Here is a 70,078-nt window from a genome sequence, read left to right as displayed (position 1 = left end):
GGAAAAGAGTATGACAAGGCTGTCACCCTGCTTATTTAAATTATATGCAGAGTACATCATGCGAAATACTGGGCTGGATGAATTACAAGCTGGAATCAAGATCCCAGAAGAAATATCAACAACCTCAGATATGCAGATGATATCACTCTAATGGCAGAAAGTGAAGAGGAACTAAAGAGCCTCTTGATGAAGGTGAAAGAGGAGAGTGGAGCAGCTGGTTTAAAATTCAACATTCAAAACACTAAGATCATGGCATATGGTCCCATCACTTTGAGAGGGTAACAGGCAGGAAGGCCAGGGGTCTCCAAACGGAGGAAATAGGCTGCAAGTGCCAGACATTTTTATCTCTTTTAAGCAGCAGGAGGAAACAAACTAGAGATATGTTTTTCCTTCTCTATACAAATTTAAAAGGAGGTTTCTCTTAAAATGCTGTGTTGCCATGACACCTGGTTTCACCTGAAGTTAACTATTCTCAAAACTTTGAGTTAACCAATACATTTTTTCTTATGGAAATGTTTTTCTTAAGCTATGTTAATGTACCCCAGACTCTGTCTTCAAGTTGGTTCCGCCAAATGGCCCAACCTACTTACTCAGATATTGTTACCCTAATCTATGTAAACGAAGCTATTTGTTTGATAAACTGCCCTTCTACAAGATTCAAGTCAATCGGTTATGGCCGGGGATGAATTATCTGGTGCCATTCTAAATTTTATGACATTCCTTTCTTTCATTAACAGACTGTGAGTGACTATATAACATACAGCTAAAGACTAGCAGCGGGGTACTCTTTCTGCCCCCTTCTGATGCCTATGTCAGAAGCTTTCTCTATCTCCTTTATACTTTAATTAAACTTTATTACACAAAAGCTCTGAGCGATCCAGCCTCGTCTCTGGCCCCGGATTGAATTCATCTCCTCCGGAGGCCAAGAATCCCAGCATCTTATTGTTCAGCAACAACCTTTCAACTTCATGGCAAATAGAAGGGGAAAAAGTAGAAGCAGTAACAGATTTTATTTTCTTGGGCTCCAAAATCACTGCAGATGGTGACTGCAGCCATGAAATTAAAGGATGCTTGCTCCTTGGAAGGAAAGCTATGACAGAGTATTAAAAACCAGAGATATCACTTTGCTGACAAGGATCCATGTAGTCAAACCTTTGATTTTTTCCAGGAGTCATGTATGGATGTGAGAGTTGGACCATAAGTCTGCGTGTGAAAGAATTGATGCTTTTGAATTGTGGGACTGGAGAGTCCCTTGAACTGCAAGCAGATCAAACCAATTAATCTTAAAAGAAATCAATCTTGAATATTCATTGGAAGGAATATTGCTGAAGTTCCAATACTTTGGCCACCAGATGCGAAGAGGCAGCTCATGGAAAAGACCCTGATGTTGGGAAAGATTGAAGGCAAAAGGGGCAACAGAGGATGAGATGGTTAAACAGCATCACTGACAACGAATTTGAGCTAACTCCAGGAGACAGTGGAGGACAGAGGAGCCTGGCATGCTGCAGTCCATGGGGTTGCAGGGTCAGATTCAACTTAGCAACTGAACAACAACAACTCAAATTCATATTGAAGTCTTAACCCCTAATGCCTCAGAATGTAACCTTATTTTGGAAATAGGTCATTGTAGATGAGGTTGAAGCCATGCCCCACAGGGTTAACAGAAACTGGTGACTAATAGAAATTCTTGAGTTTGTCTTCTTCAGTTCAGTTCAGTTCAGCTCAGCTCAGTCACTCAGTCGTGTCTGACTCTTTGCGACCTCATGAATCGCAGCATGCCAGGCCTCCCTGTCCATCACCAACTCCCGGAGTTTACTCAAACTCATGTCCATCCAGTCAGTGATGCCATCCAGCCATCTCATCTTCTGTCGTCCCCTTCTCCTCCTGCCCCCAATCCCTCCCAGCATCAGGATCTTTTCCAATGAATCAATTCTTCACATGAGGTGGCCAAAGTACTGGAGTTCCAGCTTCAGCATCAGTCCTTCCAATGAACACCTAGGACTGATCTCCTTGTAGTCCAAGGGACTCTCAAGAGTCTTCTCTAACACCACAGTTCAAAAGCATCAGTTCTTTGGCACTCAGCTTTCTTTATAGTCCAACTCTCACATCCATACATGACCACTGGAAAAACCACAGCCTTGACCAGATGGACCTTTGTTGGCAAAGTAATGTCTCTGCTTTTTAATATGCTATCCAGGTTGGTCATAACTTTCCTTCCAAGGAGTGTCTTTTAATTTCATGGTTGCAGTCACCATCTGTAGTGATTTTGGAGCCCAAAAAAATTAAGTCTGACACTCTTTCCACTGTCTCCCCATCTGTTTCCCATGAGGTGATGGTTTGTCTTCTTACAGCTTGCTAAACATCCCTCCTCTTACAGCTTGCCTTCACTGAACAAACTCGCCTTAGTTATTTTGTTGCAGGTTGCACACCCTCCAAGCTTCACATAGGCTAATAACATGTTTGCCCCATTTTCTTTCCAGGAACTCTGAGTGAGCAGTGTCTAGTTTCAGCTTGAGCCTGCTAAGACTGGTTGGGACCATCAACCATAAAACTGGGCCTGTGTGGGTGTCTGATGAATGAACTTTTGATGTCGGAAGGCCAGAACTCTACTCTTAGATCATGCTAAGTACCTCCATTTTTTTTTTTTTTTTTTAGCGTACATCCCATGAAGCAGCATGTAACTCAGATATGCCTGTACAGAATAGTGATTACCTAACCTTTCCCCACAGTTGCCAACAAAGGCCCATCTAGTCAAACCTATGGTTTTTCCAGTAGTCATGTATGGATGTGAGAGTTGGACTATAAAGAAAGCTGAGCACTGAAGAATTGATGCTTTTGAACTGTGGTGTTGGAGAAGACTCTTGAGAGTCCCTTGGATTGCAAGGAGATCCAGCCAGTCCATCCTAAAGGAAATCAGTCCTGGGTGTTCATTGGAAGGACTGATGCTGAAGCTGAAACTCCAATATTTAGGCCACCTGATGCAAAGAGCTGACTCATTTGAAAAGTCCCTGATGCTGAAAAAGATTGATGGGAGGAGAAGGGGATGACAGAGGATGAGATGGCTGGATGGCATCACCGACTCAATAGACATGAATTTAAGTAAACTCCAGGAGCTGGTGATGGACAGGGAGGCCTGGTGTGCTGCAGTCCATGGGGTCGAAAAGAGTTGGACAAGACTGAGCAACTGAACTGAACTGACTGAACCTTTTCCCTAACTCCAATCAATTTTTCCCACACCTAAAACCACCCTGATTTTTTTATCCCACAAATATATGAAGCCCCTCACCTTCAAGAAGTCGGATGTAAGATTTGCTGTCTACTCTCCTCGCTTGGCTTTCATGCAAACAAACCGTCTCTTTGCTGCGGTCCTCAGTGTCTCAGACAATGCAGATGATACCTCTCTAACATAAGAAAGCAAAGAGGAATTAATGAGTTTCTTGATAAGGGTGAAAGAAGAGAGTTAAAAATCTGGCTTAAAGCTCAATACTGAAAAAACTAAGATCTTGGAATCTGATCCCATCACTTCATGGCAAATAAAAGGGGAAAATGTGGAAGCAGTGACAGATTTCCTCTTTTGGGGCAGTAAAATCACTGCACATGCTGACTGCAGCCATGAAATTAGAAGACAGTTGCTTCTTGGAAGGAAAGCTATGACAAACAGATAGTGTGTTAAAAAGCAAAGACATCACTTTGCCGACAAAGATCCTTATAGTCAGGGCTATGGTCTTTCCAGTCATCATGTACTGATGTGAGAATTAAACCATAAAGAAGGCTGAGCCCTGAAGAATTGATACTTTTGAACCGTGGTGCTGGAGAAGACTCTTGAGAGTCCCTTGGACTGCAAGGAGATCCAATCAGTCAATCTTAAAGGAAATCAATCCTGAATATTCTTAGGAAGGACTGATGCTGAAACTGAAACTCCAATACTTTGGCCACCTGATGCGAAGAACGGACTCATTGGAAAAGACCCTGATGCTGGGAAAGACTGAAGGCAGAAGGAGAAGAGGGTGACAGAGGGTGAGATGGTTGGATGGCATCACCAATTCAGTGGACATGAACTTGGGCAAACTCGGGGAAACAGTGAAGAACAAGGAGACCCCCGAACGACAACAACACATTGGGCAAAACGAACCTGGTTTGGTAAAGAGGTCCAGCTAAGAAAGAGGTCATACTGGAATACAGTGGATTCCTAATCTAACATAATTGGTGTCCTTATATTGGGTTGGTCAAAATGTTTATTTGGGTTTTTCTATAACATATGTTTTTCTGTAACATATGTTTCTGTAACATATGTTTTTCTGTAACATAAAATGAAAAACAAAACTTCACCTGAGGGGACATATTTGCCTAGGGGGTGAACACTACAGTAAGAATGGAGTTCTGCTACCCGAAACCAAGAAAGTACCAGAAGCTAGCAGAAAGGCCTGAAACAGATACTTCCCTGGTCTTCAAAGGAAACAAGACCAAATCAGTACCTTGCTTTTGGAGTTCCAGCCTCCAGAACCATAAAACAAGAAGTGTACATTATTCAAGAGCCCAGTCTATGGCACTTCGTTTTAGCAGCCTCGCAAACCAATATACCTGTTATTCACTTATTTGCAGATGAGATAAACTGAACGTTTGGAGGAGGAAATGTGACTTACCACAAATATGTATTTGGTCTTTGTCCCCATTCCTGACTCTGAATTGTCAACTCCTTGTAAATTCCTGAATGATAAGAGCACTGGGGGCCTCTTTTGTTCCAACGAGGGGACTCTCAGTGGGTGGTCCCTGGATAAGGTTGATCTCCAGAAAGACCACGCCGTAATCTGAAGTTTGGGATTTCCAGCCCCACCACCCAATCTCCAGAAAGAGGTGAAGGGCTAGAAATGGAGTATGTAAATGATCATGCCCAAGTGAGGAAGCCTCCATAAAAATTCCCAAACTGCAGAGTTGGGAGGGCTTCCAGGTTGGTAAACACTTAGAGGTGCTGGGAGGGTATCGCACTCAGAGAGGGCGTGGAAGCCCCTCCCCACATACCTGCCCCGTTCGTCTCTTCCATCTGGATGTTCATCGGGATCCTTCATCACATTCTTTTATAACAAACTGGTAAACAATAAGTTCACTATTTCCCTGAGTCATATAAGCCGTTCTATCAAGTTAATCAAACACAAGGGAAGAGTTGTGGGAACATCCTATTCACAGCTGACTGACCAGAAGTACAGGAAACAAATGGGGTTGCAACTGGCAGCTGGAAGGTGAGGGTGGCACAGACTTGTGGGACTCAGCCCTCACCTACAGGCTCTGATGCCATCTCCGGGTAAATAGTATCAGAATTGAGCTAAATTGTAGGACACCCAGCTGGTGACACAGCATTGCTTGGTGTGGGGGAATCCTACATATGTTTAGTGACCAGAAGTGTCAGAAGTAAAACGTTCTCTGTAAAAGTAACCGGGACACATGGGAAGACTGTAGGCTTCTCTAATACAAAATGGAATTTAACTTCTCATCCATGTGCTTTTTAAATGCAAGTGACTTATTAAATAATGTTTCTCCAGTCTTCTTTCAAAACACCCCAGAGAGAGAGCCAAGGATACCTCTCCTTCTCACCCTCTATCTCCTGGGATCTGACCACAGCCTGCTAATTCTGCTAATGGGGCAGAAGGCAGGATATCGCTCAGTTGTGTCTGACTCTTTGCAATCCCATGGACTGTAGCCTGCCAGGCTCCTCTGTCCATGAAGTTCTCCAGGCCAGAATACTGAAGTGGATAGCCATTCCTTTCTCCAGGGGATCTTCCCAAACCAGGGACTTAACCAAAATCTCCTGCATTGCAGGCAGATTCTCCTCTGACTAAGCCACCAGGGAAGCCCCCAAAACACCCCAAGTATGCTACTAATTCTTCTGAAAGACTTACAAAATAAATATTGGTCTTACTGAGATTAAATAAATATTTGGAATGAATTATTCTATTCACTGAATTATAAAACCACCTAAAACTATGCAGTGTGACGGCCAAGAATCTTTTCTCCAGAACCTGATAAACTGGGAGCACCCTCCCCTAATGCAATAGAAAGCCTCATTTCCCAGGGCTGGAGCCTGGGAGCAAGCCCTTCAGCTAAGGCTGCCACTGGCCTAGAGAGTGACCAAGAGGTCTCAATCACTAGTGAGAGCAGGACAATAATCAAACTGAGCTTAGCTAGAAAAATCCCAAATGCTACTTGAACTTGATAGTAGAAAGTTGGAGCAGAAACAATATTTTATCTGTGTTCCAAAATCCCATTAACATGTAAAGAATTTTAAAAGGTAAAAATTCACAAAGACAAAAAAGAGAAAAGGAGATGACAGTGAACAATGAAAAGCAAGTTAGAAGAGGGTATCTGACCAGCTGGGGCAGGGAGAATGTGATCCCAAGCCTGAGACTGGGAAGCCAGAGAGAAGCAGCCTTTTGTGCTGAAGCCGCAGAAACATCAGGAATTAGAGGAATATGGAACTCAGAATGTGTGAATGTGGAGTGTTTCAGCTAAAAGTAAAGCAATTATACCAGATTACTAAACACAGAAACACCAAGCACAGCTGAGAATTGAGAGATTAATTCATCATCTACTCTGAATAGCTGAAACCTCAGCCTTCCTCTATTTGATTCAAAAATGCCAGCAGAGGCTTATACCAACACCCTGTCTCCACCTCTGCCCCTCTACCCACCTGACCCTGCACAGGACTGGAAGATTCTCTGGGGAAACCAACCAGTCCAAGAGAGAATGGCTATTGCAACTGAATTTGGGGGTTTCTGCCAATGAAATGGATGGGTCATTGCCTGAAAAAAAACAAAACAGATCATCTGCAGTGAAGCTTGTCAAGACTATCGACAGGCTCCAAAAACACACAGAATCAGATAGCTGTTTGGGTGCTTCAGTCTTAAGGATGAACACACATACACGGACCTCTAGACCTCTGAAGAAAGCCTCTAAAATCAGACCAGAGGCCAAACTAAACAAACATGAAGAAAGGACTTGAGGGGAAACAGATACAATGCAGAGATTAAAAAAAAAAAAACTCTACAAACAATTCTTTTAAAAAAAAAAAGGAATCAATATCTTTGGAAACAAAAAGATACTATAACCAAGAAAATGTCATATATTTTAAAAAAGGAATTTTGGAAACAAAATGTCCTTATAAAATGTATACGCTTGCATGCTAAGTCGCTTTACATGTCCAATTCTTTGCAACCCTATGGATTGTAGACCACCAGGCTCCTCTGTCCGTGGGGATTCTCCAGGCAAGAATACTGGAGTGAGTTGCCATGCCCTCCTGCAGGGGATCTTCCCAACCCAGGAATCAAACCCTCAGTCTCTTACATCTCCGACATAAAAGACGTATGTTGACATATGACTTCTTTACCACTAGCGCCACCCAGGAAGCTCTGTAAAGTATATAAACACACACATAAAGCTGTGGAAAAATCTTCTTTGGTTCTGACCCTCCTGCTTCCCTCTTCCACTTTATAAGGACCCTTGTAATTACACTTGGGACCACCAGATAATCCAGGATAATTTTTTCAGGTCAAGATCCTTAATTTAATCCCCTTGCAAAGTCCGTTTTGCCAGGTAAGGTAGCATAGTCACAGGTTCCGGGGATTAGAATGTGGACATCTTTGAGGGAACCGTTATTCTGCCTGCTATGGATGGGATTTCAAATGGACACAGTCCATTTTCGTTCCTGAATGGGCCACCTCTACCTTTGGTCCACAAGGAACTCATTCTTTGCCTGGATAGAAGCTGAGTGACTCTCTTTAGCTTGCTCCGCTCCTAAAGCTGCTAGGCAACCGGCCTAGCCTCTGCCCTGGATTCCATGGGCAGGAGCCGGCCTTTGCCCAAACTGCAGGAGGCCCCACACTCTAAGTGGTCAGCTGAATCTTGAGCAGGGAAGCAGAGCCACCCAGCCCCCCATGGTCCTTTGTTGAGGGAGGGGGCTCAGCCTCAGCACAGGTTCCTGTAGAAACAGCTGCCTTCCCAGCCCCGGTCTCTGCTCCCAAACCCCTCACAGCCTCGGTACGGGGATCCGCCTCACTGGTTCTCTTGGTGGAATTTTTTTTCTGCAGATCTGCCTTTCATCTCACTCTGGGATCATTTATTTCATGTCTGGGTGATTCAGTCAAACTATCTAACTGCATCTGCTGTTATAAAAACAAAAAAAGAGAAAAGTGAGCAGAGGACACAAAAAGGCAATTCGCAAAATAAATATGAATAATTAATATTCATTTAAAATTCATTTTCCATGTGATGAAATATATTCAGATTAAAACAAGATACCATTTTCACTGAGGAGAGGAAGAAGGTCTTAAAGTTTGATAACACCCTGCAAGGGCCTGAATAGACCTTTTATACACTGCTGAAAAAAGTCAAAAAGTTAGTCACTCAGTCATGTCCAACACTTGGTGATCCCATGGACTATAGTCCACCAGGCTCCTCTGTCCATGGAATTCTCCAAGCAAGAATTACTGGAGTGGGTAGCCATTCCCTTCTCCAGGGGGTCTTCCTGACCCAAGGATCAAACCTAGGTCTCCTGCATTGCAGACAGATTCTTTCCCATTTGAGCCACCAAGGAAGCCCTTATACACTGTTGAGAGGAATTCAAATATTTCGGGTGGCAATTTTTTAATACTCACCAAAGTCTTTAAAATGTATATTGGGTGAAATCATTGGTAGGTGTAGAAAGATGAATAAATATTCACTGAATCAACATCTATAGTAACAAAAGTGATTGATCATTAACCAATAAAGGATTGGTTAAGTACTTTATAATCTCCATATGTGATGTAATTCTTTGCAACCCTCTGAAGTGATGTTATAGAAGATGAAATGACATCAGTAAATAAGTCTGGGTATATTGACAAATGAAAAAACTATTTGCAGAATAATTTTGTGGGGAAATACATCTGAGAGAAGAACATTCAGATTTTAAAATAGGATATCTTTATGTAGTGAGGCAATGGGTAAATTCTAATTTTCTTCTTTGGCTTTTCTATATTTTTAATATAAAACTATGAAATTGTATTTATAAATTTTATAATAAAATCCACTTTTAAAACACTAAACAGTTTTTCCTTGTGTCCACTGCAGAATCATCTTCAGGAACTGGTTTTGGTGTAAGCAGTCTGTTGGGAGTAGTACTGGGAGGCACTTTCACTGTAACAAGGGAACAGGAACATGGAAAATGCCCAACAGCGACAGGGCAAGACAAATTCCCCATCACGACAAGTAGGGTAGGGAAACCGCCGGGTCAGACAGGTGTCTGTAGTCAGTGCTCTATTAATAGATGGCATGCTTGACCCTCCGGGGGCCCCAGTCACCACACTTTGGTTCTATGCCCATGAAAGAGGAGAAAGAGTATATTGTGTTTGAGTTTCAAAGGGCTGGTTAAGGAGAGAAAATAAAATGTATGAAATAACTACAAAGGTATGCAGTAAATATATTTTAAAATAGTATGGAAACTATTTTGATATATTTTGAGATCTGGTTTGGCTGGATTATACAATGGTTGGGTGGTGCAGTTCTCTCAATAAATGTTTTGGAAGGAAGAAAGGAAAGACGGAAAGAGAGAGAGAGAAAGAAAGGGAAAAAAGAAAAGGGAGAGGGAAGGGATGGAAGGAGGGAGGAAAAAAGAAGAGACCTTTCAGTGGAAGGTATGGCTGAGCCAATGATTCTCAACGTGTGGTCCCCAGACCAGCAACAGCAACATCACCCGGAACTTCTAAGAAATGAAGATTCTCAGACCTCATCCAGATGTGCTGAATCAGCTACATACAATCAAGGGATTCTAAATGGCTAAAGTGTGAGAACCACTGGGCTAAGCAAAGATGTGGAAGCTGGTATGAGCAGGTTGTGGCTATAGACTCCGGCTTTACCAGAGTGAAGAAGTCATATCAGACATCGATGGGAGACAAAGTGGGAAGTAAGGAACCAAGAAGGCTTTGTATTATTGGAGGCAAAATTGATTAATTTTTTCATAAACAACATGATTGATATTTGCAAAGAGCTGGTATTTGTATTGATTAGCATTTGCAAATATGAAGGAAATCTGTTAAAGGAAACATATCACCTCTAGCCACACTTCACCAGCACATCAATTAGCTTGATATTTTCCCTGCTCCATTACAGTGTTTGTATGTATATTTAGATAATGTTCATGCAGTTATAATGAAGTCGTACATGCAATTGGGGGGGGGGGGGTTATTCACTTGTTTTAGTACTTTGTAGTGGGCTAGCATTTTGATACATTAATCAATGAATTAAAATTTTTTGTAGTTTTCTTAGTTAACATATTATTGAAAGTCCCAGCCAGATCAATTGGGCAAAAAAAGGAAATAAAAAACATCTAAATTGGAAAGGAAGAAGTAAAATGGCCATTATTTGTGAATGAAATGATTATATATATAGAAAACCCTAAAGACACTCAGAAGTAATAACAAATACAATAAACATGTAGGGTACAAAGATATGTTGCATTTCTATATGTTAAGAATGAGCTTGCAGAAAGAAATCTCATTTACAACTACAACAAAAGAATAAAATACCTGGGAATAAATTTAACCAAAGAAGTGAAAGACTATAAAACACTGATGAAAGAATTTGAAGAAGACGCAAATAAATGAAAAGCTCTCCTGTGCTCGTGGATTGGAAGAATTAATGTTGTCAAGATGCCCATATAACCTATGCCAGGTGTTAGTCGCAGCATACAAACTCTTAGCGGCAGCACGTGAGATCTAGTTCCCTGACCAGGGATTGAACCTGGAGCTTGGCATCTTAGCCACTGGACCACCAGGGAAATCCCTAAAATGTATCTTTAAAGTCAGAACTAAACACTGAATGTGCTTGGGGCATTTTTGGTCCATAGGCAATGTAGAAAGGCATCTATCTTCCCCTCCCCCCTGCCCCTCTTTCAGTAGGTGTAGTTGGGATTTCCTTATACTTTGTGTCAGAGGGCCTCGAGACTCTTTTGTGTATTACTAACCCTGAACAAAGTGGAGGATGGCCAGCGTGGGTAGCTGTAGGAAGCTTCTTGCTGGGGGTAGACAGAGGGGAGTAGCACAATTTGAAAAAGGCTGCCAGAACTCCCTGTAAAGAATCCCAGTACGTCCTCTTGTTCCCTCACATTCCCTCTCCCAGTTTGCCTGGCATAGTCCCAGTCTACACCTGCTGTTCCCACACTAAGATTAAAAGCCCCCTTCCACTTTCAAAAGTGTCCTAATCTGAGAAATGGGGCTTCCCCATGGCTCAGCGGTCAAGAATCCACCTGCAGTTCAGGAGATGCAGGAAACGTGGTAGGGAAGATCCCTTGGAGGAGGAAATGGCAACCCACCGCAGTATTCTTGCCTGAAAAATACCGGCTAGAGGAGCCTGGCGGGCTGCAGTCCATGGGGTCACAAAGAGGGTGAGCAGGCGCAGGATCTTAGGAATAAAGGACATAATCACCCTAGTCATGAAGCCTTGCGGCCACAAGGTGGCAACATCTGTTCATCGTTGAAAAAGCACCGCAGCTGGTGGGCGATCCCAGTATCTGTGATAGAAAGCAGCCCCTTCCTTAACCCAGGAGAAGGTGGAGATACAGCACCAGGCCAACGAAATGAGGGTAACTTAGAATTCAGGGACTTTAAGGGGGTCATCTTGTCCACCCTCAAGACCTGAGAGCTATGAGAGAGGCTGTCCCCAGGAAAGGGATTCTCTTAGCATGTGGAGTTAGCCCTTGGTTCAAGCATTTCTTGGGTGACGCCAGGGACAGGTCCTCTCCACCAGCAGTTTCTGAGATCCTGACCTACAGACACTAGTTCTTGCACTGCAGGTGCACACCGCTTAGATGTATTCAACGTGCCTGTTTGGTTTTCCCGACGATCCTTTCATTGTCAGCTCTCTTCTTTTTTTTCTTCCTGTTTTCCGGCTGAATTCTTTGCTCTGAAAGGATAGGCTGAAGGTCTAACCCCCAGGACCTCTTGAAAATAAGGTCATTAAAGAAGCAATTAGCTCAAATGAGGCCGTACAGAGTAGAAAAATGAAAGTGAAGTCTCTCAGTCGTGTCTGACTCTGTGATCCCATGGACTGTAGCCTACCAGGCTCCTCTGTCCATGGGATTTTCCAGGCAAGAGTACTGGAGTGGGTTGCCATTTCCTTCTCCAGGGGATCTTCCCAACCCAGGGATCAAACCCGGGTCTCCTGCACTGCAGGCAGACACTTTACCATCTGAGCCAGAGTAGATCAGACCCTTAACCCAATATGACTGGTGTCCATATAAGAAAAGAAGAGGAATGGACTGGAGTGATGCTGATGCAGGTCACAGAACACCTGGGGTGGAAGAGGGAAGGATAAATCACTTCCTGGAGGCTTCAGAAGGGTCATGGCCCTGCCAACACCTTGATTTTGCACTTTTAACCTCTGTAACTATGAGAGAAAAAGTTTTTGTTTCTCCAGCCACTCAGCTTGTGGTATTTTACAACAGCCCTAGATAAATTTTTTTTTCACTCACTGATCCCAATGATTAGCATCGATTGCTGCATAACCGTACTACCGTACAGTTAGCAGACAAAACAGCACACGTTTATTTTCTCATGGTTTCCTTGGGTCAAGAGCCCCAGCAGGGGTTAGCTGAGATCTCTGCAAGACTGCAATCAAAGCATCAGCCAGGCTGCATTCTCATCTGAGAGCTCGGCTGGGGAAGAATCAACTTTCATGTTTGCCTGATTATTGGTACAATTCAGGTCCTTGAGGGCGCTGGACTGAGAGGCTCGGGTTTCTTGCTGGCTGGAGGCCAAGTGAAAGTGTTAGCCGCTCAGTCGTGCCCGACTCTCTGTGACTCCATGGACTGTAGCTCTCCAGTCTCCTCTGTCCGTGGAATTCTGCAGGCAAGAATACTGGACTGGGTAGCCATTCCCTTCTCCAAGGGATCTTCTTGACCCAGGGATCAAACCTGGGTCTTCTGCATTTTGCAGGCAGACTCTTTACCGTTTGAGCCAAGGCTGCCCTCATTTCCTTGCCCCAGTGCCCTTTCCTCAGGGTAGCTCACAACAAGGCAACTGCCTTCAGCAAAGCCCACAGAAAAAAGTCTCCTTACAATTTTATGCATCCTAATCATAAAAGCGACCTCTCATCACCTATGCTCTTGGTTTAGGTGAGTCACGGACTACACTCACATTTGAGGAAAAAGCATGAGCACCGGGAGGCAGGGATCTGGAAGCTGCCCTCTAGCAAGGCTGTGGACAACAAATTACTTGGAGATGAAATTTCCAGGCCATACACCCAGGGGTGTGAGCCCCTATAGCTCTCCCTAGCCCCTACCTTTCCACAGTTCAGTTAAGTCACTCATTCATGTCCAACTTTTTGTGACCCCATGGACTGCAGCATGCCAGGCTTCCCTGTCCATCACTAACACTTGGAGTTTGCTCAAACTCATGTCCATTGAGTCAGTGATGCCATCCAACCATCTCATCCTCTGGCGTCCCCTTCTCCTCCTGCCTTCAATCTTTCCCAGCATCAGGGTCTTTTCCAATTAGTCAGCTCTTCGCATCAAAGTGTTGGAGTTTCAGCTTCAACCTCAGCCCTTCCAATGAATTTTCAGGACTGATTTCCTTTAGGATTGACTGGTTTGATCTTCTCGCAGTCCAAGGAACTCTCAAGAGTCTTCTCCAACACCACAGTTCAAAAGCATCAATTCTTCAGCACTCAGCCTTCTTTATGGTCCAACTCTCACACCCATACACGACTACTGGAAAAACCATAGTTTTGACTAGACAGACCTTTGTTGGCAAAGTAATTCTCTGCTTTTTAATATGCTGTCTAGGTTGGTCATAACTTTTCTTCCAAGGAGCAAGCATCTTTTAATTTCATGGCTGCAGTCACCACCTGAAGTGATTTTGGAGCCCAGAAAAATAATGTCAGCCACTGTTTCCCCATCTACTTGCCTTGACGTGATGGGATTGGATGCCATGACCTTAGTTTTTTGAATATTGAGTTTTAAGCCAGCTTTTTCACTCTCCTCTTTCACTTTCATCAAGAGGCCCTTTAGTTCTTCACTTTCTGCCATAAGGGTGGTATCATCTGCGTATTTGAGGATATTGATATTTCTCTCAGCAATCTTGATTCCATGCTTTATTCAGCCCAGCATTTCTCATGATGTACTCTGCATATAAGTTAAATAAGCACAATGACAATATATAGCCTTGATATACTCCTTTCCCTATTTGGAACCAGTCTGTTGTTCCATGTCCAGTTCTAACTGTTGCTTCCTGACCTGCATACAGCTTTCTCAGGAGGCAGGTCAGGTGGTCTGGAATTCCCATCTCTTTCAGAGATGTGGGATACCTTCCCACACATCCAAACAATAAAGTGATTTTTCTTTCCCCATTCCCAAATCGAAAGCAACTTCTCCCTGGTCTGTGGGGTGACTCCCTTCCCACATTTCCCGCTTCCTCTCTGCTGCCAAATGAACATGTCACCGGAGGCCCTTAAATCCTGGGACGGGGCAGCGATTGAAAGCTGAAAACAGTCTGATCCGAGCCAAGGAGAGGCTGTGCTCTCCCTGAGGCCGATGGGCACTATCCTCCTTCAGGGATGAAAGAGCACTGCTCACCCTCACTTGCTTCTGCCTTGCCTCCGGCTGGGCACGGGGTCAGTCCCTTTGTGGCAGGGACAGCAGCTCTCAGTCATCCATGGCCTTATGCTTCCCCGCACTCCTTTGCCGTTAGGCGGGGGCCATGTGACCGGTGCAGCCCTATAGGTTTGGTGCAACGCTCTTGTGTGAAGAAATTTAAATCCAGTGTGTCTCCTCCGTCCCTTTCTCCCCGGACTCAGCAAGCTTGGCGGCCTAGTGCTGAGAGGGTGAAGCCAAAAGATGGAGGGAGCTTGGTTCCTGAGACATGGCTGTCCTTGCCGGAAAGCCCCTGCTAACCCACAGGGGTATCACTTGACTGAGAAGTGAGGTTCATTGCATTAAGCCACGGGTTTTGGAATTTGTCTATCGCATTAGCTTAGCGAAAAGTACCCTTCCTGATCACCTTCACTGGGGCTTCTTTATCAGCCTCAGGCAAAACGGTGCAAAGACAAGGTCAGCCAGCGGATCTGAAACCTCCAGAACCGGCACCAGGCTTGACTGATCTGCCAGGGCCACTTGGGCGGTCACACAGACAGCTGATTCTGTTTTGTGCCACTTGCAAGCTACGTGACTTTGGGCAAATCACATGATCTCTGTGCTTCTGTTTCCACACCTGTAAAATAGGCTCTGCTCTTAAGGCCGAGTAAAGAGTAAATAAATGAACACGCAAAGCAGGGGAGCAGCTCCAGGCTCATCATCGGCTCTACTGGCAGGGATGCAGGTGTGTGCTCTGGGGCACCAGGGTGGCACACACTTTAACCTTATCCTCGACCTGCCGTCAGAGACCCCAGGGGGCATCTCCTCGGCCTAGGAAAAGGACTGGGCCTCCCATCTCCCATCTCAACGGTCAGGGGCCAGACTTGACCCTGGAGCACACCACTTTAAGCAAGAAGATGGGCTCCTCATTCATCAGAGGGGCCAGCCAGCCTAGGTGCTGCTGGTATATAACTACAGGTGTTACAACTATAAGACATCCACTCCTCTCCAGACCTGTCCTGGACCACTCTCTTAGAGCCCTGTTCTTTCCCTTCTCAATAGTCATTAACATTTGTAATTATGAACTCGCTTCTACGCTGATGCTGGTGGGTGCCGTGCCCTCCTCCCCAGACTCAGCTCCATGAAGGAAGAGACATACCTGTTTTTCAGCATCTCTTTCCAGCCCCCAGGGTAGTGTTTGGTGTATTTATTCTTAATAAGTACCTGAGGACTCATCTCTCCTCATACTCTCCCTCTGCCCACCTCCCCCCACACCACTGGATTTCAGTGTAACCCCAGGTGACTCCTCACTGCCATCCCAACCTCATCACCTTTGGTTTTATCAGAATTTCCTAATAGGCTTTCATTTTTCCAAATGTTTGCTCTCCAATACATTTTTAAAAATGCATTTCTATGTATTACTTTATTTTACTTTTTGGCCACCCCACACGGCTTGTGGGATCTTAGTTCCCTGACCAATGATGGAACCCAGGCCCCCTGAAGTGAAAACACCATGTTCTAACCACTGGACCACCGGGGAACTCCCTCCAGTACATTTTGTCCTCTTCTCTACCCTGCTCGAAAGACCGTTACCCACAGGGTCAATTTCCAACTGCTTTCAAGACACACTAAAAAATGTATCTGAAAAGGAGCGGTTTTGATAGCGGGGTTGGGAGGGAGAATGCTGAAATTCCCTGGGTCTAAAAACTTGTCCATGTAGTGGGGATAGTAATACTGCCTTAAGGGTCATTGCAGGGCTTAAATGAGACTGTGGTAGGCATGAGGACAAGCAGAAAGTAGACACGTAATGAAGGGTGCATTTTTGCATTGATAATATTCTATGATTTTAGTTCAAAGGAATGGGGACTGTTCAGGTGAGCAGACAGAAGACCCCAGTGGATGAGTTCAAAGGCTACTAAGGGAAGAGGGAGTAGATTCAATCTTATATTCCTCTTTCCAGAAGGTATAAGCATTATCAATAGGAAGGAATTAAAAGCAGTTAGAGTTTTCTCAAATAGAATTTCCTAAAAATTAGAGACATTTGAAAATGTGATGGCTTTGTGTGAGTTTCCTGTCACTGGGAGTAATCAAACTGAGGTGGAATGCCTCATTTTAAAATTGGTCTTTGAAACTGAATAGATGCTTTTTCAAAGAGGAAATGTAGATGGCCAACAGGCATATGAAAATGTGCTCAGTATCACTAATCATCAGGGAAATGCAAGTCAAAATGATGAATCAACCTCACACCTGTCAACATGGCTATCATCAGAAGGAACACAAAAATATTTGGGGAGGATGTGGAGAAAAGGAAACCCTTAACATAGTTGATGGGAATGTAAACTGGTGCAGCCACTATGGAAAACAGCATGGAGATTTCTCAAAAAACTAAAAATAAATGTGACCAACAATTCCACTCTTGGGTATATATCTGAAAAAAACAAAAGCACTAATTCAAAAAAATACATGCACCCCAATGTTCATAGCAGTACTGTTTATAATTGTCAAGATGTAGAGACAACCTAAGTGTCCATGAACAGATAAATGCATAAAGGTATGGTACATATAGACTATAAAATACTACTCAGCCACAAAAAGAATGAAATAATGTCCTTTGCAACAATTTGAATGAACTTGGAGGAGCATACTGAGTGAAGCAAATCAGAAGAGAAAGACAATGCCATATGATATCACTTACATGTGGAATCTGAAAAGTACAACAAACTAATGAATATAACAAAAAAGAAGCAGACTCATAGATACAGAGAACAGATGAGTGGTTACCGGTAGCAGGAGGCAATATAGGGGTGGGAGAATGGGAGGTGTAAAGTACTGGGATTCAGTAGAAGCATTGCTAAGGGGAAGGCTCATAGCAATACAAGCTTACCTCAAGAAACAAGAGAAATATCAAATAAATAACCTAGCTTTACACCTAAAGCAACTAGAAAAAGAAGAAATTAAGAACCCCAGGGTTAGTAGAAGGAAAGAAATCATAAAAAATTAGGGCAGAAATAAATGAAAAAGAAACAAAGGAGACTATAGCAAAAATCAACAAAACTAAACCTGGGTCTTTGAGAAGATAAATAAGATAGACAAACCATTAGCCAGAATCATCAAGAAAAAAGGGAGAAGAACCAAATCGACAAATATAACTGAAAATGGAGAAATCACAACAGAAAACACAGAAATAAAAAGGATCGTAAGAGACTACTATCAGCAACTATATGCCACTAAAATGAACAACTTGGAAGAAATGGATGAATTCTTAGAAAAGTATAACCTTCCAAAACTGAACCAGGAAGAAATAGAAAATCTTAACAGACCCACCACAAGCACGGAAATCAAAACTGTAATAAAAAATCTTCCAACAAACAAAAGCCCAGGGCCAGATGGCTTCACAGATGAATTCCACCAAAAACTTAGAGAAAAGCTAACACCCATCCTACTCAAACTCTTCCAGAAAATTGCAGAAGAAGGTAAACTGCCAAGCTCTTTCTATGAGGCCACCATCACCCTAATTCCAAAACCAGACGAAGATGCTACAGAAAAAGAAAACTACAGGCCAATATCACTGAGGAACATAGATGCAAAAATCCTCAACAAAATTCTAGCAACCAGTCTTGCTTTTAGAGAGCAATGCTTCCAGGCTGAAGTAGATGGGACTGCAGGATTCCAGCCCCTTCTCTCCTTCAAGATAAATCTCAGCCTCAAAAATTGAACAGTTAGGAAGGAGACAACCTCAGGCACTTTGAAGATCCTAGGTATTAGCTTCTGAAGTGAAGACTGAGGCTTCAACATTTCCTTAGACATCTTTGTAGAAGCCATTAAAAAAATTAGATTTTTAAAAGATGGAGGATTGAGGGCAGTGATCTCTGAAGATAATCTCCCTCCTCAAATTAAGACATTTTGTTACTGTGGAGCTTACCAGATGAGAATGTGAACAAATAGGCTTTATTTAGCACTTAAAACTGAATGAAATGTCAGTTACCAATCATTATGGAGCCTGCCCCATCATAGCAAATCTGGATACGCATCCCATCTGCTGGTTTCAACATTTGGTGGGGAAACGGCCCTCGAGACCCTCCTGTTATCAGCTGCTGTTGAATTTCAGGGCAAGTCGGGCAAGTAACATGGCTTTCTGTCTGTAAAGGAAAGCAGAACCTGCCCTTTCTGTTTCCTACACTGCAGCCTAGAGAAGGGAGACATCTGGTGGGGAGATGTGGTTCTGGAGCTTGGGATGGGACATCTGGTGCACAACGCTTCCAAAATTTTAAGTCCCAGCTTCTTCTAAACTCTCAGAGCCTGCATAATTGGCCCACCCCTCCCTATGAAGAACTAGCACCACTCTCTCTAATCCCTGAACCCCACCACCCCATCTTGCTTGAAGACCCTACAGAGACCTCTCCCCACCATCTGCCTTCCTAGTAATTAAGCTTATGAAGTAGAGGTAAGTCCCAACATCACCCAGTTGCGATGTGCTGGCCCTGATAATGGAAGAAAAGGAATAGACCTCAAATGAGCTACAAGCCCTAGTCAACGTGACTCAGCCAAAGTCAGAGGCAAGCATGTCAGACTAGATTCAGAAGGTCTGGACCAAGGAGGCTGAAATAGAAGATAATGCCTGGAAGAGCTTTCCAAGAATATAAGATTTAACACCCTGGCAGGGACTTCAGGAAATCCTCACTGTTCCCATGACTCCTAGAAGCATGGAGAAGGTGATGGCCCAAGCTAGAGGCAAATGAAATGCCAGCGCTCCTCCAGCAGGCAGTGGAGGAAGAAATAAAAGGATTCAGGAAGGGATCGTGCTAGAATGGATGTTCCACACATTTGGAACACCTACCAGATGATTTTGTTCCATGAGAAGGCCTGGGAAATATATATTTACAAAAACTACAAGAAATGAGACAGTATTACTAAAAAAAGATAGATGGGGGCTCTCCATAAGCCAGGCTGCTGGTAGGAGAGGTAGGTGGAGAATTTGGCTCAGTGATACCAACATGATGAGAGGCCCAGAAGCAGAGAGGCCAAGTGGATACAATTATTCAATGAGTAACAGGATTGGAGTGCAGACACCGGCTCTGACTCCAGAGAGTTATAGAGATGATTAAAAGAATCTGGTGTTCTTACACGCAAAATAAATGGGGCTTCCCAGGTGACACACTGGTAAAAAAATCCACCTGCCGACACAGGAGATGTGAGTTTGATCCCTGGGTCGAGAAGATTCCCTGGAGAAGGAAATGGCAACACACCCCAGTAATCTTGCAGGAAGAATCCCATGGACAGAGGAGCCTGGCGGGCTACAGTCTATAGGTTTGCAGAGCTGAACGTGACTGAGGGACTGAGCGCACACGGGCAAAATAAACACCAGCAAGATCGTTTCTCAGATTCTGCATGAAAAGACGTCAACAATGGAAGACAGGCTAAGGGCAGCCACCCCAATAAAATGTCAAACTCAGACTCAGCCAGGTCCGGAAAGAAAAAAAAAAGGCTACAACACCACACCCGACATACAGAGTCATGATTCCATAAGTCCTTCCCAAAGGGACCCACAGTTGTCTGATTGGGTAACTGGGGGAAGAGGACCCCCAGTTGTTCTGAGGATGGTTGGACACAGTGTCTGAGCTGACATGATACCCAGAGAAGCAGAGCATCACCCTGGCCCCCTATTCTAACCAGTGGGGCATGTGGGGGCCAGGTAATGACTAAAGTCCCTGCCGAGGTCTGGTTTACCGTGTGCCCACTGGGCCTACAGATATATCCAATGGTAATTTCTCCAGACCCTGAAAGTGTAACTGGGGCTGACATGCTTGTTAGTTGAATCCCTGGGTCTTAGGCTTGTGGGCAAGAGCTATCATAGTGAGGAAAGCCAGGTGGAAGCTTGTGAAAGTGCCCCATCTCTAGCCAAGATCATAAATACAAAACAGTACCTCATGGTAGGGAGGAACTTGTAATATTTGCATCACCCTTAAGGATCTAAAGGATGCAGAGTGGCAATTCCCATAACGTCTCTATTCAACTCAACAGTTGGCCCCTACAGAAACCTAGTGGGCTCTAGAGGATGACAATAAACTACTGCAAACTCAACCAATTATTAACCCCAATTCTAGCCACCATATCTGTTTATCTACTATAGCAGATTTGACATGGCCTCAGGTACATAAAATGAAGCTTTGCTTTGGTGAATGCATTCTTTGCTATCCCCTTCAGAGGAGAGGATTAGAGACCATTTGCATTTGTGTGGGTGAATAACATTTACTTAAATGTGGTCCCAAGGCTATGTTAACTCCCCTGCCCTATGTCACAATACAGTCCAAAAGGATCTGACCATGTGGACACCCTGGAGAATGTTATGAGTGAGTGAAGTCGCTCAGTCATGTCCAACTCTCTGTGACCACGTGGACTGTAGCCTAACCAGGCTTCTCTCTCCATGGGATTCTCCAGGCAAGAATACTGGAGTGGGTTGCCATTTCCTTCTCCAGGGGATCTTCCTGACCCAGGGATTGAACCCGGGTCTCCCACATTGCAGGCAGACTCTTTAACCTCTGAGCCACCAGGGAAGTACTCTACCTGGAGAATGTTATATGGATCCATTATTTATTGATGGTATTATGCTAATCAGGCTATGTGAGCAAGAAGCAGTTAGCATATTGGAGACCCCAGTAAGACACACATGACTCAGAGGAAAACCTCATGGAAATTCTGGGGGGTGGTCACCCCAGCAGTATTTTTAGGGGTTCAGTGATCAGGGACCTGCCAGGGACTCTCATCTCAAGTGAAAGACAAGACATCGTATCCTGTATCTTCCACCCCAATGAAGGAAGCAGCACATTTGACAAGTCTCTGGCTCTGGAGGCAGCGCGTGGGAAACGTGCTCTAGGCCAGGCAGCAAGTGGCATGAAATGCTCTTCCCTCTGAGTGGGGCCCAGGTCAGGAGAAGGCTCAGCAGCAGGTCCAGGCTGAGATGGGAGCAGTCCTGCCCCTTAATCTGAGAGGCACAGGTGTTGGCAAAAGATGCTATGTGGAGCTTATGGTCACACAGTCCCCTGTGGTTCTTTGGAAAGGCCATACCAGTTGCAAGGAAGAATCACGTGTCCTTTGAAAAACCACTGCTAGTGTGATACTGGGCCCTGGTAGACGTGACACCTGAACACAGGACCCCAGATGAATACGCATCTGAAACTGCCCGTCGTGAACGGAGAGCTACGATATCTACGAGTCACAAGGTCAAGTAAGCCAGCAGCAACTCAGCAGAAATGGGAAGTGCTGGGATTGAGGGCACATGCAGGCTGCATGAGCCAATAGGCTGCCCCTCATCTCCATGACCACAGCTGCACCAGCCCCCCCACCACTCCATTCAAACGGGGCTACACAGGAGCACGTCTTAAAACCACATGGCAGGGGAACAAAACCCAGGCTTCATCTATAGGTGAGTTGTGGCTCAGCTGGTAAAGAATCCGCCTGCAATGCGGGAGACCTGGGCTGGATCCCTGGGTTGGGAAGATCCCCTGGGGAAGGGAAAGGCTACACACTCCAATACTCTGGCCTGGAGAATTCCATGGACTGTACAGTCATGGGGTCACAAAGAGTTGGACTTGGCTGAGCGACTTTCACTTCACTTGTGTTCCATACGTGGGTCCAAGTTGAAAGTAACACGGCAGTTAGTTGTGCTACTAGGAGTAGGCTTGAGAAACAGAGAAAGCAAGAGAATCCTTCCAATAAGCAGAACTTTAGGCAGTACTCCTGGTCATCTAATTTGTGTTAAAGGAAAAATGTCCTGATGTTAGAATATATTCAGAGGTCTGGGTAGAGAAAGATTGAAAGATTGGTTAGAGACGTGTGGGTGAACGTGAGCATGGAGTGGAGCATGAAGCTCTTTGTATCATAGGCTAATGCCCACTAGAAAGTATCCACGTGGAAGAGGCACTAAATTAGCAAGCAGACAGGATGATTTGGCCACCTGACATCAGCCAGTTTCAGGCATCAGCCACCACGGTGCTGGCACAATGGACACAAAAGAGAAGTGGTCAGGGTCAGAGGGGAGGACCACGGGCTCCCGTGAGCGGCCTGGGCTCCCGCTAACCAGGCTGAGTTTAGCGCTGTTGCTAACAAGCATACAACCTGCACCCTGAGATGAGTATCAGCTAAGATCTTAGGCTATGAGTACCCTGCTACGAGCTATGGTATGGTCTCCTGGGATTCTTTACTCTGCGCTCTTACCAGGAGGAAGTTAAACCACCTCAGCACTCTCCTGGCTGCCTTTAGAGTGTCTTCTGTGTTTGGAGGGTGTGAATATTGCTGGATCGTAATCTTTGCTATCAGTCCAATGATGATTGGGGTTGTAAAAGCTTGCTAATGGCATTATAGAATGCTTATTTGTTCTATACAAACACTTTCTTCTGTTATCATCTGGAGGAGTGACAAGTCTCATAGTTCACCTTCCTCTATGAATTTCTAAGGAAGTCGTAAAAGACTTGTAGTAATCCAAATGACTTCATTTTTTCTGATTGCTCTGTGTCTTCATTGCTGTGTGCAGGCTTTCTCTAGTTGCGGGGAGCAGGGGCTCCTCTCTAGTTGCAGTCCTTCTCGTTTCAGTGACTGCTTTTGTTGTGGATCACGGGCCTAAGGCCGAGTGGGCTAAGTAACTGTAGCAAGTGGGCTTAGCTGCCCTGAGGCCTGTGGGGATCTTGGTTCCCAGACCAGGGGTTGAACCCATGTGCCCTGCATTGGCAGGAAGAGCCTTAACCACTGGACCGCCAGGGAAGTCCCTCCAAGCATTTTTAAACAATGCTTTCTGCAGCCTTCAGTATTCTGACCAGAGGTTTGGTGAGGGAGGGATAGGAGGGAAGAGTCTCTCCTGCAAATAACAAGGATAGAAAAAAAGCTTACATGTGTGGGTAGAGTAAGCAGAAAAATGTACAGTGATGTGCAAGGAGGAATGTAAATCTTGACCACTAGCAACATGGAAGCATAAAATGTCTCTATACATTGCTCTTAATTATTCATTAGAAAACATATTTTGGAGAGGAGAGAGATCAATATAGATTCTTTCAGCACAAATGATTTTCTTTGAGTCGGTTAGCATTCTGTATGCTGATTTTCACTCTAGTGTGTCTATTGAGCAAATAAGAGCCTTTGCTACAACTGGAATTGGGGTTGGAGATGGGGAAGTCAGAAAGTGAATAAAGCTCTGCCCACATCTGACATTTCGCCTTTTTCTGGAGTCTGGGCCCTGAAATCAGAAGGTCACAATGTCATAAATCCATGTAAACAGGCCACCTGTGCCTTTGTGTTGGGCAAGAGAATTCAGTTACGTTCCCAAGAGAAGTAGCCAGCACAGTTTTTACCCCCATAAAGTTTCAGAGAGGGGACCACTTTGGCTTTGCACCAGTGCTCTGAAAACTAGCCCATGCTATCCAAACTAACTAGACTTTGTAACTCATGTATTTACTAATCAAAAAGGCTTTAAGGTGTTTCAAAAGAAGACATTTTTTTTTTTTTTTTGCAAAATGTCCACATAGGTTATAAAATAATGAAAATTTGGCAGGTATTTATTTTTAAATACAAGATCATTCCAGACATATCCTGAGTAAAACTGACTTTCCTTTAATCTTTCAAATGGCAAAAGAAAAAAAAAAAAGGACAAAGAGCAGCAGACCTCAGAATAGGTGAAAACATTCATAAAGAACTTTGGGGGAAGTTTTGATCATTGTAAGACATTGCTCCCTGTTGCTATGTGTTAAGCTATTAACACTATCAGCTAATATTTACTGAGAATTTACTGCCTGTTAGGCACTTCAAGTTTCGTGGATTATCACACTTAATTCACATAATAACTTTATGAGGTAGGTGCTACTATTCTCCTATTATAAAGATTAGGAAAACGAAGTTTCCAAAAGATAAGTAATCTGACCCACATCACTTTCCCAGTGAAAAGTACAATTGGGATATTAGTTTAGGGGAGTCTAATTCCAAAATCTTTGTGATCAACCGCAAGGCCATACTGCTTTCTGAGGAACTGGGAGGGGAGAATGTAGCCAAGCATCAATCCTCTCTGCACCTGCACAGGGGTCATTCAAATCTGAGGATGCGCTCCTGAAGGCAGGACCGCCACGCACAGTTCTTCAGCCTGTGCACTGCTCCTGGATGCCACAGCTCAGGGGAGGCCATCCACGTAGTAGATGTGTTCCAGCTTACAAGGAGGCTCTAGGTATTCGTGAAGATCGGAAGGCCGTGGCCAAGCCCCGGGACAGCAGCACACACAGCTGTGCACAAATGGAAGGGTAGGGCCCTATGGTCCTGGCCCCTGGGTTCTCAGCCTGCCTTTGGTCTGCGGAAAAACTTTAGCCAAAGAGTAAGTTTAATCGGAGAAGTGAGAAGTGCAGAAACAAGGGGAAACAGTCAAAGGAAACCAATTAATAATAATGTGCTCATTAAGAACAGTCAAGGGCCTTTAGCTCCTGAGCCATATCCCGTGAGTTCGTATAGACACCAAAACCCCCACCAGATGGAGAGGCTAAGTACGTGATGACCAGACGGTAGCCATGACATAAGCTGCCACAGTTCTGAGAATAGGCCTCAAGAAATGGAAAAAAATCAGATCCTGGAACAGGAGATTAACTGCACTTAATCAAGACAACACTGGCCAGATCACTGATGACCAATTTCAAGATGACTGTCAGAGGTGACTGAGCTGTTTCTGCAAATAGCCCCCTCCCTCTATCTATACAAGCTCTTACCCGCGCTTGTCAGTGCAGGTGATTGGCCTTTGGAAAGGTGTCCAGCTTCCCCACCCCCCACCCCCAGTTGCCTGCATCCAAAATAAAGCAAACTTTCCTTTCCACCAACCTGGCCTCTTTAATGGCTCTTGAGCGGCATGCAGCCAGACCTGCCTTCTGCGACACAAGCACACTGGCACGCACGGCTGCATGAGATGGTCTTGTCCCAGCCATACTCTAGGCATCCCCTGGAGGAATTTCATTTCCTCTCCTATTGCTTTCAGTGACTCACTTCCTGTCCCCACTCTGTCTCAAACCTGGAAGGGGGAAAGCATAGGCAATACACGCTGCCCCGGTGGTTATCCAATACGTAACAATACGCCAACTACATCTATTTATTTTAAGGACGAAGTGTCATTTCTAATGGGCTCAAGAATACTACCTAGTCTACCAGGGGTCCTGGAGAGAGTCTTCAACTGCAGCACTTGTATCCCCTGAAGACCTGTCATTGTTGAGTGCTTGGGCTATGCCTGCCATTTAAATATCAGTTGAAAGCCAGAAGAGGCAGACAAATTGCATCTTCTGCAAGATATTCCCATGAAATATCTTCCACAGGGAAATATTGGGGTAATTTTGAAGTACGTCATCCACCTGGATAAGCTACACTTGCCAGTGTTCTCTCTCCATGGAGATCATCTCGTTTACTGTATTGTGTTGTGTCCGGAGCAGGAGTGGTAGCTGCCAAGCGTGCAGTGGATCTGGAGGCCTCAAGCTGCCTCCCCGTGGAAGTTGAAGGGGACTGGCCAGCTCGTAGGCACCAGCTGCCAGCCAGACAACAGGGGAATTCCTTTCCTGAATTTTCTCTTCTCCCCAAGCCGTTGCATCATTTACCCAGAAGAGTTCTGAATGGATTGTCTGATCTGGGGCACTCTAAAAACTCTGGGCCCTGGCCTGGAGGGGAAATAAGAGGTAGAAGGATATGTGGCAGTGCTTTTCCCTTGAAGCTACTGTTATCACCCCTGGAAAAGTTCTGCAGGAATAAGGGGTGGTAAGAATGACAAAGGATCTGGACTGGCTCCCTGTTATAAGAAATAAAAACCGAGGCCCAGCATGCAGTGACCAGCGTGGAGTATAGAGAGGTGAGCGGCAGCCCTATGCCTCACCCCTCCAGTCTCCAGAGCTAACTCCAGCTGCCTTCCAGTGCATCGGACAGCCAACTCAGCCTCAAGGTTTAAAGAAAAGAAACTAGAAGGTTTCCAATCACCAGCACGTCAAAAACAGAAAAGGAAAAGTCCAAGTGGATTTTATTTCTGGACTGAGATGGGTCTAGAATCCCCAGCTAAGCCTGGAGATCCTAAGGTGAGACGAGGCTTTCCCCGAGGGGTTGGGGGCTTGTCTCCTGATGAGGGTGATGAGGGGCAGCAGCAACTGCCCCAGAACAGCCAGGCCGTGCTCCCAGGGGCCAGGAAAGGATTCTGGAGGTCAGGCCAGCATCTTCCTCCTATGGTCCTACTCTTCTCTCACTCCCACTCTTCCTCCCACCAGAGTGCAGGACTCCTTACAGTCCCCTGAGTGACTTGCTGCTGCTGCTCCTGCTAAGTCGCTTCAGTCATGCCAGACTCTGTGCGACCCCATAGACGGCAGCCCACCAGGCTCCGCTGTCCCTGGGAGTCTCCAGGAAAGAGTACTGGAGTGGCTTGCCATTTCCTTCTCCAATGCCTGAAAGTGAAAAGTGAAAGTGAAGTTGCTCAGTCGTGTCCAACTCTTAGCGACCCCATGGACTGCAGCCCACCAGGCTCCTCCATCCATGGGATTTTCCAGGCAAGAGTACTGGAGTGGGGTGCCATTGCCTTCTCCACCTGAGTGACTTAGAACCAACTAAAATTAAGAAGGGCTTCCCAGGTACTACTAGTGGCAAAGAACCCAGCCTGCTAATGCAGGAGACGTGAGAGACACAGGTTCGATCCCTGGGGTCAGGAAGATCCCCTGGAGGAGGGCACGGCAACCCACTCCAGTATTCTTGTCTGGAGAATCCCATGGACAGAGGAGCCTGTGGGCTTACAGTCCTTAGGGTTGCAAAGAGTCAGGCACAACTGAGCAACTTAGCACACACGCACGTTAACATTAAGAAGGAGAAGGAAGCATGGCTCTCTTGCAGTCAAAGCTTTTGCGTGGCTGTGGAGAGGAGAGATCCTTTGCTCAAGGTCATTGCCACGGGCAACATGGAACCTCCTGAATCCTGGTTCTGTATTTTTTCCTTATACCTGCCTCCTTCCTTTCTCGTCTGCTGCCACAGGTGGGAGGACAGGAGAGAAGTGGGGCTCAAGGGGGCAACGGGGACTTGGGGAGTTACACACCAGCCTGGGCTGAAGCTGGGGTAGAGCCCTTCCCAGTGGGACTGAGGGACAAGAGAATTCCCCAGTGTGCCCTGTCCTCTAAAATGCGATGCATGATCCTAGAGGTATGTGACCCCAAGCTACTGAGTTGGGGCTACCTGTCTCCTGGAGAGAGGTTTCCTGAAGGTCACCGGCAGGTGGATGACTTAGAGGCTTTCCGTTGAATGTTATCCTTGCAACCTCCAATCAAGGCTGATAACTCCTTGGAGGCATTTTATCTCACACCCTGTGCTTCCTCATTGCCCCGCAGAGGCGGTTTTGCTCCTGCAGCTGAGAGATAGCTGCACCCTCTGGGGCTTCAGTGAAGCCGGGCAGGGCCGTGCAGACTTTGGCCCCAGTGTGAGCTGCGTCAGCACTTAGCACTTGAGAAAAACCCGCCTGGGGGAACCTGGACGGCAGTCCCAGAAGTAGCCTGGACCTGGTGGATATTAGTCAAACAACAGATTAGGTGCAGACACCCCTGGGAGAGCCTCCAGATGAGAGCAGGGAGCCAGCAGCTTAGAGGGCGGGAGGGCTTGAGGCTGCCATGATGGTGCCCGAGACAGGAGGCAGAGGGAACCTGTGAACCTTGCCAAATCTGACCACGCTGGGGGCTCCACCTGGGTACAGCTGGCAGAGGCTTGAGTGGACATGGCTGGCAGAGCCATGCTGAGGCGACAAGGGGCATCACAGAGCCAACCACGGACTCCACCTCCTTCTCTCCTCTCTCTCTCATTTCATTCACCTCCTGCCTCACCCTTCCTTCCCTTTCTCCTGTTTCCTCTGCACCCCCCACCCCCACTCCCACCTTGTTCCCACCTTGTTCCCTAAAGGAGGGGATCTCCTTTAGCCCAAGCCCAGCCTGGCCAGTGGCCATGTGTGGTTTTGTCCACTTGGACAGGGAGTGGGGCAAGGGGACCAGATTAGGACTGTATGAGCCTGTTCTCAACATGAGCAGGACAGGTGTTAACATGGGAAGGAGGAATCAACCGCTAACTTCAGTTTGATTTCTTTAGAAAAAGTATCCACAGGTCCCAGGAGCTGCAGGCAATAGATATATTCAAAGAAGAGATTTTTAACCACTCAAAAAGCATCCATGAAAACCCTCTGGGGACTACAAAAGAAGCATTATGTATTAACACAATCCTTGCCTTTTTTCAACCAGCAAGCAACAAAGGGCCATTGATAATGGTCAGTATGGTGTTTGTCAAAAGAGTGAGAGGTTCTTGTTCATAACTTGTTTAGTCATGCTCAGTTACGTGCCTTGGGCACCTACACGGGCTAGATCCCGATTCAGAGCCCGGAGGCTCAGGGTCCTACCTTCCAGGAGCTCCCGGCTGGTGGGAGAGACCAGAGCAGGGAGATCAGCGAGGGCAGAGGGCCAGGGAGGGGTTTCAAGAGCTTGTGGAGTAGAGACTGAACAGGAACCTCGGCAGAAATGACTTGGCCTGAGAGTTGATTTTTAACTCCTGCTATTGCCTGGAGGCTCACACCAGTGAGAGAGATTATTCCTTGAAGGAAGCAATTCTTCTGTGAAACAGAAGGGGAAGTGGGAGACTCAACACCAGGCCCCCTGTGGACACTTCTAACTCAGTCATTTAAGTGGCACAGCACCCTGTACGGACCCTCATTCCCCGGGAGAGGAAGCTGATCTCCAACACTGAGTAACCTTTCCAGGGTCCCACAGTTCCAACTAAGGCTTGAACTTCTGGCTTGGAGAATTTCCACTACACAGTGCTCAGATCTCGAGCCCCATGCTGGCAAGCAGGTGCTGGGGCTGGCATGCCACAGAGGGAGTTTTTCCAGGCTTGGAGGCAGCAAGCCAAGCCAAATGTGTGTCTGGGGCCATGAGGATGGAGCCACGCTTCTCTCAAAGGGCCGTGACATCCTGCTCTTAAATGGAGCTGATCCGGCCCCAGCGCTGAGCTCACCCCGATCCCAGAGTGAGAAGGTGATCACACAGGTCCCAGGGCTACTGGACCAGTGTCTCACTCGCCTGCCCTCAGGCCTCCTCATCGACAGTGGTTTTATCTTGCAGGTCACCAGCCAGAGGGCAGGATGGAGAATGCTCCTCTTCCTCCTGATGTGCCTGCTGCAGGGTGAGTCTCAAACAGCCAGATTCAGAGCTTGCACACCCAGACCAGAGCCTTCCAGGCTGCAGCCTGGCGGGCACATCAGGGGCCTTCAGCAGCCCCTCCGAAGTACAGGCATTCCCCATGGCTTTGGAGCGAGCGAGTGATTGGATCTGGGCCCAGGGAGAGTGTGGGAGGCGAGAGCTCACATGAAAGGGTGTATGTCTGACCTAAATGATCGCTGGAATATTCAGTGTTTTGATCTGTCTCTGCCCTCTTCCATTCAAGTGGATGACTGAAAGTCGGCTGCATTTGCCAGATGTGGGTTCCAAGATAGCACTGCTCTATTAGCACTCATTCTAAAATAACTCAAGTGTCAAGCCCAGTTCCAGGCAGTAAAGATGAAGATCTCACCCTAAAGAGTGCAGGCTCTACAAAGAAACCAGATGGGTAAATAAAAACTACATTGATGCATTTACTTCTTTAGTCAACGCCCACTTATGGAGGGCCTACCCTGTGCCAGGCATTATAGACGGATGGACGGAAGTCAAGTTGCAGGCTGGTGTGGTGATCAGTCCTGTCTCCATGCTGTGGTGTCTAGTTTTATTCTGATGGTAATGGGGAGCCACTGAGGAAGGCAGTAAGTTTGCACCCAGAGTATCCAAGTAACTGCTTAATAAAAAATGTTGAAAGAGTAGATTAATAAATAAATGCTATGATAACACCCTGATGATGGGAAAGATTGAAGGCAGGAGGAGAAGGGGACGACAGAGGATGAAATGGTTGGATGGCATCACCAATTCAATGGACATGAGTTTGAGCAAGCTCCAGCAGATGGTGATGACAGGGAAGCCTGGTGTGCTGCAGTCCGCAGGGTCTCAAAGAGTCGGACATGACCTATTGACTGAACAACAAATAATAACACTAAAAACAATTTATTTTGGCTTATAAACAAATCAGATTTTAATGAATCAAGAGTAGCTAATATTAGAGCAAGAAACCTCTGTGATATAATCACACCACCTCTTTATTTTCATCTCTCACTGCCCCCTTTAAAATTTTTCAGTAGGAGCAAGCTTCTTGGCCCCCAGATGAAAACTCAGGCAGGCCCATGATTTTTCAAGTCTCGAAAGTTCTAATTGGATCATTTTAAGTATCCAGTTAAATATTTTGGTCAACCATTTCGTCTTCATTCAGAGATGTGCCCCCCCAACCCCGTCACCCCGGGGCCTGCAGTCAGGAAGGCAGGGAGGGATGTGAGGCTGCCTTCCCCCTCCCCTGGTCCTTCTCCCCCGCTCGGAGGCAGCTGGCACCTGGGACCCCAGCAGGGTCATGGTAGCAGGTGGGAGGGGAAGCAGGAGGCAGGCTGCCCTTACCTGATGGGCTGGCCTGGAGCTCTCTGGCCTGGCAGGCTTTAGAGCTGGCTCATCCTCTTGTGGATGCCTTTGTGGACCCCTCCAGGGCCCATCTCCCCGCTGTGGTCCCTGCACACAGAAGACCCCGTCTCAGATGGCTGCAGGCTGGTTCTCTCCCCGCTGGGCCCCACCACTGGGCAAAGGGAGCACCCAGACCTTTCTCATCCCGTTGCTGGGGCAGAAGTGACCCATCCCAGGCACGAGCCGACTCTGCGTACTCCTGCCACATGCCCCTTGCACCTCCTCACACCAAGGCAGGCTCCAGGCTGTGGTCTCCAACTGCAGGCCTCACTTGGCCATCCCTGCCTGAAGCCACACAGTGGACACTGCTGGGAGATGATGGGTGAATGACCGCAGGGGCACCACCTCCGCCAAAGGGGCCCCCGGGAGCCATTGCGCTGATCCTAATATGCCAGCCCTTTCTTTAATTCTCACAGTCAACTAGTACAAAATTCCCAAAACCTTCATCATATATAACTAAGAGCTTATATAAGAGTTGAGCTTCCTGGGTGGCACTAGTGGTAAAGAACCCGCCTGCCAAGGCAGGAGATGTAAGAGACGCAGGTTTGATCCCTGGGTCGGGAAGATCCCCTGGAGGAGAGCTCGGCAACCGACTTCACTATTCTTGCCTGGAGAATCCCATGAACAGAGGAACCTAGCAGGCTACACTCCACGGGGTTGCAAAGAGTCAGACATGGCTGAAGCAACTTAGTACGGACTCATGCAAGAGCTACCAGTCATCCACTGAACAAGTTCTCAAGGGTGCATGAAATTTGATATTGATCAAAGAAAGAAAAGTCGATTAAGGATTCCTAATTAGCTCTCAACTGCAAAGTCAGAACACCCCATCCTGCTGATCAATGGGGCTCATTAATCCTCTTGCTCTGCACCCTCCCCGCACACACACGTAGGTCACACACAGAGTCCAGAAATCAGAGCGCCATCACTGCTGTCCTGAGACACTCCTTGCTTGTGATTACAAAGATTCTTGCTTTTTATGATAAGTTGCTATATAACTTCATCAATAGTGGCACAGTTGCGGTGTGTCAGTGAGTATTGATTTATCTCTAATGTTTATGGCCTTGACTCTTCCTATAACAAGACCTTAAGATAAGCAGCAGGCAGCCCAGCTTTACGGGCATACGCCCCTGTGCAGTCACACGGGGCCCCATTTATAAGGTGCCTGGTTTAAAGCTCTACTATTGCCTTGTGAACTCTTAGTGACTCGGGAACGTGAGGTCCTCCATTTTTATTTTGCACTGGGCCTTGCAAATTATGTAGCCAATCCTGGCAACAGGGTTAAACTTTCTTGGGGTCAGGGGTGCTAAACACCGCTTCCTGATCACGTGCTTCCCTGATAGCTCAGCTGGTAAAGAATCCACCTGCAATGCAGGAGACCCTGGTTCGATTCCTGGGTCAGGAAGATCCACTGGAGAGGGGATGGGCTACCCCCTCCAATATTCTTGGGCTTCCCTTGTGGCTCAGCTGATAAAGAATCTGCCCACAATGCAGACCTGGGTACAGTCCCTGTGTTGAGAAGATCCCTTGGAGAAGGGAAAGGCTACCCACTCCAGTATTCTGGTCTAGAGAATTCCATGGACTCTATAATCCTTGGGGTGGCAAAGAGTCGGACATGACTGAGCGACTTTCACTTTCAAAAACATAGAACAGATTCATAGATGCCAGGTACCCACATCCTAAAGCAAGATGTTGAACCACCTGGAGAGGACCGTGAAGAGAGATGGCAAAGCTGGCTGTTCCAGAAAAATGCCCCCATGTCGTTCCCAAAGAATCATCAGGGGTCAGAAAGAAGAGCTTTCTGGAGACAGGCAGCATGATGCGCTCTGCACCACCTGTCCAAAAGGGACAGAGGGCTCACCTCTTCCCGGCTTTTAGAGGAGTAAGAGAAGGAGCTTCTAGGAAGCCACTCAATAAGCTTGCTGTAGTCCCAGCTGTCTCCCGACAGCTCGGTTCCAGCAGGGACCAAATGTGGATCCCAGAGAAGGAGCTGCCCCAGGGCCTGCAGCAAGAGGGCCACCCACAGGGGACTGTGACTCCAACCAGAGGGGCATACAGCCCTGGGTCATGGGCTTTAAAGGCCAGCAGGAGAGAAGGCAGTTCCTCCAGGAGGGCCTCTGCAGCCAGAGGCCCCAACTGGGGATCTGGGAGGCAACGGGGAAGGACGCAACGCTGGACGCTGCCTTGCCCAGAGGGTGCCACCTGCTGCCAGGACTCCTCCTCCCCTCCCCTCCCCCCTCCACACCCAGCCCCAGAGGGGCCCCAAAAGCCGTTCTGAGCCGAGAAAGAGGTCCAGCAAAGCAAGAGACCCCGAGCTGTCCCCCTCCCAAACATCAGGCCTCCAAGCATAGCTGGAAGAAAGGAAAAAGCTTCAATAGGATAAGAGATTGGAATTGCAACAATCATTAGGCTGTGTGTTTTCTTATCCAAGCGAGACTACGAAAGCTACTGTACTTGAAATTACGTCTGAGATTTCGTCAAGGAGCAGAGACATCCCAGAGCCAGTGTGAGGAGGCGGTCAGTGAAAGGGCCGTGGACTGAGCCTCAGCCACGACCGCAGCCCCTGCCGAAGCAGACGTACTGACAGTCTGCTCGGCTTTGACGGCAGCACTCGGCGGCTTCCGTTTCCAGAGGAAAGTGAGCCATGTTGCAAGCACTGGTCCGGGGAGGTACCACCAAGCAGGACAGGATTCCTGTGCTTCCAGCACCCTCTCCTTTCAGCAGCAAGCATACACTTCTGTTTTTACTATTTAACATCTCTCTTTTTAAAAAAAAAATTATTGACATATAGCTGATTCACAATGTTGTGTTAATTTTTGCTGTACCGCAAAGTGGTTCAGTTATACATCTGTCTATTCTTTTTCATCTCCTTTTCCATTGTGGTTTATCAAAGAATACTGAATATAGTTCCTTCTGCTATACAGGGGGACCTCGTTGTTCTAATATCTCTTTTTTACATTCCGTGCCAACAAATCACAGCCTTTCGTCGGGTGTTGCCTTGGCCCCCTTACAGGTGCTTAGGTGGCAGCTTTTTAAACATCTGCTTTTTTTAAAAACATCTGCACTGGAGCCCAGTGGCTAGAACCCAGGCTGTGGGCAGACTCACAGAAGATCAGCTGGCACACGGTAAGTTCTATAGCGGTTAGCTGAACCGTGGTAAGACCATTCTTGCATTTTCATCTCTCGGATGGGGCCTTTCACACAGCTCCATTCCATCCCTTGCGGCTCCTCCTGATCTAGTGGCTAAACACTGGCATTTCTATATTGATTCTTTTTAGCTTCCCCAGTGGCTCCGCAGTGAAGAATCCTCCTGCTAATGCAGGGGGCACAGGTTAAATCCCTGGGTCAGGAAGATCCCCTGGGGAAGGAAATGGCAACCCACTCCAGTACTCTTGCCTGGAGAATCCCATGGACAGTGGAGCCTGGCAGAGCCACAGTCCATGGGGGATCACAAAAGAGGCAGACACGACTTTAGTGACTAAACAACTACAAGGAAAGCTCTACTTTCATGGAGGCACTTTCTGACCTGTTCCCTAATTCTAGCAGAGTCCGGAGCTCAGAGCACCTCCAACGGCGACACACTCGGCACTCTTTCTCCATGGACTTTTTTTCTCCCTCTGCCTGCAGCCGCCAGTGCACTGAAGGGCCCACGGCTGGTGTCCGGGGAGCCTGGGGGCGCTGTGACCATCCAGTGCTGGTACCCCCGCCTGGCCATCAACAGCCACCAGAGGAAGTACTGGTGCCGCCTCGGGCCCCCGGCGGGGGTCTGCCGCACCGTCGTGTCCACCAACCGCTACACACACCTGCGCTACCGTGGCCGCGTGGCCCTCGCAGACTTCCCCCAAAGAGGCTTGTTTGTGGTGAGGCTGTCCCGGCTGTCCCCGGAGGACGAGGGGCGCTACCGCTGCGGCCTCGGGAGCTCAAACAACGCACTGTTCTTCAGCATGAACCTGACGGTCTCTCCAGGTCAGGGCCGGCGGCTGGCAGGGCAGGTGTGGTGACGAGAATGCTAGGGAGGGGAGGAGACCACGGGAAGCCCAGAGGCCCCGGAGGGCGTTACACGCGGGGACAGTGATGATGAGAGTGGGGTCATGCAAGGACCCAAGGTGCGGGCTTGCATTTCAGACGGAGGGAAGGTAGATGCCAGGGAAAATGGCCCATTTGCACCCAACGGCCCAACACTGGGAACCCCTGAACGTTGTGGCACGTGGATTTGAAGAGGGTTCCGTGAAGCCAGTGAGTTAGATAATGTGGCTTCTTGTGGTCACGTCTCTTTGTTTAGACGTGCGGAGCAGGTAAGATGGGCAGGACTGAGCCCTTCCTAAGACCGAGCCTCTCAGCAGGCGTCTGACGGCGGCCAGGCCCGGGTCCTGTGTGGCCGGTTCCAGAGAGCTGTCCGGAGTCAGGGACCCGGAGCCCAGGGAAGGGCGTCAAGCTGTGACAGGAGATGCAGGCAGGCAGGAGTCCAGGAAGAGGACTGTTCGATTAGAGGCTGCTCTCTAACCATCTGCGGACTCTGGCTACTCTGCTGTGACTGGAGTTTTTCTTTTTTTCTCATTTGCAGAGCAGTCCGTGAAGGGCTGTGGGCCTCTGGGGAAGCGCACAGCATGGGGTTCTGGGGCAGCTGGATAGAGAACATGTGGGTATAAAAGAAGGAGACGGGAACATAAAGTGTCAATATTTGCAACAGACTGGAGAATACAACTGGTTTTCCCAATTTTTTATTTTATCCAATATAGTGGCCAAAGACTGCACTGCTTAGCAAGGGTGCATCCTATGTAGCAAACACCTCAAGCCTGATGTCATTTGCTAAAGCCTGTAGGCAGCCCAGATAGCCTTCTTATTAGGCCTCCTTCTGCTGTTCACACAGGTCTTTCCAGAACCATCCCGACAGCCACGCTGGCCTATGGTGAGCTCATCACAGAATCCTCTGAAACAGCATCACCCCCAGCAGCCAAAACATGCACACAAGCAAACACCCAGACAACAGGAAGACAGACGACAGGATGGGATACAGTTGCCCTGACTCCAGGAGCCAGGAAAACCACGGCTTCAGCCACGGAGAGGCAAACCCCAGGAGCAACTGCGGCGGTGGCTCCAGGGACAGGCAGCCAGGTAGAGCTCTCCGTCGGGGCAACTGTCCCCACTGTGCAGAGTCCGGCTTCAACAGGCAGAGGCGTGACCGGTGTAGCAGCGCGGGGTCTGGTGTGGAGCACCGGCGATTCAGAAGCAGCCAGGGCCAGGGCCAGCGAAAGGGAGAGGGAAACTACTCCTGGGGCCGACAGGCCAAGCGAGGAGACAGAGAGCGTCAGCACAACTCCGGGCACCGCTGAGACAGCCGCAGGGACCGTTAGGCCATCGACCCTGGCCTCAGAAAGATGGATGTGGGAAACCCTCCAGGAGGAGACATCGGCTTCTGAGCCACAGAGCCTGGGCTCCATTGAAGGGACCATCCCGGCTGTGGCTGTGTGGACCTCAGAGCCAACCCACGTAGAGATGGTACCTGCGGAGGGAAGCGGTGAAGTTGACCTGGACACGCCTGCCGGAGACGGTGGTCCCCAAGTGATGCCGAGCCAGGCCCTGGCAGCAGGGCCCCCGGGGCCCCCGGCCAAGGAGTCTTCGGTAAAGAGGTAACCCCCAGGCCCCACCACTGCCCGCCGGGGCTGCAGCTCTGCCTGCTCCCTGAGTGAGCTCACCTTCACGTGCCCCGCGTCTGCTCACTCTCCTCCTCCCCCTTGTAGCCTCAGGCCAGTCAAGGGCAAGGGTCACGGGGGTCAGAATCCTGCTTCCTTCCAAGGGTCCTCGCTGGGAGAACGCCATCTGAGCATCTTCACGAGACTGAGCAAACATCTAAGCAACAGAATATTTAGAAAATTTAGGTGGGACTGTTGGGACTTCTTGTTTCTTACAGATAAGGAAAGAAAGCTCCAGCGGGTGGCGAGGTGGGGTGGCGGGGTGACTCACCGAAGCCACAAAGAGAGACTTTGCGGCAGAGCCAAATGCCTAGCGTGGATTCCCTGAGCCTGACTCAGTTCTCTTGGCCCCTGCAGCCCGTTGGCAGGGACCCCACACAGGTGGTCAGGGAGGGACAGGACTGAGGACTTGGGACCCGGGAGGCAGGGGACCGCGTCCCAGGTCAGTGACTAACCCACCAGCTGTGGAACAAGGGCGGCCGACTGGCCCAGGCCTCCATGTGGCCTCTGTAAAATGAGGGGTGAGGCCCCAGGGCCTCGGCTCCCGGGGCGCTCCAGGCCCCGCTCTCTCGTGCGTTTCTGGCGCCCACTCCTGCGGCTTCTCTGCAGCGCTCCTCTGGAAGAGAAGAACTTCTCTGGGATCCTGACCCCGGTCTCGTCAGCGCTGTGCCCACTTCTGCTGGTGACCCTTGTTCTGTGGAAGAGGAAGCTTCAGAAGAAGAGGAGCTGTGAGTGGGGTCTAACTCGCCCCAGGCCCGCGGAGGGGAGGGCTCGTTCCCCTCTGACACCCTCAGGACCGGGGCGGGTCAAGGCCAGGGCCAGGACTGCCGGATGTGGAAATGCTAAATGCTAGTCTGGGCCATGCTAGCCAGGCTTGGCCTTGGTTCCTTTATCTGTCAGATGGGAAAGTCATCTGTTTATTTATGTCCTGGTGGCATCTGAAAGCTTAGGGAGAAGTCCTTCAGAGAATGGTGAGACCGTTGCTTACTGTAGGCCTAGGATCCATGTGAACAATGCTGGCAGCAGACAGGAGTGCAGGGCCCAGAGGGGCAAACTATAACTGCACCCTCTGCAGACCTCTTACAGCTCCAGGCCCAGGTTTAAACACAACTAAAGCAACTGCTCCATGGTGGTTAGATGTGGCAAAGAAAGGGTGAGATACTCTGGGAGCAAGCGAAAGGGGCTAAGCTTCCCAGACCCAGGGCCCTGAAGGCCTGGCCCAGTCTCTGCGGATCTAAGGGTCTGAGTAGAAATCTTCTGTGTCAGGAGGTCCTTGAAGCTTGCAGAGGGGAGGCAGTTCTCAGGGAATCAGATCCAGCACCCAGGACCCTCACCATGTGCTCTGTGTCTATGCAGCTCAGAAGACAGGAAGGTCACTAGGGGTCACCTTGATTCAGATGACACAGTTCCCGGAGCCGGGCCTCCAGCAAGGCCAGCCACCCCAGGTGGGAAGGAAGAGGCTCCAGGCTGACTCTCCTCCTCTCCACGCCGCCTGAGTCTCCCAGCAAGGGACCCGGGACCCTAAGGAATGGAAGGATAAGCCGATCGGTCACTGTGGAAGAGGAACCAGGACCGAATACCATAGCCCAGCTTCTTCTCTGCCTTCCTCCACGTGAACGAGCTGGGGCAGAGGGACCTGGGGGAGTGGGACTCTGTCTAGGGAGACAAAGGCTGGGCCAAGGAAGGTCAAGCACTTTCCAAGGCCATAGGAGACACTGTGACTCAAAGAAGGCTGCAAGAAAGAATCAGTTCACTACTGGTGGAGGTCAGTGGACCTGGATAAGGCATGAAATTTCCATTCCTGGAGGGTTGAAAATATGAGAGGTTTACAATCAAAGTGCAATGTTAACTGAATTTCAGCGATCACTCCTAGCCCTGGTAGGTGCTCCCTTTTCTGATGTCTGTTAGCATCCAGCCTACTGCACACATTTGATTCTATTCATTTCCAGTAGATTCTAAGCTCTGGGGGCAGTAATTGTGTATTATCCTTCTCACTACATCCCCAAAGAACTTCAGCTCACTAGAGCCCCCAATAAATAATTGTACTGAACGACTGACTGGAGGGAAATGGTCTCCGTGGCCTGTGGTGACCCTGCCCATGAAGATGCTCTGAACCTCTTTCAATGTGGGGGGCCCATAGATGATCCCACATGTCCCTACATGGGGACCAATAGGAGGAACATTTATTCCCCCATTCATCCCTCCCCACTTGGCCCCAGACTGATTATGCTGCAGACCTTTCGACCCAGTCAAGATTTTCTGGGATTTTCCTAAGTTCATGAAGGAGAAGGGTATTTTTCAGTAAATTCTCATCTTCTTCATAAAGCTCCTCTTATTCAACTGTTTATAAATCCTTGATACCAAGGACTGATGATAAAGCTGGAAAGCGGTTATGGTAAGAGGGGCGGATCAGAAAAAGAATGGCCAAGAGGAACTTTATGTGGATTCTGCTTTGCAGCCATTTTATCACATGCTTATTGGGGGATTTGGCTCTGGTCCCAGGTGTCACATCTAGTCAGGTGTCACTTCTGCTCTTTTACTTTGCCAGATCTGTCAACAAGCTGTTTGAGCTTCACGTTTGGACAGAGCAGCCCTTGAGCAATGGAAGAGAAGGGAAAGAAAGGCTCCAGCATCAAGTCAGGAATTGTCAGGTAGATATTCCCAGAAGGCTGAGCCCTGCCTCCTAAGCTGTCAGCAGCACAGAAATCCTACCTCACTGCCTCTGCGAAGCTGGGGCTGAACCCAGACACTGTCCAGAGAACATAAATATGATACAGTCTGCACGATTTGGGAGAGAAAGACTCACTGTTTTGGTTAAGCAGTGAAGTTGCCTGCACCTAACCAAACAGATTACAGAACTTCAGCACTACCAGATCCTCAGAAGTCAACCAGTCTAAAACCCACTGCCCAGGGTAAGATAGCTGAGACCCTGTGGCGGGACAACCACTTGCTGAGAGGCACTCAGTTAACCCGCTTAGGAACAGCAGGATGAGGACTAGAAAGGGAACTCGTGACCTTGACCTAGCGCTTTCCTCACTTCACCTTTGCTAAACAACATATCAGAGCAAAAGTCGTCATCAAGAATCAAAGACACCACACCCCTAGCTCTAGACCGTTTTCATGCACATGATCTCAAGGGCCTGCCTGAAACACCTGTAAGAGAGACAGAAGAGCCACCATCATCCCATCCCACCGATGTGGACACAGGCCCTCAGGGGTATAGAGTCCAACCATGATCCCTCAGCTCACTGCATGCAGGAACGGGAGCAAATCCAGACTGTACAGGACCACTCTAGCAGTGTTTTCCAGAGGCATCCACAAAACGCTAGCTTCTGAGGACTGTTAAGAGCTTTTCTGAGGAAAGGGTTTGGTAGATCAGAGAAGTTTTGGAAACGTGGCTTAAACCAAAAGCAGGTTTTGTGCAGGATTGTTGGAAGACTTTGATACACCAAGGTGCATTGTGAATAGCCCTGGTGGGAGGGTCAGGGGACATTGTACGTGTTTCCCTGGGTTTTGGACTATCATGTTTAGCTTGAAGCGATCTCACAGGACTGGGCTCCTCAAATCATTCCTTGTTTGGGGAAGCCTGATGCACTGAATCAGGGGTCACAGACCTTTTCTATAAAGGGCCAGAGAGCAAATACTTCAGACTCTGCAGGCTGTAAAGCCTGTGTTGCAACTGCTCCACTCCGCCCTGGCAGCCCAGAAGTGGCCAAAAACCATCCTGAAGTGAATAACTTTTGGCTGTATTCCAACAGAACTATTTACAGAAGCAGGCCACAGCCTGGATCTGGCTCAAGAGCGGTAATTAATTTACAGCCTTAATGCCAATCCCTGCATTAAACCGTAAAACCAACTGAGGCTCTCCACTTCCCACTCTGATACGGAGGATCTGACTCCAACCTCCTCTAACTTCCCTTGACCACCCTTGCTGGCACCTTCCTCCTTCTGCGCCCCTGTGAGCCTCTTTCTGGGGTGCAGCAGTTGGGCATTCTGCCTGACCACCTGCCTGGGGGAAGGACAGCACCTGCCGGCCAGGGTGTTGTCCAAGGGGTTGGGGTCAGGGGCAGCTTCCAGAAGTAGGAGAAGCTGCCACATCAGAGTGTTCCGGGGAAAGCTGAGGTCCACCAGTGGGGAGAGTCAGTACAAGCTCAAAGGGATGGAGCAGAGCCAAAAGCAAAGTCTTTGGAGCTGAGCAGAGATAAGATCTGAGTGAAATCTTGGCCAGGAAGGAAGTGGGGGAACCCCTAAGGCTTAAGGCACTCCTTTATGAGCTTAAGGTGCTCCTTTATGGGTTAACGGATACCTGGAGAAGGGCAGGGGCCTGGATTTAAAGGGCCAGAGGCAAAGGAGGCTAAGAAGGCCATGGCCACCACTGGGAACTGCCAGCACTCTGGTTTTTAATCTCATATCCCCAGCTAGCTTGATACCCACACTTCTGGGATGAGGAGCAGGGGGACTTCCATCTCTGAAGCTGGAATCAGCCAAGTGTCCATGGGAAGTAGCCAAGATACAGGGAAGCACCCCCTTTCCTAAGATCAAGCATATTCTCTGGATTAGGGAGCAACCCTCCCCGTCTCAACTTGCTACATAACAATGCTGCTGCTGTTCATTGAGTATCTCAAAGCAGGCACACTCCTAGGTATTTTCACATTCTATGTTCGCTTGATGCAACATTTCTCTAAAGTAGGCAAGATAATCCCCATTTTACAGATGAGAAGACGGAGGAGACAGAAAGTAGCCAGGAGCCACTGAACACAAGGCAGCCACAGACGAAATCCTTGGTCATGGCACTGCACCGCCGTGCTGGACTTACAGCCTGCTTATTTTGGTCACGCCCTTCCCTGTTTAAGATTCTAGAGAAGTCCTTGTTTTCCTCTTTTAGGCCTTTGTGTAAAAAGTCTCATAACCATTTCCAGTAATTTGCTCTCTTCAGTCACTGAGCTGACCTATTCCTGTCCTGGCCAAGTGAAGTGGAAAAGTTCAGACAGCTGGAGCTTAGAGCTAAAACTTCACTGACCAGCCCTGAGGTCCTTACTGGCATTTGCAAAACTCGAGCTCAGCTCTTAATCGCTTGCAGGGGTGTCCGTCTGCCACAGGTAACTCCAGACAAGCGCTTGACTTTGCAGCCGACTTCTCATACGCTCCACAAGGATTTGGGGGGTTTCTTCCTCTCCTCCAGGAGCCAGTGGGGTCTGGGAAGCACAGAATCAGTTCCCGTCAGATACAGAGAGGGAGGTATTTCCACGAAAGGACTTACACTTCACTTCAGTCAAGTATGGATTATGTGATTATTTTCCATTGGTGCAGATAATCCAGGGCCAAGAGCTTGACAAAGGTTGAATGGAGAATGGAGAGCCCATACTAAAGGAAGTCACTCTCTGTGGGTGGTGCTGCATGCCAAGACCAGGGCCACCAAGCCCTCCATTTTTCTTGAAGTGACACAGAGTGACTTACAGGCACTGGCCCTCCCAAGCCAAACTGCTCCCCTCACTGTCAACAAGGGTCTGAGCCATCACCCCATGGCCCACCCTCCAAGGGGGCAGCTGAAACCAGATGGGCAGCAGAGAGGTGCTAGCTGCCGGAACGGACCCGACGCCACACTCCTAGAGGCCTGTAGTCATCAGGAGCGCTGAAGCCCTGGGTCAGTGGGCCCCCATTTGCCTCCTGGTCCTGTTTGGCCGAAACATCCCCTGATTGGCGTCTGGGCTTTTCTGTGTTCTGCCTCTTCCAGCCTCTGGCCAATTCCTGTCCTTTGCCTGTTGGTTGCCTTGATCTAGACCTACCAATTTTGCTCTGAGCATAGAGGTTCAATTAATAAGGGCCACTTCTTTCCCTAATGTTACAGATTCCAGGTTCCCCAACCCTGAGTATCTTAGAAGGAAGAGAGCCATGATGGCCATGACCGAAAGCATTTTCCAAGTAGTCCCATAGTTTGACGACGTTGCACTTGAGACAAGAGTTCAGGAAGAGGGCACTGGAGAGTTCACTCCTTTAAATCCTGGCACGGGAAGGACAGGCTGGTCAGGAAACACAACTCTCCACCATCCGTGTAGCACAGACAGCTGAAAACTAACTACAGTATGTGTCACTGGAAAGAAACAGACTGTATGCCATTGTACAGATGGAAATGTGGAGGCTCGGATGGGCACAGGTTGCAGAGGATCACAGAAGATGTTTTTTCAAAGGCTGCCGCCAGGCAAAGCTTAGGCTAAAGGCCAAGTTCAGACCAGGAACAAGGAAACAGCAAGTTTTCAGGAGGACCCCAGTGGCTTATGAGAGGGGCTGGGCCCTGTCACCTGACACTCCACCTATTGACTTTGGATGCCTGCTCTGAAAGTCTTCCTTCTTCCGCCCCTCCCTGGCCAGGGGTTGGAGGCAGTGGAGGGCAAGAGAGTGGTTTGGTAACTTCAGAAAAGATTTGATCATTTGTTCCTGCCTCGAAGAATCAGAGAATAAAAGCTCTCTGGGATCCCGGAACTGGCCTAGGGGAAACTGAGGGAGCCTGGGGACTGAAGCCGACTTTCCATTTCCAGGATCTTTCACATTCAGGTTCGACACGTCTAGCCTCCTCGGGGCAAGACACAGGCTCAGGCGTGCCCACCGCCGTCTCTGCCGTCACACCCCCACCACTCACAACGATCGGGTACAGACAACCCCCCTCCCCACCCCACTCCAGAAGGCTCAGGAGAAATGTCATTTTCACTTTCTAATTAGGAAGCAACAGAGCTAGGAAAACAGAGAGGGCCTGGACATCTGGGCAGTGACACAGGGAGGCAGGTTGTCGGGGAGAAGCAGGTGACTCAGTGAGTTCATGGAGACCGAAGAAAAGATCTGAGGCCCCGCTGCACACACATGGCCAGTCAGTCGCGCTCTGTGACACATCCAGTGACCTGGACCATGAACGCAGTAGTAGCCCTCCTCCCTGCACACTCCCCACGTGCCTGCCGCCCAGCGTGCCGCTGTGACTTCCCCTCACTGCCGTTGTTCTTGGTGTGGACACGAGGCTGCCAGGTCACAGACGCTCTGCTCCGAGCCCCCTAAGAAGGGCCCTGTGGAGCCCCTATGAAACCACCCACCAGCCAGGCAAACATTTATAAAGAAGCTTCCTCCTACCTACTTCCTGATGGGGAGGTTCACCAGAAAGCCTCTGAACATAAGTCTGGGCTCAGAGACTCCTCCAAAATCTGACCCGAGCTAAACCAGGCTAACCGGACTGTTCCAGTCTGGGGCTCCAGGCAGTGACCACACTAGGGACCACATGGCCAAGCTGAGCAAAAGTGCAGGCGTCCACATCCCAGGCCCTCTCTCAAGCCCCAGAGGCGAAATTAAAACAGCAAGAGCCAGCACTGTGCTCCAGCCAGGAGATGACAGCTGGGCCAGGAAATACTAGATCATTATTTGCTGATGGCAAGAGCAGGCAACCTGGGCATAAATAATCCCAAATGGTCCACTTCCTGGAAAAACAGGGTGGGGGGCACAGGGGCTTGGTATTTAGCTTTTGCAGAGTCACTGTCACAATTCTATTTTCCAGCGATTACTACTAAAATGCTCTACAAATGCTTACCAAGAAATGCTCAATTTCAGGGCTGGCTGGCCTGGGATTAAACATTGACTGCAGATGAAGGTTAAACTTTGACTCAGCCAAAGACCTGCACACGGAAGCAGAGAGCTGGCAGCAAACAGCAGTGGTAGGCATTTCCCCTGTCCACTCTTACCCCCTTGTCCCGCAAAGCCGCACTCATGAGGGCTGTCCACAGTGAGCGATGCTGAGAGGGCAGAGGAGATCTGGGGAAGGACCAGACGGTGCAGGCCTCCCCTGCTCTGTCGGTGGCTGCGTCAGCCCGGGGTCTGGGAGCCTCACACTGGTCGTGCCAACCTGAGGGGCCTGTGGACCTGGCCTTCTCCCGTCTTGATGGGATCAATTCAGGGTGAAAATGGGAGCCTTTGGCTGCCTGGGAAAACAGACTTCAAAAGATTCATCTGGGGGAGTAAAGGCTTTGGGAAGTAGAGGAAAGCATTCAGTGCTGGGAGACCTTGGTTCTCAACCATCAACTCTTTGTGCAGACCATCAAGGCCATCAGCTCTTTGTGCAGACCTGGCCAAGTCCTTCCACTTCCCTGCCCGTGGTTCCTCACGGGTCAGCGGGGAATCGGTCCATTCCAAAAGCCTACGCTGTCCATGTGATGAACCAGCCACTGTCCATATTACACTTAATCTTCACACCATAATTGTGGGGTAAGTATAATTAGCCCCACATTATAAATGAGAAAACCAAGGTCCAGAGACGTTAAATAACTTGTCCAGGGGCCCCCTGCTAGGAGGTGGCAGGACCTGGATGTGAACCCAGGGAGTTCCAGGTCTGGAGTGTGGGAGCTTTCCCAAGGCTGCACTGCCTGGCTGGTATGTGGGGCGGATGACTCTTCACCTAGAAGCCTAGAAGCCCTTGGGGAGCAGGGATGCACACCCCTGCGTGTCTCAAATTTCCCTGGACCTCGAACTTGCTGCGGGCGTAGTTTTGCGGTCAACTGATGGAACAACTGATCATGGGCACAGCAGAAGTCTGCGGAAGGCTGAAAAATGGCCCTCCCAAAGACAGGTGCACCTCTGATCCCTAGAATTTGTGAGTGTTACCTTATTTGAGAAAAGGGTCTTTGCAGATGTGATTCAGTTCAGGATCTTGAGATGAGATCACCCTGGATCATCTAGACAGACCCCAAATGCCATCACAAATGTCCTTGTAAGAGAGGCAGAGAAACATCTGAGACACACAGAAGACAATGTGAGCCAAGGGCACAGATCACAGTGGTGTGGCTACGAGGCAAAGAGTGCCAAGGAATGCCAGCAGCCACCAGGAGCTGGAAGAAACAGGGTCCAGTTCTTCCCCTGAGCCTCCCAGCGGGCCCTGAGCCCACACCCCGAGCTCCGATGTTTGCCTTCCAAGAAAGAACACTTCTCAGTTGTTTTAAGCCACCCAGGTTGTGGTCATTTGTTGCAGCCGCCACAGGAAACTAATGTGATGCTCAATAAAAGCACAGAGTCCTAGAACCGGGAAAGCCTTGGAGGTCATTTGGTCCAGCGCCCCCGTTTAACAGATGAAACACCTGCAGCCCAGAAGGGGGAAGTGATTTGGCGAGGGTCACTCAGTAAGTTAGAGGCGGGGGCAGGCTCGCTGACCCCAGGCCAGGGCTCCCCAACTGACTCGTGCAGAGTCCCAGAGTCGTGAAAGGCAAACGAGAAGCCTTTCTCATTATTATTTTCCTCTCTGATTATTATTTTAAGAGGGAGGGGGAACTCTTAAACAGATGAAGCACTGTCCATCTTGGAGGTGTAACTCCTGCTTTTACCGTCATCACTCGAGTCAGGCGGCCAGTCTCTCCTACCCTAGGACTGAGAGGCACAGGCTATGTCTTGGGGCCAGTGGGTTCCTGGTGGGGAAACCGCAGCAAAAGATGGGAAGCTGGGGGACTCCGGTCACACCACTAGCACGTGGCTGAGCCCAAAATAGGATGCAGGGTTCTGACTTCACGACTCTACCCTGGTTCTGCTTCTCATTTGCTTCTTTTCCTAAGCTGGGTCAGTAGGCAATGTGGGCTTGGGGTACTTGTCGGGGCATGGGCACCATCAGCTAAGATGGTTTGGGGGACTCCTGGGAAAACACCAGGACATGATCCAGGAAATGTCCCTTTATCACAGACTGTCGGGCTGGGAGAGGAGCCCTGGGCCCCCCAGGCAGCCTGAGAAGCAGCTGTTTCCTGGACAGGCTTCCGTCCCTCCTCACAGGCCGGTAACTCACCAAGGTTGTGTCCTAGGGCTCAGTGGGCCCCCCTTAAGCCAGACTCCAGACAATTAGACACAAGCTAGCCCTGCTTTGGGGGAAATGGGTTAATGAGAGTAAGAGAACAAAACCTACAAATAGCTTGACCATCAAATTCCAAAGAAGAGAGAGAGAAGAAGGAAAAACCTTTGAAAGGAGCCTTATAACCTGGCAGAACTAGAATTTTCCCCTCCTTGTCCCCAAACCATGTCCACCTCCCCGCACACTCTCCCACTTCATGCTGATCTTGGAGCTAGGGAAGGAGAACGATGGCTGAGCCGGGAAGAAAGATGGCCCAGCCACCGATGCATCTCTATGCCTGTCACCCCCCAAGGCTGACATCGATGGAGAGACCCCCAAGGGTTTGGGGGTGCCAGACCTAAGGGGGCCTGCACCTCACTGGTCCTGTACGGAGCTCCGGGGGTCAGCATTACCAATGTCCACTGAAGCCCCAGTTACGTGGGGCAGGTGAGCGCAGAAAGCTACAGGGGTGTTGGGGAGAATGACTCTGCAGCATGGGATCTGAAAGTACCAGAAAAATGTGAGTGAGCCACACTTGCCCTGCACACACTGGAGGTCCTACCTGAAGGAGCCCAGACACAGCGACGAGGAGACCCAGGGTGGACAGCAGACCTCTCAGGATGGGCCGGCGAAAAGGCCACCAACCAGCAGGCTGTGTCACACCGCAGTGGACGGGACCGTTTCCTTCTAGAGCATGAGGCCAACTTAGAGCCAATGTGAGGGGCTCCTTCCCTCCATCTTGATGGTCACACTGGTGCAAGCCGCCCCCTTGCCCAGACCCGCTCCCCCAGGGTTCACAGAAACACCAGAGCAGAGACAGGGGGCAGAAAGGAAAGCAAACCCAGAATAAGACTGAGTTTTAAATCGGGAGGAAAGTGAATGAGATATCACTGAATCGAACCACCTTTACTTATAAGGGACTAGGTAACTTTTTTCCAACATCAGTCAGATTATGGGCTTAAGGTCTGAAAAAAAAAGTTTAACAATAGAAAACAAGGTTTCTTCTCTCACCAACAAAACCCATGACCTCAGACTGATGGCCCACTGTGACTGAGTGGCTAGCTAAAATAAGACCCGGGTTCTGGCTGCCTTGTGTTTTTTCCAGGACTCTATTTCCCCTTTCCTTCTTCCCCTTCTGGAGTTCAGCCTGTAGGACGCTGTAGACAGAGGCTGGGCCAGCCCTGCACAGGTAGGATGGGGTGGGATTCTTGCATGGGGGGGGAGCACACAGGTGGTGGGGAGGGGGCTCCACTTGTATGACTCGGACGAAGATCGTTTGGGGAACGCCTGGGAGTCCTAACCAGGTCAGGCCAGGGAAACCATCAAGGACTAGCCGAGTCAGGGAGGGAGTCTTCTACTGCAGCTCAGGCAGCCAGCTCTCACTTTGCCGAGTGAGGCGCCAAGCCCAGATCCCAGCAAGACCCTGAGCTCTGCCATTCCTGGAAGCCCAGGGCAGCCAGAGCCTCCAGCCTCTAGCATGTGAGAGGGGAAAGACACGGTCCCCCGGGTCCTGGGGGCTCTGGGACTGATGAAGGGGGCTCTGCAAGAGATGCAGAAGGAGTGGACTTAATCCAGGGACAGGGGGACGTGTCCCTAGGTGCATGGAGATGTGAGGCTATTCCTGCCGCCTATACCCCTTCAAATGCATTTCAGCTCTGCACCGTGCCCTGGGCCGCATGTTTCACATCTAATATCTGGTGCTAGCCTCAGCCTGTAGGTTTGCTATCACCCTATCTATTTTCCAGCTTAAAAGAAATAATGAAGGTGACTTGCCTAAGATCTTGCACCTGGAAAGCAAACAGAACAGGCTGTCCATGCTTGATACCCTGTCTCCCATCCTGCAGCTGCAATGATGGGGGACTCCCAAGTCACAGAGCCTCCCCAAGGTCAAGGAGAAGCAAGTGGAGCCAGGCAGGAAGGCGGAAAGGAAAGGAAAGCAAGGGCTGTGGGAGTCACGTGCCGCTGGCCAGCCGCCATGCCCATGGGAGAGTGTCCCTTTAAGAACCCAGGTGTGGGTCAAGCCCCACAGTTTCAGTTTTGGCAGCAGCATCCAGTGTCCTGCCAGAGGCTTCTAGAAAAGCCGGGGCTGCGGACTGGTCAGCAGGCGGTGCTCCCGAAACTGACGGGACAGGAGGAAGGAGCTCAAAGTAAGTGGGGCTGCTCTGGGGTCCCCAAAAGGATGCCATCTGGGAAGGGCCCTCTGCACGCACAATCCCCGGTCCCCCCAAGAGTGGGATGAGGGGAATGTGGGGGAGCTGACGGCCACAAGCCTGGGAACATCCCAGAGAGAGTAGTGAGGACCAGGGGTGAACGCTCAGCAGTTGGGAAGAAGGGATGTCTGGGCTTGGCACATGGTGTTCTGCTCGAAATTTGGTCTCTGAGTTCCCTCCTAACTCCACCATAATTTAACCATGACCTTAGGCAAGTCACCTAATTGCTCTCTCAGCCTCTGTTTCCTAATGTGCAAAATGGGGATAAAAACAAGCCTGATCACTGATGGTTGATGTGAGATTCAAATGAAAAAAGATGTGTGAAATTGCTTTGAACACTCTAGAGCAAAATAACAGTTGTTTTGGCATTTCCCAATTCAGTTCAGTTATTCCAGGATTTTTGAGCACCAGATCGACCCAGATAGGATAATGCCTATGCAGGTCCTGGTACAAGGCAGGTACCCTTCTAGTCCTCGAATATTTCTCCCTTCAGCTTTCTGGTGGAGGCACACACAGTCCATTTTTCTGGGCTTCGAAGACACCCTGAGATCCTTTGCAACTTGCACCCAGCTTTGCTCTCACAGTTCCCTGCCGCCCAAGGTGTCGTGTGCATCACCATTCCATCCTGTGCCTGCTAAGCTGGGAAAAACAAAGTCCTTCCCGGGAAAGGGAGCTAGGTGGGCAGAGCCCCCTGCCAGGAGCAGGCAGCATTCTTCAGTGCTCAGGCTCCTGCTGCCTCTGCAGCCAGGAGGCCTCAGACACCAGCTCTCTCATCCTGACAGCGTCCCAGGCCAGCCAGGGGAGCCCCCGCACAAGCGCATCTGCTCTGCGGGCTGCATCCCTCACCAGCCCCACTGAGTGCACTGCCCCCGGTCACCTACGCAGCCGGTGCTGTTCTGCACCACAGCCTTCGCTCACTCTCCCCCTTCACTAGGGTAATTACAAGTCCCTGAACATCTGCAGTTGGGATGCGTCGATTCGGGGGTTAGTGTAGAAGGCAGTTGTCTGCTCAGAGCCAGTTTTGAAACTCTCCATCCATCCCTGCCCTTGGGTGTGGTGATGTGGCAGACGGAGCCACGAATCAGGACCCAGGAGAGCAGCTGGCTCTGCTATCTCTGCCTGTCTCTCAGAACCTCTGGACTCTGTAGCTTTATTTTACAAATAGTGTAATAGCAGCAGCTTCCAGGTAGAAACGGAGAAGGCAATGGCACCCCACTCCAGTACTCTTGGCTGGAAAATCCCATGGACGGAGGAGCCTGGTGGGCTGCTGTCCATGGGGTCGTGAAGAGTCGGACACGACTGAGCGACTTCACTTTCACTTTTCACTTTCATGCATTGGAGAAGGAAATGGCAACCCACTCCAGTGTTCTTGCCTGGAGAATCCCAGGGACGGGGGAGCCTGGTGGGCTGCCGTCTATGGGGTCGCACAGAGTCGGACACGACTGAAGCGACTTAGCAGCAGCAGCAGCCAGGTAGAAAACACACTTACCCTTGGCTTTCACAGCTTAATCTTCTTCCTATCTGAAAGAAATCGAGTGGGAGGCAGGGTAGGTGTCATAAACCCATGTTACAGTTGAGGAAACTGAGGCTGTGAATTAATATGAGTGGTGTAAAGTCATCCAGCAGGTATAAATGACAACATTTGGGTACAGTCATTTTGGTATGGTCATGGGGATATTTTGACATCACCTAAAAAAACACGACACGCAACTTTTTTAAACAGTAGCACACGCATGTGCTCAGCAGAGACCCCCGCACCTATGTCTTGCCCCCTCTCTGGGTGGGCGGGGGCTGGGATCCCAAAGACCCTGGCACTGACACAGTGTGATGGACTGGAAAAAAGTCTTGGAGGCCATGTGTCTGGTTACAGGAAACGAATGTGACCTGCCGTACGTATGGTAAGTGCTGAATAAATAGCAGCCATTATTAATTTTCAGGAAGAAATTCTTCTCTTGGCACCTACCTCTGAGTTCAAATAGTCTTTTCACAGGAACCACCTTTCCTGTGAAAAGCAGAGAGGAGAGAATTGGACTAACTTCTCCTCTAAGACTGGATTTCCTGCTCCTGCCCCTTCTGACTTCTTCCCCTCAACTTTAAGACCCTCCACAGTACCTAAAATCTTGTATGCTTGGTCCAGAGTGCCTGAATCTGAACCCCACCCCAGTCACTTACCTGCTATGTAACTTTGGGCAAGCGTCTTACTTCTCTGGGCCTCAACTTCCTCATTTGTGAAATGCGTTTACCCATTGTACCCCCCTTCCTAGGGTGACTGTGCAGACTAAATGAGTTAGCACATCTGAAGCCCCTGAACGTGGCTCCATTGTGCAGCTGTAATCAGGACCCCTCACTCGTAACTGAGTCCCTGGCACATGTCTGCTCTTTCTGGCCATGCTAGTCCAATCTGAATGGCTCGCCCCTAGTCTTCAAAGGATGCTCAGCAAACAAACGTCTGTTCTCTCACTCCGAGACAGGAAAAAGAGGAGACTGTGTTGACTTTAAAGAGGATATGGGAAAAGAACTGTTATTTTTCAGCCTGAAACCCTACTTAGGACTTTACATGTTGCCTCATTTAATCCTTGTGGCGACTCACTAGACTAGATGCAATTATCTCCAGTTTACAGATGAACAGTGGGGCTCATGGATTTAAGTAGACTACCCCAAATCACACAATCCCCAAGTGAGAGAGCCAACAGCAGCCTGAGGAGTCCCTATGCTGTGTACTAAGCGCACAGCACCCGTGAAAATCAAGTGCATGAGCCCTCAGCCTCCTGTGCTAACAAGCAATCGCAGCCTCTGACAGCGGACGAGCATGTCACACGCCTGGGAGTGCCTCTCTACATTAACCCTAGGCCCCCATCCCAAGGGGGCCCCTCAACTAGACGAGTCAGGGAGGATAATTTCCATTGTACAGATGGCAGGGTTGAGCCAGCACATTTTGCCCAATTGGGAGAGCTCTTCTGGTCGCCTATGACGGAGCAGGACTCTGGACCTCTGAGTTCTCTTCCACCCTCCCCCGAGCTACTGTCCCATGAGCAAAGAAAGCATTGGGCAAAGTGAGAGAAATCAGCCCTGACTTTGTCCTTCTCCGAGAAGGAATGAGGGCATAATCATTCCCAATCTGATCGGTCTTTTCTGAACAGCTGGTCCTTGCCAGGCACTCCCCGGAGAGTGTTTTCTGGAGATGGAGAGATTGATCTCAGTGGACCCTGCCTCCCAGGAGCTTGCCATCTGGTAGAGTGGGCGACATAAACACCTACACACCAAGGTGGAATGGGATAGAGTCAATAACAGGGCTTCTCAGTCTCTGCTGAAAGGCTTATTCCCAGAGCTTCATGGAGCTTGGATTCCATACGTTTCATTTCTGCCGAAGTCTTCCATGCCTACTTTTGACAGGGATGGGACCAGAAAGTCTTAGATCTTCCTAGCTCACGCCTTCTTTGGGACCTGTGGCTTATCTCTGCATCTCCCTGCTCTCTCCAGCTTCAGTTCCTTTTCTGCAACACTGCCTGTGCTTGGAGATTCTCCCATACTCCAGGGCTTACGTAAACTATATAACCTCTCCTACTGACATTACAAGCCTGAGGTCCTTCCAAACTTCACGGACTGCCCTCCCTCCCCTAGTGGTGCCGTGGTTTCCAGGCTCGCTCTAGTGTGTGCCCGGCCTCTGCATCCACGGGAGAAGAGAGTGATGGACTCGAGCAGCGCCTCTCCTGGCCATCAGTCCAGGCCAAGGAAAGCCCCTTCCCCAGCCAGGCCAGCTGCTCCCTGCTTCTCTGAGCCCCAAGCTCCCTGCTGCCCCAAGTTCACACTCACAGGAAGTCAGAAACTGCCAGCATGGCTTCAAGCCCCCCGTGGTGCCTGCTCGCTGTTCCCCCAAAGCCCCGAGGACCGTGAGAGCCTTAACTGTCCCTCTGCTGTGAGCCAAGCCAGTGATGACCCAGAGTCACTGAGGGCCACGTGCTCAACAGCAGGTACGCCAGGCCCTGGTCCAGAAGACCCTCTCCCGCTGATAGAGGAGAAAGCCTGAACTGAGACAGACAATCATCTGACTCTAAACCATGAGAGCTGAAGATCAGTCACTCTGACTGAAGGTGAACTAGCTAATTTTATAAGATGATAGACTCTATTCTTCAGCAGGGCCTACACCTAGCCCAACTTGCAATTGTGCAGACATATATTGTGAATACATTAGGGGTAGTAACTTCGTAAAATAAGAATGATCTAGATTATCCCAGCCTGACTAGTGAAAATACAAGTCCTATTTTAAGAGCCAGAAAAGGTGCCTTCATGCATGAGATACTAACCTATGTATGTCCGAGAGAATAGGTCCCTCTGAGCATCCAAGGAGTGATAATAGGGTACCAATTTTACCCCATTCTGTTATAAGTCTTGGGGCCAGAATCTCTCTAATTAGATTTCCTATCTGCCCATGAAGATATCTATCCCTTGGGTTGCTGTGATGGTGGATAAAGTCATAAAAAAAGAAGGTAGCAGAGCATCCTGTGCCCAATAAATATTGTGCTCTTTCTTTCCTTCCTAAAGCAAATCCTTTGAATCCAGCTCCAGCCCCATGGAACTGTGGTCTCCCTGACACCCGAATCTCCCAGGTTTGGGAACAAGTATGGTTTTAAGACTTTGAGAGGAAAGGATTTCTAATGTTTTGCAAAGCCCAGGGTCTTTCAGCTGAGAGCAGAGAAACTGTGCTTTAAGTGAAGTTTTGAGCAGAGATTTCCTGCTCCTGAGAACGTGGGGACATGGGGAGAGTCCAGTCTCCCCGGGGACTGGACTGTGGGCTTCCTACCAAGGTCAGCTTCCACAAAACTTGCCCTCTAGCTCTGCATACCTGGTGATGTCATCCCTGGTGGGAGGTTATGCAAAGGATAATGGGGCACATGAAAGCATCCTCCCCCTACACGGACCTTCACTGCTAGCCAAGCATGTCACAAATGAGAGACGCCTGGGGAGGAAGTCGGGACCCCTGCTTTGGAAAATGCTGCCTCTGCCTGCAGCAAGCCAGGGCAAGTGGCTGTTACCAGTCCAGACTAGGGAACGTCTCCTCCAACTCAGCCTATGGGAAGACCCACTGCAGCCCAGAGAAATATCAGGAAGCTTGCTGATGTCAGCAGAGAACAGAGACCAGAACCAGAGAGCCCCTGGTGGTTGGGGCTCCTTAAAGCAGATGGCATGGTGTCCTCCCACCGGCCACTGCGCCCAAGCCCAGTGCAAATAGCAGGTGGTGGGACTCTGCAGTGAGCTCATCCCAAGCTTCCAGGCGAGAGAGACCTCCCAGCCCTCTGACCCCTGCTCCCACCTAGGAGTCAGTCCCACGTCCCCCCGGGTGGTCCTGAGGCCAGCTTCGTCCTGAGCACATCTGAGCTGGAGCTGACGCTGGCATTTGGCTAAGGCCATACTCCAGAGGTTAATCATTGGCCTGGTATGAAAAGTCCGGGGCAATTAACCGGAATCAAGAGAGGCTCGAGCTGCCACCCGACACCCATATTTGTCCCTACCTCCCCAAACCCGCTCCCCCAACTCTTCCAAAGAACTGGAGAAACAGAATACCTTTATCTCCACGAGGAAATAAAGAGGTGCTTTGCTGGGAAATTCCCTCACGGAAAAGAAGGAACCAAGATAAACAGCTCTATTGCCTTTGGCTCAAGCTAGCAAAGGGCGTCTCTGGGAGCAGGAGCGAGGCCAAGGCAGGAAGGGGGGCCTGGGAGACAGGTCTCTGTGCTCCCTGCTGCCTCGAGCCTCCTTATCTTTACGGGTGCTCGTCACTGCCCAACACGTGTTAACACAGCTTCCTCCTTCCCCCCTCTCATCGTCAAGACTGTTCCAAGATTGAAAGCCTGGCAAGGTCCGTGGGAGAGTGGGGACTCCCCTCTTCACCTCCATCTTCCTCCAGGCTGCGGTCAGTCAGGGTCCAGAGGACAGCTGCGGTCAGGCTGGGCCCTGGGGCTCTCAACCCTCCCCAGCCCTGAGCTTTGTCCCCAGACGTGACAAGGTCCACACGTGCAACACCCTCTGAGTGGCCTCACCTTGTATTTTCCATCTTTGTCTGTCAGCCTCATCAAGGAGGAGGCAGTCACACCTTCATGTTTAACCCTGACCCCATAACGGAGTCTCTGGGAAATCCTGGGCATGTCACTCAGCAGCTCACGATCTTGATTTTTCTTATCCAGGAAGTGGTTATAATCATATCTGTCCTGTCTCATTTAAAGGGAACTTCTAGAGCTCCAGTGAAGTGGTGTAAATGACAACATTTGAAAAGCAAAGAGCGCTCCACAGATAACAAGAATAAGCACGAAGGATAGGCACCTCACTCGGTGTGAGATGGAATATGGGCAGTGAGACGGGCTCAGAGCTTGGACTCTGGGGGTCAGATAATGCAGGGTTCAGCCTTCCCCACCACCTCCACCCCCACCCTACCTACTCCCACATTTAATGCCTGTGTGGCCTTGAGGAAAGCCCTTAACCTTTAAGCTTTCATTTCCTCCTATGTCAAGTAGAGATGAGAATGCTTGCCTCTCAGGAGTGATCCCTGTTTAAATGAGATACCACAGCTACACTGTTTCACGGGTACGTCATGGAGCGCTGTGCCAGGACCGTCAGCAGCGCTTGTGACCATCATCATCACCTTAACCCTTATGAGGCTGCCTCTATGCATCTCTATTTGCTCATGTGACAGGCCATAGCATATGCCAGCTCGCCTCCGCCTCCCAGGGAAGTAGGGAGGGCAGCTGGAACAGAGAGGTGGAGACACTTCTTGGCAGTAACCAATGATCTGGGGAGCTGTTCCTGAGATCCTACGGATCTTGCACATGACGGTGCCTACCCCCAGCCCCATGCGGGTGGGGAAACAGAGGAAATGACGCGTGTGTGTGTCCCTACCCCAAAAGAACTGGCAACTTAGCTGAGAAGATAAAAGTCTACTTATCCCTACTAAAGAACAAAAGGCATTGTGGGACGACGGGACTTTGACCTGTGATGGGAAAGGCGGGGCCGTTCATTCTTTGACAGGTTTTATGTTCATTACTGGAGACGCAAAATCAAACGGGTGTTACAGAGGCCGGAAGGTCAGCGAGTCTTGGACAACAGAGGCGTCTCATCCCCTTGTGCCGTTGTCTTTCAGCAACCACGCAGGTCGGTGGCCTGGCGGCAGAGCCCCGCAGGAGCCCCCAGCCATGTCACGCCTGTTCCTCGCCTGCCTGCTGGCCGTGTTCCCAGGTGCGTTGGCCAGGCCCCAGCCGCTCCACCCTAGTCCCCGGGGCTCAGGGGCGGCCCGCAAGGCTCGCAGCCCCTCGGGAAGCAACCACAGGCAGTGCAGGGAGGGTGGGTAAGCCAGCGCCGGGGTGTCAGGGCTGGAAATGGCACTCTCGAACGTCAGGCCAAGGGTCTTCACTGGGAATAAGGAAAACGAGACCTTGACCTTGAACCAAGCCTCACTCTGAGTTGCTTTGGGGTTTGGGAGAAATGACTTATATTTGTGCCTGTTAACATTTTTATCTGGAAAAAAAAAGAAGAAAGAATCCACAAAGTGTTTTAGAAATATAGGGAAATAGCAGATAACAAATGAAATAATATAGCACTCCACAAGGATGGTTTTAAATATATATATATTTATATATATTTAAATGTATATAAAAATATATAACTATACATATTTAAATATGCATAAATATATGTATATATGCAAGAAATATTATAAATATATGTATAGTGCAAGGGAGATCACTAAATAAGTTTGCCATTTGTTTTCTTAATGGAGCTATCATTAATGAATTACGATTAAAATCTTAGAATTGTTTAATAATTGTGCAATGTAGCAATGTCCTCAGCGTGGACTGCCCAGAACCCCTCAGGAGGCTTTCCCTCCGACAGCCTCAGAAAGCCCTCTGTGTCCCCCTAGTGGTCTCCATGAAGAGCCCCATCTTCGGTCCCGAGGAGGTGGCCAGTGTGGAAGGCCGCTCGGTGTCCATCACGTGCTACTACCCGCCCACCTCCGTCAACCGGCACACCCGCAAGTACTGGTGCCGGCAGGGAGCCAGGGGCCACTGCACGACCCTCATCTCCTCGGGCGGCTACGTCTCCAGCGACTACGTGGGCAGAGCCAACCTCACCAACTTCCCGGAGAGCGGCACGTTCGTGGTGGACATCAGCCACCTCACCCGGAACGACTCGGGGCGCTACAAGTGTGGCCTGGGCATTAGCAGCCGCGGCCTCAACTTCGACGTGAGCCTGGCGGTCAGCCAAGGTCAGGGCTCAGGCTCCTTAGATTTCTGGGGAGAGCAAGAGGGAGGAAGGATTTCCCGAGAGGGCAGGGAGTCCTGGCATGGGGAAGGCTGTGGGTCCATCCAGAGCCTTCCATCTGCACAGTAGAAGGTGGGAATGAGCCAGATGGGACCTTCTTGGATAGGGGAAGGGCGGATGGGCCGCTCGAGGTCTTAAGGGCCTGACACAGTTCTGGTTTTACTAAAGCTCTAGCTTAGAAGAGCGTGAGGAGAACAAGTTCTCTCCTCGTACTTGTTGTAGGTGGGACCAGAGGTCCATGAGCAGGGGGAGATTCGTAGGGATCCTTAAATTCCTGCCATTACAGCACCCTTCAGATCAAGACCTGGGGCCACCAGACTTCTTTTAACATGTGTTCTCTTACCTGACCTCCAGTAGTCCCTCAGAAGTCTCCGCATAAATTAAATGATCAGTTCTTGTCCAAAGACCACAAGATTGGATGTAACAAATGATACGGGCATAAGTATCAAGCGAGAACAGAGCAGGGAGAGATGAGTGCCAGCTGGGGAAGGCTTCCTGGAGGAGGCAGCAGTAAAGCTGGGCTTTGGAAGACAGATTCTGACGCTGTCTCTCTGGGAAAGAAGGCCCTGTGGGTGACAGGCACAGCCAGCCCTCATCAGAAACACTGAGGAGCTGAACCGTGCAGAAGGCAGCTCAGCATCCCACGATGCAAGAAAGTAACACCGCAACTTGTTCCCCACCCTTCACCCCGCAGATCCTGCACAGACAAGTGATGTCCACGTCTACCCTGTAGAACTGGGCAGGACCGTGACCATCAACTGCCCTTTCACGAAAGCGAATTCTCAGAAGATAAAATCCCTGTGCCAGATGATAGGCCAGACCTGTGTCCGGATCATCGACTCCACCGGGTATAAGAGCTTTGACTATGCTGAGAGAGCACATCTCAGTATCCTGGGTACCGACACATCAATGTTCAGCGTTGTCATCAACCAAATCAAGCGCAGTGATGCTGGGACGTATGTCTGCCAGGCTGGGGACGATGCCAAAGCCGATAAGAGCAACGCTGTCCTCCAGGTGCTAGAGCCTGAGCCTGAACTGATTTACGGAGACTTGAGGAGCTCGGTGACCTTTGACTGCACCCTGGGCCCCGAGGTGGCAAATATGGACAAATTTCTGTGCCGGCAGAAGAATGGGAAAGCTTGCGATGTGGTCATCAACACGCTGGGGAAGAAGGCTCAGGACTTCCAGGGCAGGATCCTGTTCCAGGCCAAGACCAACGGCGTCGTCAGCGTGCACATTACCAGCCTGAGGAAAGAGGACGCGGGGCGCTACGTGTGCGGGGCCCAGCCTGAGGGTGAGCCCCAAGAGGGCTGGCCTGTGCAGGTTTGGCAGCTCTTCGTCAATGAAGGTGAGACCTGAGAGGCGGAGAGGGGCGAGATGGGCAGTCTGCAGGGGAGAGCCCCGCTCGGCCCTCTGGGGCTGTCTGACAGCATCCATCTGTTGAGCGTATCTGCTCACTGACAAGCCCCAGACCAGATGGTCTGGGGGCGGCACGAGAGCTCCGAGGCTGTGCGCGATGGCCTCTGCCTCATGCGACCTCTTACCTCCTCTTCTCCGCTACCAAAGGCCTCTGATGGCCGCCCCTGATCCTTAGGAATTGGGGGAGTGAAGATCCCGACTGTCTGGGTTTCAGAGAGCCCTCGGAAGGACTCAACATGGAGTCTCCCTGACCCGGGAGCAGGATGGCAGCTCATCTGTCACATTCCACTGGAAGAAGCCTTGGCTTGTGTTGGTCTCATAGCTTTCCCAGGTCAACGCCCCACCTTCTAAAATCTCCCCTCCAACATCTCTTAGGGTTACTTGTTATTCAGTATGATCTGGTTGGATTCCTGCCCCTTCCCACCCTGGGAGCACTCTGTAGAGAGTTACCCTCTTGAGAAACTGAAGCAGTACTTGAAGTTTGTGGTCACTACGCTTGAGGCTTTCCCCATTCCCTGTCCTTCTTTCTCCTGCCAGCTCAGTCCTCACCATCTCCCTCAGCATCTCTGCTTGCCTGGGACTCTCCCAGAGCCTCAGCTTTAGTTTCTTGAAGATATACCATTGCTTCTCTTGGACACAGCCTTTGTGGCCCTCAATAATTAAATTTATCTGTGCTACATAGTATATATTTTAAATCATACTGTTCTAAATATATTTTCTTAATTTGGAGGAAGAAAACCACCTGGCCATCTTATGGGATGAACTAATAATAAAAAGACAAAAACTACCTAGAGGGAGACCTTATAAGAAGCCCAAGGCGAAAGACTGATGGTCACTTTTTAAATGCCTTTCGTTCTCTGCTCAGAATAAGGTGGGGAAGGAATAGTGGGGGAGGTCCCTGGAGACAGGGTGAAGACTCCTGCGCCAGGCTCTGTGACATTAGGAAAGGCTTTTTCACTTTCTGAGGCCAGTAAGGGGATTGCTCTAAACCTCACTCTCCACCCTGGCTGAGCCCATGGGGAGGAGGCTGCCCAGACCAGGCTGAGTTCTCCCATCCCATCTCTGTCTGTGCTTCCAGAGACCATGATCCCCGCAAGTCCTTCCGTGGTGAAAGGTGTGAAGGGAGGCTCTGTGACCGTATCTTGTCCCTACAACCCGAAGGACGCCAACAGCCTGAAGTACTGGTGTCGCTGGGAAGAGGATCAAAACGGGCGCTGCCCGCAGCTGGTGCAGAGCCAGGGGCTGGTGAAGGACCAGTACGAGGGCAGGCTGGCGCTGCTCGCCGAGCCGGGCAACGGCACCTACACCGTCATCCTCAACCAGCTCACCGAACAGGACACCGGCTTCTACTGGTGCGTGACGGACGGCGACTCGCGCTGGACGTCCACAGTGGAGCTCAAGGTTGTCGGAGGTGAGAGTTAAACTTGGGCAAGAGGGAAGGGAGGCAGCTCCGGGACCCCTCCAGTCAACCGCAGCATCAGCCCCAGCCACTCTGCCTCCCGCCTCCCCGACCTCCAAGCTGCGTAACCAGCACCCTTCCCCCACCTGTTCATACCAGCAACAAACACCCTTTCCTGCCCCCACGCTCTTCAAACCACCACACACAGCAACTCCTGTGATCACGAGCATCAGCTTCTTTAACAGTCTATGTGGCATCAGCTGAAGCAGAGTTCAGTTCTTTGTACTGAGTCTTCTTGCTGTTGTTCAGTTGCTAAGTCACGTCCAGTTCATAGTGACCCCATGGACCACTGCACACCAGGCTTCCCTGTCCATCAGCAACTCCAGGAGCTTGCTCAAACTCATGTCCATTGAGACAGTGATGCCATCCAACCGTCTCATCCTGTGTCATCCCCTTCTCCTCCTGCCTTCAGTCTTTCCCAGCATCAGGGTCTTCTCCAATGAGTCAGCTCTTTGCATCAGATGGCCAAAGTACTGGAGCTTCAGCTTCAGCATCAGTCCTTCAAATGAGTATTCAGAGTTGATTTCCTTTAGGATTGACTGATTTCATCTCCTTGCTGTCTAAGGGACTCTCAAGAGTCTTCTCCAGCACTACCATACTGAGTCCAGGAGAGCAGATAACAGCAAGGAAACACATAGAAGCCCTTGCCCAGGCCCGTGGTCTGTGATAGACTGGAATGACTCATAGTGGTCACCAATAGTCTAACATGGGCACAGAATTGTAAGTGCTTTTTCTTCAATATAGTGTGTTCATTTAGCACACTGTCCAGAAAGGAACCGGACTGTGGACAAAGCACCCCTGCCCCGGCCCCCAGTCACTTGCCTGCAGCATCACCAGGGCCAACTTCTGCACCTGTTTCTCTCTCCTTGCTCCAGGAGAACCAAGCCTCAAGGCACCCAAGAACGTCACGGCTTGGCTGGGAGAGCCCTTCAAGCTCTCCTGCCACTTCCCCTGCAAGTTCTACTCCTTTGAGAAGTACTGGTGTAAGTGGAGCAACAAAGGCTGCAGCGCCCTGCCCACCCAGGACGACGGCCCCAGCCAGGCCTTTGTGAACTGCGACCAGAACAGCCAGATCGTCTCCCTGAACCTGAACACGGTCACCAAGGCGGATGAAGGCTGGTACTGGTGCGGAGTGAAGGAGGGCCATCAGTACGGAGAGACAGTGGCTGTCTACGTGGCGGTGGAGAACAGGGTGAAGGGTGAGTCTCCGAGGGCCAGGCCCATGTGCCCCAGGGGACTCCAGAGAAAACTGCCTAAGAAAATTTCCATCAAGGGTGGCCCCAGGTTTGACTATAAGAGGTCTGACTATAAGGGTGGGAAGCAGGGGGCAGCGGGGCGGTGGGGGAGCTTATGCCTCCACCTGGTCTCATTTATCCTTCCAAAAAAGGGCATCCCAAACAAACATACAAACTCATCAAAAATAGTGGATTTGTCAGTTAACCTCAGTCTCAAGACAAATCCCACAGTCACCCTTTCAGGCCGCGATGAAGCCCGTTCTCTATGGAGAGGTCTTCTACATGTAGACGTGTCTAAGTCACTGTTACCTCATAGTCTGCCCAAGTCTGCTCCAGGGGGCCGGATAACCTTCATGCACAAGGTCTGGTAAGGAAAATCCAGGCAATCTCTTCCAGTAAGATTGCATTTCAAACTGCTTCTAAAAATATCACATGAAATGTCTTATCCCTAATGAGGGGGTATTTTTGTGTGCATGCGTGCTCAATGGTCAAGTCGTGTTTAACTCTTTGTGACCCCATGGACCGTAGCCTGCCAGGCTCCTCCATCCATGGGATTCTCCAGGAAAGAATACTGGAGTGGGTTGCCACGCCCTCCTCCAGGGGATCTTCCCAACCCAGGGATGGAACAGGTGTCCCCTGCGTTGGCAGGCAGATTCTTTACCACTGAGCCACCAGCGAAGCCCAAGGGCTATGTTTAGTGCCGGTAGAGATGAGGTTATGGCAGCTTCCAGTTGTCAGGCTCACTGAGGGACCCCTCGCCAAGCTGCCCGCGACTCTTTGCAACCCCGTGGACTGTAGCCCACCAGGCTCCTCCGTCCATGGGATTTTCCAGGCAAGAATACTGGAGTGGGTTGCCATTTCCTTGTAGTCTAGAGGCCCTGGGCAAACCCTGTGAAGAATCTCCCGGTCAGCCCTTGCACACAGCTGGATCTAAGCACGCAGCCTTACAGCGGAAGTGAAGTTGGTGTGAATAGGACAGAGGTTGTCTGTGACAGACTGGAGAAGAGCATAACTCCCCCTGCTTCTCATGTCCTCTGAGACCCTGTCCAAAAAGGCTGGAGATCTCCCCATGACCCTGGGATTCCTAATGAAGCCCCGCTCCACAGACTCCCTAAACTTAAGCCCCTCTCTGCTCTCCCCAGGGTCCCAAGACACCAAGCAAGTGAAGGCTGCTCCTGGGGGGGCAGCAATAGAGTCAAGGGCCAGGGCGATCGAGAGCAAAGTCATTCCGGAACCCAGCTTTTTCGAAGAGGAAAGCGCCGTGAGGGATGCTGCTGGTGGGCCCGGAGCACCCGCAGATACCAGCCGGTGAGGAGAGGCCTGGGGACCCCCACCTGGAGAACATTCGAGAGGCCAAGGACCTGAGGCTGGGTGACCAGGTCCCAGGAAGAGAGCCTGTCCACCTCTTGAGAGTGGGTGCACCCACGCCGCCTTGGCCTGTGGTCTCTGCCCTTCTCCTGAGACCGGGGCGCGGTCCATCATTCAGCTCCATCTCCCAGTCCTGGGATGCAGGGAAGGCCCAGCGCTTGCTTTTGTCCTGTCTGGGAGGGCTTCTTAGAAGGACGGAGGTGGGTGGGGTGGGGTGCTGTATCCGGAGGAGGGAGTAGATAAACCTGGGAGGCAGAACTGGCTAGAGCCAACCTGCCAGCCCCTCCTGGGACCCCCAGTGTCCCTTGCCGGGACTAAGTTAACCCTTCCCCCAGCCCTGCAGAATACGGCGGCGGCTCCAAAGTGCTGGTCTCCACCCTGGTACCCCTGGGCCTGGTGCTGGCCGCGGGGGTCGTGGCAATCGGGGTGGTCCGAGCCCGGCACAGGAAGAATGTCGGTGAGTCCCAGGGCGCTGCCTGCCCGCTGCCCACAGCCTCCAGCCCCGAGGGGACTGCCGAGGTCCATCCTCTCTCATCCGCTCGGAGGAAGGGTCCGGGCAAAGGGAGGTGGGGGACGACCAACGCACACGTGCCCGAAACTTCCATCAGGTGCTGCCATCCAGATGCCGTCTCTGGAAGCACATCTTCAGTCACTGGGGTTCTAAGCTCACAGGGAGGGCCTCCGGGAAGAGGAGGGCAGGGCCCTGCAAACCTGGGCTTCCAGCCTGGTGTGAGGACCAGTCAGCTGGGTGGCGCTGGGCGTCCCCTTCATGCCTCTGGTGTCCATACGGCTTGAGACAGAGATGAGGATAATCACCTCCAAGGGCTGTTGTGAGGGCAAAATGAGATCCTGTGCGCTGGAAGGTCCCAGAGTGATGAACAGAGGTCAGGGGCTGCTGGGTCTAGGCTGTCTCTGGACAGGGCCTGGCGGGGAGCCTCGGGTCATTTTCGTTCTGCCTTGGGTCCTCATCAGAGACAGCCGTCAGAGACCCTGCTCCACTCCAGCTCTCCTGCAGGGATCCCTCGGGGACCTTCCTCCCCCAGCCCTGCACCAACCCTCCTCCTCTCCCCGACAGACCGGATTTCAATCAGGAGCTACCGGACGGATATCAGCATGTCGGACTTTGAGAACTCCAGGGATTTTGAAGGACGTGACAACATGGGAGCCTCTCCAGAGGCCCAAGAGACGTCTCTTGGAGGGAAGGACGGTATGTCCCTCCCTGGAGGACTGCCCAGGCCCCGGGGGACAAGTATGAGCCCCAACTCTGCCTCTGGAGCGAGAATGGGGGGCCAGGGAGAGGGCTGATCCCCCCTCTCCTGCTCTTCACACAGAGTTTGCCACCACTACCGAGGACACCGTGGAGAGCAAAGAACCCAAGAAGGCGAAGAGGGTGAGGGCAAGGAGGGAGAAGGAGGCCCCGTGAGGGTGATGAGGAAAGGCAGCGTGAAGGCCTGCAATTAGACACCGGGAGAAATCGTCTCCAATGGGGACTGGTGCCAGGGGAGGGAAGGGGTGCGCCTTTCTGGCTGCGGGATTGATGTGGCTGAAACCCAAGCAGGAGGTGAGCTGCACTGATGGGCTACCAACAGGAGGAGGGATGGAGGTGGTGCAGGGGGGTGGGGAGGGGACTTGGGGGGGTGAGGATGGTGACCGTATTAAAGATTCTGGCCATAGGGTGGGCAGGTCAAATGGCATTCACTGGGGATCACGGAGGTGCTCTTCCCGGGCCGTGGGACCCACAGACTTAGCTCAGCACCCTCGCAGGAGGATTTTGGGAGACTGGCATTTTCCCTGGGCCTGGAAGACTTTTGCTCACGGGGGGCCCCTTCGCACCCCAACCAAGATCCACATCACTTGAAATCCTACCTGCCTTTGGGTCACAAGTTACCCTCTCCTCATGCTTCCCTGATCCCGAGGCACTAATGCTTATTATCACATCCACACCCCGTGGCCACAGTAGAGAGCCCAGCATCTGGAACAGTGAGGGAAACAGGTCGGTCCTGGGGACAGCCATCCCCTCCAGCCTGGTGGCGTGTCTCTGAGCTGGTAGAGGAAGAAGCTGTGAACCTCTGTGGCTAATGCCAGCCCGGGCCACCTCGGCCACGACTGTGGGCAGGGCTTCCGGGGACGGGCCCCGGGCCGCAGAGGTGGTTCCACTCCACGTGTTGAAAGGAGGTAGTGAGACCGAGGGAGGTATTTTTAGAAGCTGCAATTTTCCGTTTCTCACGATCAGTCCCTCTAGGTGAGCGTGGCGGCTGGGATGAGGAGGGTGGGCGGACACAGGCTCGAGCTGCTTACGACAAGGTCGCTAATTTAGGACACTTAGAGCGACCCCTCCCCTCGACCCCCACTGTCCCAGAGCCGCGGCCCCCAACACTGACTCCTCTCCTCTCACCCCCCAGTCGTCCAAGGAGGAAGCCGACGAGGCCTTCACCACCTTCCTGCTCCAGGCTAACAACCTGGTCTCCGCCGCGACCCAGGATGGCCCGAAAGAAGCCTAGACAGAGCCTTGGGCGCCCCTTCCCTCCGCACGTGGCAATCACGCTCCAAATCACGCTGATCCGCAGGGCCCTCAGCTCGGGGGGGTCCACTGCCTGCACTCACACCCCGCCTAGGCTTCTCTTACCTGTCCTCAGAAGGTGTGCTGGTCCCTTCTTGGTGGCATCCAAGCCTGGCTGACTTGTTCCTATTGGGGGTGAGGTGATACGAGGAGTTCCCACCTGCAGCTTATTCGAACAAGAGAAGTAAAGGTGTGGAGGAGAATTAAGATCTCAGAGGGGCCTCTCAGAAAGAAAAGGGACCAGAGTGGGTGGGGAGACAACTGCAGAAGAGGGGCCATTCAGGGCTTCCCTGCCCCCTTGTTTGGGGACGTCGGTGGGATTCTCCCTTCCACCCCATCTCTGCACCTCTCCATCCCCACTCCAGTCCATCTTCTCTTCTTCTTTCCCTCATTAAAAATGTGCATTTGGTTACTCACTAGATTCCAGGTGCTCTGCTAGACATTGGGATAGATAGGCTGCAATCCCAGCTAGCGGCCTTCTGCAAGCATCACGGAGCCCCTGGAAGCCACAGCATCTCTTTGTGTGTACACTCACTAACATCCTCATCAGGTTTGCTTACCTCTGCCTGTATTGGGAGAAATCATAAAAAGTCTGCAGCCCTGAAGCCTTAGGTGCACGGGCACACACACAAGGCACCATCAGCACATTCTTACCATTTTACAGGTGAGAAAACTGAGGCCCTAAGAGGTGAAGAGGTTTGCTCACAGGCAGCAAGTGAGATGTGCTAGTGTCAAAGCTAGATTTGACACCTGCTGTCTCTACAGAAGGGCCTCTGCTCTCCAGATAGACAGAATTCCATAAGAAGGAGAAGAAAAATGTAAATAAGACTGGTCTTTCACAGGCCCCACCTCAGGGAAGATACCACTTTCCCTGTCTGTCACTCACAGAGACCTAATAGGAAAAGAGAATGGTCAAACACTCAAAACCCCCATATTTGAAGACTTCTGAGTGGAAAGGGAAAAAAAGGAGATGGGGGGGGGGGCGGGTTTGATGGTGCCAGGGAGGGGCTGAACTCCAAAGAACTGAGGTTTAAGTTTTTTTTTCCTTCTAAGCTCTGTACTTCAACTAGCATCTATGAGCTGGCACTTGCTAACAAATCAAAAATGTGAATTAATTAATAATTAAAGACCATGATTTCCTCCAAGGAGGCTCAGACTGCATTTGTCCCCATACCGTCTGTTCCCCAGGCAACCCTTTCAGAGCAGTTTGCTGTGGTCCCACTTTTAGGCATCCCAGGACACAAGTCTAAAACAGTTTTCCCCTACCTCCAGCGCTGGGCTGACAGGGGCTAGCAGGTGGCCTGCAAGTGGGACCAAGATTATCTTCAACAGAAAGATAGTTTAGAGTCTATACCAGTGGTCAAGACCCCAAAGCTCTGTGTTACAGAAGATAATTAAGACTGAAAGCAGGTGTAACCAGCGCTCCTCTCAGGCATTAAAAAATATCTTGGCGTAGCATCTGTGGAACACTTGACCTTAAATCTCATACCTCCCTGGGGTTTCTGCTAAGATCAAGAGGTTGTTAATCAAAACTCAGGTAATCAAATGAATAAACTCCCTCCACAGACTATCAACTAAGTAAAGTAAAGTTGCTCAGTCGTGTCCGACTCTTTACGACCCCATGGACTATAGCCTACCAGGCTCCTCTGTCCATGGGATTTTCCAGGCAAGAATACTGGAGTATCTATCAACTAGAGGCCAGTTTAGATGATACGTGCTAGGCTTTAGAATAGTTGACCCAAAGTCTCTTGGGGGACAGAGATTAAATAAAGGATCCCCTATTGCCTAAGGCCATTCCTAGGTTCTGGTGCTAAACCTTGTCATATCCTATAAGCACTCTCGTCACCACCATACACTTCCTCAGGGTGTCTGTGTGTGGAGAGTTCTCTGCGGGAGAAAGTTCTTCCTGACCTTCCACCCCACCTGATATGGGGCAGAACCTTTTCTTGAACATAATGTTTTCCAAGCTATGTGCTTCCCCAGTCTGAGATCTTGGTATTTTGGGAGAACTAAAACTGCAAGATATGTCATAAGCTATCACTGTTTTACCCTCAGGCTGAGGATCTCTGACCCACCAGAGAGTCATGCCTGGGGCAGAGGGCTAAGATACAACTTCTGTGTTAATGTGATAACCTACACACCAGTGCTGAGCTCAGGCAGCCTATCCCGGTCCTGAGAATCAAAAGCCAAGAAACGTCCCTAAAGCTGCAACCTTCTCTTGTTCTGAACTGACACTGTCAATTGGTGACAGCAACTTTAATACTATGTCCTGCCCCCAATCCACCTGCTCCTTGCGCAGACTGCTGGACAGAGAGACCCTTCTGTGAAGAAGGAAGCTGGTCTATGGCCTCAACGGGATCGCTAATAAGTTACAAAAAATCACCAAATTGCAGGGGGTGGGAGTTGGGTGGGATACTAATTTCCTAGCACCACTCTGGGAAGCACCATGAACTGGGTGGCTTAAAACAACTGTAATTTATTTTTTCACCATTCAGGAGTCAAGAAGCCTGAAATCTAGGTGTCAGCAGGGTCAGTTCCTTCTGGAGGCTCTGAAGGAGAACCTGCTCATGCCTCTCTCCTGGGTTCTGGTGGTTGCCAGCAACCCTTGGCTCATAGCGACATCTCTCCACTCTCTCCCTCCATCATCACCTGGCCTTCTCCCTGTGTGTTGCTCTGTGTTTTCCCATACCTTCTTACAAGGACATCAGTTATTGGATTGAGAGCCCACTGTAATCTGGTTTGACCTCATTCTAGTGAATTACATCTGTAAAATTCCTGTTTTTAAATATTGAAGGTCATATTCTGAGGTTCCACATGGACATGAATTCTGGAGGCACACTACACAGGGGAATAACAATCAACTGCGGGATTGATGATGATAAACCATAAAACCACAGTGTCCAGCAACCACTCAGAGAACTACTTCAGAATTTCTGATGGCAAGAGAATCTTCCTCAGGTTCTTGAATCATTTTGAATTTTTTCTTTTAAAAATCCATTATATAATAATGATTATGCATTACAAAGTCCTAATAGTGGTTGAGAATCTGTTTATAGCAGTTGATTTCTGTTTGTAAAACTATACACATTCTGTGCTTAGTTGCTCAATCATGTCTGACTCTTTGTGACCCCATGGATTGTAACCCACCAGGCTCCTCTGTCCATGAGGTTTCTCCAGGCAAGAATACTGGAGTGTGTTGCCATGCCCTCCTCCAGGGAATCCTCCCAACCCAGGGATCAAACCCAGGTTTCCCTCATTGCAGGCAGATTCTTTACTGACTAAGCCACTAGGGAAGCCAAAGAAGACTGGAGTGGTAGCCTATCCCTTCTCCAGGGGATCTGCCTAACCCAGGAATAGAACCGGGGTCTCCTGCATAAAGAATCCATTGGATTCTTTACCAGCTGAGCTACCAGGGAAGCCCAAAACTATATATATATATGTGTGTGTGTACAGCTAATAGCTATAGATAGTGGCTATATAATTTTATATATATATAGATAGATAGATAGATAAAATTTGTCCAAGTCTTTCCCAAAACTCAGGACAGGGCATCTCTCCTAAGATAGCAGAGAGGACCTGCATGATGTGGTCTGTGAAGCTGGTCCCCAAGGCAGAGAAACAAGTAGAGCTCCCCTGTCCCCACACGTCATCCCCACATGAAATAATTCTGCTATGGAGCCTGTACAGTAAAATACTGAATCATCTCAGAAAGACTACATATCTAAGTAGACAGGCATACTGAGGGAGAAGACGTAAGACTGAGACCAACGGCCCCCATCTAGCCAGGAAGCTGAAGCCAGAAGGGAAGGAAGATAGGCTGTAAAATTTGAGGAGTTCTAGAAGCTTATAAACCTCTCCTACGGCAGATAAGGAAACAGGCAGCCAATCCACCCTTACTAGAGCCAAAAGTCTTTGTTTAAATGTGTGAAGCTAAATACCCTAAAATCTTTTTTGCTGGTCAGTCACATTAAAATTCATCCAAAATTTCCACATATGTGGGTTCTAACCTGAGAGCACAAAGAGGAAAATGACCATATTCAGGAAAGAGATTTTACCAAAATTCTACCACATCTTGTAGCAGAAAGTCATGGGTCCGTTTACTGTAAAGCTAACCTTCCCAAAATCCCATTGCTGTGGAGCAGCGCCCTCTGGAGCAGGCAAGCCTGGGGTCCAACTTAGAAAGAGGGAACTGCAGGATGCCCAAGGCAGGTGCCTCTACCTGGGCGGGCTCCCTAGTGAGTCCAGAGAGCAGAGGATTCTCAGGTCTGTCTTTGGGGAGAGCAGTACTGGGTCATGGCAAGGGACACCTGAGGATTTGGGCTCTAGGTCTGGGAAGGTCAGGAGATGGCTCTTCGGAGTCTGGCCTTAAGGAAGGTCAAAGCTCAGTTCAGTTCAGTTCAGCCACTCAGTCGTGTCCGACTCTTCGAGACCCCATGGACTGCAGCACGCCAGGCTTCCCTGTCCATCACCAACTCCCAGGGTCCACTCAAACTCATGTCCATCAAACTCATGATGCCATCCAACCATCTCATCCTCTGGCATCCCCTTCTCCTCCCATCTTCAATCTTTCGCAGCTTCAGGGTCTTTTCAAATGAGTCAGTTCATTGCATGAGGTGGCCAAAGTATTGGAGTTTCAAAGCTGGGTGATGCCATAAGCAAGCGGCGCCCATCAGGACAGCCTCCCCTTGGATGACAAGGACTAGTCCCCTCGATGCTCCTACTATATTCCAAGCCCAGGAGGTGCCTGCCTCCTACAGCCCTCACAGAGAGCTTATGAGAAATGCTCTTCCCACCCCATCTG

General features: G+C 49.8%; 2 protein-coding genes and 1 long non-coding RNA gene across 6 annotated transcripts; 2 read left to right on the top strand and 1 right to left on the bottom strand.

Moving 5' to 3' along the window:
• The first annotated feature begins 26,179 nt into the window (after nucleotides 1-26,179).
• On the top strand, nucleotides 26,180-38,374 carry FCAMR (Fc fragment of IgA and IgM receptor). Of its 2 annotated transcripts, none has more exons than XM_043924083.1 (6): nucleotides 26,180-26,664; nucleotides 29,719-29,779; nucleotides 34,813-35,151; nucleotides 36,056-36,815; nucleotides 37,488-37,606; nucleotides 38,235-38,374. In XM_043924083.1, exons 1-6 carry the CDS (start codon nucleotides 26,626-26,628, stop codon nucleotides 38,372-38,374), a joined length of 1,458 nt encoding a protein of 485 aa, XP_043780018.1. In that variant the 5' UTR covers nucleotides 26,180-26,625. The 2 variants fall into 2 exon arrangements, with proteins under 2 accessions (XP_043780018.1, XP_043780019.1); XM_043924084.1 differs by having other exon boundaries at nucleotides 36,056-36,807; nucleotides 38,235-38,371.
• LOC122708009 lies at nucleotides 36,549-44,155 on the bottom strand. 3 transcript variants are annotated; one of them, XR_006344979.1, is made up of 5 exons: nucleotides 43,995-44,155; nucleotides 38,213-38,399; nucleotides 37,150-37,587; nucleotides 36,882-37,035; nucleotides 36,549-36,688 (listed from the first exon to the last, which is right to left on the bottom strand). It is a non-coding gene; the product is annotated as an uncharacterized LOC122708009 (long non-coding RNA). The 3 variants fall into 3 exon arrangements; XR_006344978.1 differs by having other exon boundaries at nucleotides 36,882-37,587; XR_006344980.1 differs by having other exon boundaries at nucleotides 36,882-37,572.
• Nucleotides 44,156-48,720: 4,565 nt separating this feature from the next.
• On the top strand, nucleotides 48,721-66,422 carry PIGR (polymeric immunoglobulin receptor). The gene is made up of 11 exons (XM_043924082.1): nucleotides 48,721-48,863; nucleotides 56,059-56,153; nucleotides 56,836-57,180; nucleotides 57,931-58,584; nucleotides 59,734-60,066; nucleotides 60,990-61,313; nucleotides 62,492-62,657; nucleotides 63,053-63,174; nucleotides 63,793-63,924; nucleotides 64,049-64,107; nucleotides 65,120-66,422. The coding sequence occupies exons 2-11, from the start codon at nucleotides 56,111-56,113 to the stop codon at nucleotides 65,216-65,218; spliced, it is 2,277 nt and encodes a 758-aa protein (XP_043780017.1). The 5' UTR covers nucleotides 48,721-48,863; nucleotides 56,059-56,110; the 3' UTR covers nucleotides 65,219-66,422.
• The last annotated feature ends 3,656 nt before the right edge of the window (nucleotides 66,423-70,078 follow it).

This window comes from Cervus elaphus, chromosome 14 (assembly GCF_910594005.1).
Source record: "Cervus elaphus chromosome 14, mCerEla1.1, whole genome shotgun sequence".
Classification (NCBI taxonomy): Eukaryota; Metazoa; Chordata; class Mammalia; order Artiodactyla; family Cervidae; genus Cervus; species Cervus elaphus.
Note: the sequence above shows the minus strand (reverse complement) of the source record. Positions and strands in the feature narration are given on the sequence as shown.

What these genes read in the sequence shown, in the direction of transcription:
- FCAMR (XM_043924083.1), top strand. Translation starts at nt 26,626, where the DNA reads ATGGGTCTAGAATCCCCAGCTAAGCCTGGAGATCCTAAG. An exon ending in CCTGATGTGCCTGCTGCAGG is followed by an intron (nt 29,780 to 34,812) that starts GTGAGTCTCAAA and finishes CTCTGCCTGCAG; the next exon opens with CCGCCAGTGCACTGAAGGGC. An exon ending in AAGGAGTCTTCGGTAAAGAG is followed by an intron (nt 36,816 to 37,487) that starts GTAACCCCCAGG and finishes GCTTCTCTGCAG; the next exon opens with CGCTCCTCTGGAAGAGAAGA.
- PIGR (XM_043924082.1), top strand. Translation starts at nt 56,111, where the DNA reads ATGTCACGCCTGTTCCTCGCCTGCCTGCTGGCCGTGTTCCCAG. An exon ending in GAGCCTGGCGGTCAGCCAAG is followed by an intron (nt 57,181 to 57,930) that starts GTCAGGGCTCAG and finishes TTCACCCCGCAG; the next exon opens with ATCCTGCACAGACAAGTGAT. An exon ending in GCACCCGCAGATACCAGCCG is followed by an intron (nt 62,658 to 63,052) that starts GTGAGGAGAGGC and finishes CCCTTCCCCCAG; the next exon opens with CCCTGCAGAATACGGCGGCG.